The sequence below is a fragment of the Thunnus maccoyii genome, chromosome 7 (genome assembly GCF_910596095.1).
Source record: "Thunnus maccoyii chromosome 7, fThuMac1.1, whole genome shotgun sequence".
Classification (NCBI taxonomy): domain Eukaryota; kingdom Metazoa; phylum Chordata; class Actinopteri; order Scombriformes; family Scombridae; genus Thunnus; species Thunnus maccoyii.
In genome coordinates, this window is record NC_056539.1 from 2,641,776 (window position 1) to 2,713,864 (window position 72,089).

Genomic DNA, 72,089 nt, shown 5'->3' on the forward strand with positions numbered 1-72,089 from the left:
ATTCTTCAACCAGCATTTGTCGCAAGTCAGCCAACATGGTTGTGTTGGTCACTCTGGCATGAACAGCACGCCCAAGCTGATCCCACAAGTGTTCAATGGGGTTGAGGTCAGGACTGCTGGCAGGCCATTCCTTCCTCTCCACTCCCAAATTTTGGAGGTTGTCTCTGATAAACCCCGCTCTGTGGGGGCAAGCGTTGTCATCTTGGAGGATAGAGTTCAGTCCCAGACTGTGGAGATATGGGATTGCCACTGGTTGCAGAATCTCATCTCGATACCACTCTAGATTGAGATTGCCTCCAATGATGACAAGCCTCGTTTTCCCAGTGAGGGAGATACCGCCCCACACCATCACACTGCGTCCACCAAAAGATGTTACTCTATCGGTGCAGCAATCAGCAAAGCGTTCTCCACGTCTTCTCGACACTTTGACTCTATGATCCAAATGCCGTTGGCAGAATCTGCACTCATTGCTGAACATAACGTTCCTCCACATGTTCAGGTTCCAATGCATGTGTTGACTGATAACCTAATAGGTAACACCCGAGATCAATATAGGCTGCTGGCCATTTAACACGTGTTTGCCCAGACATTAGCATCATATGTAAGTAAAGTAAGGGCTTACTTTCTGAACTTTGCCTGTTACATGCACCTGTCTGAAGGTCTTGTACAAGTGAACACAGTGACTGACACTTGGAATGACAGAGCTTTACAAGATTCATACATGACAGTTGCTTCACAATTCAATCAGTAGCACAAGACACCAAGATGACCGGCTTACAACACTAAATAAATGAACGAATTTAATATTACAGTAAGTCATCCTAACTGAGCATGCACGCTAAGAGAGAAGTGGCAACCATGGAGCTGCAGTTTTCGAAAATATTTGGACTGAGATGCAATGAAGCATACATCTGAGCTTCTTGTCTTCATCTTCTTCATCTCAGCTTTCAGCACAGTCATACATATTTTATCATATAAGATTGTCTGTCCTGCCAGGTCACATGACAGCCTCCTATATGTTACTGGATCATCTGCATGTTATTGATTAATACTGATATCTGTTCCACACATACATACATATGTGTGGCTATTATATGTATTGTATTGTATTACATATGAACTTGTAATGTCATGTTGTCATTTGGCTTTTTTTTAGTGTACTGTGTTGTGCATTATATCACATAATTTTGTATACTATTTTTTCATATCATATTGTTTATTATATCTTGTCTTTTTGTTTTTCCCACAGTTCCAAATAATGAGCTGGCAAAGGTCTGCTGATTAGAACACACTAACTGCAGTTAAATTAATCAAATACACTGTGCTTTCTGAAATGCACAGCCTAATAAAATGACAAAATGGCCAGCATGCGGGACATCTTTCTGGTGATGCACTGGGTCAGAATGCGGAGATCCAAACCACCGGTTTAAATTTGTTTTTAGGACTTTTAAGCTTTATTGCCCAGTTCAAAATATTTGTTAGAAAAGTAATCAAAAAAATATCAAATGTAATATGTTTCATTTCATTGATGAAGTAATTAAAATAGTAACATTTGTAACTACATTATAGTTCCATTACTTATTACATTTTTAACAGGGTAACTAGCAATCTGTCACCCATTACATTTCAAAAGTAACCTTCCCAACATTGTTTATTCGTTTGGTCTGCCAGAGGTCCCTTTACTGCAACTCCACCTAATTACTCTGTGCCCTACACTTTGCCTCCAGCACACTTAACAGTAGCAGCACAGACAGTAGTGTGCTTGTCACAGCAGCAAATAATGTTAGAGGTTTGACACATGTTGACAAATGATCTGACAGTGCATGCTGAGAATATGGGAGGTTATGGTGAACTATAATGAATCACTCCACTCTGTTTCATCTTCTCTCTCAGGTGTGACAGTATTTTTTGGTTAAAAATGTTGATGGTGGAGTCCTCTTCCCTCACCTTGGCGGGTACAGTTGCACCACCTCCCCCCTCCTCCTCCTCTGTGCGTTTCCATTCATCTGGTGGTAATAGAGCCCCTGGAGAGCACTGCACTGAGATCAATACAGGCGGGAAGAGAGTGCCTTTCAGCTCCACTGTGCCATCCTGTTTATTTACTTCCCCTATCAAAATGCAGGAACTTACACAGACTTGTTGCATAATAATGACATGTACACAGAAGAATCCACTGTGCACCCCCCCCCCCCCCCCCCCCCCCCCCCCCACACACACACACACACACACACACACACACACACACACACAACATTATATTTTAGCCTCCTCTTCACTTTTTCTTGCTCTCCCCTCTAATGTCAGATGAGATAGACCTCTTGCACATTTATGTAGGGGGATAAAAAAGGTTAATTGATTTCCACTGAACAAACTGTGGATGCATGAACACAAATGAGGATTACACAGATGCCTGTGTATCAATTTAATGATACACTGTAATATTGTCCATTTATTACAAAACAAATCAATCCATCTATTTTCTGCTGCTAAACCAGGTCCAGGACGTGGTGGAAGCTGGCTAAGAATTGTAGTCCAGACAGCTGAGAGATTGTGGCTGTGTCTGTCTCGCTTTTTTTTTGCACTGCAAGAAGCCTATAGGCCAGTATATTATGCATGATCGAAGCCTATTCAAAAGTGGAACTTCGATTAGCCTACTCTGCTCTCACTAGCCAGGTTTTCACTACATTTGTGGGCCTGTGGGCCTAGTCTTTGAACTTGGTTATTTTATTGACGCTCTCTACCAAGCTGCTGCAGGTCCTTTTAATCAACTGGATAGCGTCATAAAACAACAATTACAACAATCATATCATATCAGTAAAATGGCGCAGAACAAGACAACAATGCTGTTTTCAAATGACGCCATGAAACCTCATGTCTCAAGGAGCACCTTATGAAGATCCACCTGGACAAGGCAGACAAGGAGCATCTGCTCTTCCACGCCCTTGAAGAGAAGCATGCTAGGAGCACCATCAGCAATCTCTTCACTAGGAAAACCAACCAGACTGATTGTGGGCTGGTAGCATAGTATAACATCTCCCTGCTGATAGCCAAATGTGGACACTTTTTCACAATTGGAGAGAAGCTGGTGCTCTCTGTCATCAAAGACGTCATCTCTATTGTGATGGAGCGTGATCCCACACAGGTACTGAAATCCATCCCATTCAGCAATGACACCGTGGCATGCAGGATAAATGAAATGGGTGCCAATACAGAGGAGCAGCTGTGTGCCATCCATAGTTAAAACTAATGGATGTAGCCATCATGACGTCACCCATTGGTTTGTGGACTCCTGTTTTGAAGCTGGAGTTTGCATTTTGATCGTTGCCATCTTGGATTTTTGGAGCCAGAAGTGACCATATTTGGACGAGAGGGTACAGCTGACCCTAATGCTAGTTGCTAGCTTGGTTAGCACGGTGCATTTTTTAGTCTATGGTTAGCTATGATAATAATAATGCTAATTTTCGCTGGCGAAAAACAGGCTTAAAACCAATAAAACAAAATGTACTTACTGGAAAAAACTGAACATCTGACTTCTTAAAGGGTATTTTAATTTAAAAAAACGCTGGAATAGACTTTTTTAGCCAACCAAACTGTTACAATTAACTTTCATGAACTGAAAACACACTGAAATAGTGACGGCTACAGCTATGCCTATACTGTGACTCTGGGGTTACGCTATGGTTACGTTACCTAACCAACATTGTCGCTGTGGTAGCAACCTGCCTGTGACGGCACCCACCTGTCACTAAAAGCAGCCACACCCTTACTTATGCATGACTTTAAGGCTTAATAAAATTTAAACAGTGAGTTATATAAAATTCACCCCCTGTACAGTTGTCATGAACAGGGAAATTAGCTATAGAGACCTAAACCATTTTTTGTACCAGGCTGTAAGCATGTTTATTTCTGCTGTAAAGTTGGACATTTTAACTATGGGGGTCTGTGGGGACTGACTCGCTTTTGGAGCCAACCTCAAGTGGCCATTCAAAGAACTGCAGTTTTTGGCACTTCAGCACCGGCTTAATTTTTCAGCCGCAGAGGTTGCCGCTTGGTGCCATCCTGCGAGACTCTCCATTCAGCCTTGAGCTGGATGAGACAACCACCTGTGACAACAATGCTCTGCTGATGGCCAATGTCATCTATAAGGCCTCCAACAGTCAAGAGATGGCTGATATATTTTTGTTTTCCAACTATCTGGAAACAGACACCAAGGTCCAGACCATTTTTAATGCACTGGATGCGTATCTACAGGAGAAGTCAATCCCAATCACCAACATTCTCGCATGCGCCACTGATGGTACCCCCTCCATGGTTGCACTGTGCCTTCACAGCTCTGCTGAAGGAGCAAGTCCCACATATCTTCACAGTCTTGTACTGCCACAACCTTGTGGCCAAATCTTATTTTTTTGGTACAAACCACAAAACTGAACCAGTTGAAGTTGTGATATCAAGACTCCAGCAAAATAATTGTAAAATTCTAATGAATGCCGTGAAAAACTAATTACCTTGCGAGGCAGCTGGATTTGCAAGATCACAAGATCACACGAGAATCCATGTTGTCAGGCTTCAAGTTATGCGCTTGTGTTCGAACCACAGGTGGTTCAGACCAATCAGCGTCCTATGAGGATTCTCGCATGAACTTGTGAATCCAGCTGCCTCGCTGATAGACGGTGATAGACAGATGGTTCATCCAATCACCTGCTCCTCCTATTTTTTTGAAAGTGCCTGCCCTTTTCCAAATTGTTTCCAAGGACGACTTCTTTGATGGTTCTGTGTAACAAATCATCAGGTGTGTCAGGTTAAAGACTTCATATCACGGCAGAAGGAGAAATGAAAAAAAAACTTTCAGTGTACATATGGACACCTAATGACTCTTTTAAGACAGACTTGAAATATTGTGAACCTATCTTTTAACCTCTAACTTAAAATCTGAACTAATATTTATAACATTACATTTTTATAAACTGCTAAATGCATCATTATTGTGAATACTGTCTATTTTTACACTGCAACAAGTTTAAGCATCAGCTGTTTCAGATAAGAAAAGTGACGGTTTATTCTTGACAATGGAAATAGTAATTTGACAGAAAACAAAAACTTAAGATGTACTTACTAGCTTTTTCTGGCACTTTTAACTCTATTCCACGGTTTTAGCTGAAGAAAATGGAGGATTTCTCAGTTTTTGAAGACTCTTGAGCAAACTCAGTCCATCTGATGAAGTCTGTTAGATGATTTTGAAAGTCCCTGAAAAAGCTAGTTCATGGACCTTGAATTAGGATTTTTGTATTTTTGTCAAATCTTGGGAAAAGTTTCAGGAGCCAAAAACATCAGTGTCATTATAGACTCTCTGAAACCATACAAAGCCTCAAGCACACACACCACACATATAATGCATCTGCTATTGTTACAAATGCAAATATGAGCTTTCATCTCAGCAAAATAATTTTGATTTCCCCCATTTGTTATCACCAATTGAATTCCATCACTGAGGTAATGGGTGTTAACAGCTGACAAAAAGTATATGGCTGATATTCTCTTTGCCAGACCCCACTGAGCTGAAACCTAATCATAATGGTGGGAGGAGAAGCAGCCAGCATCTGGCATAATGGAAATACACTAATGAGATAATTATTTCCTCCTTCTCATCCTGCTCCCTCCCTTTCACTGACACTCATCATCACCAGCGCTGACTAATTATCTCCTGTCTCCAAGAGATTACTGATTTATTACTTGTCCCTACTGCACATTTCTATTACCTTCTCTGTCTGACGATGATGTTCTGTTTTCAGAACATGTCGCACTACCCCTCTGTCTCTCTGACCCTGCCACCTTAGGGACTAGATTGGCCTCAGGTCTGATTTTGATCCATTGAGCCATAATTTTATGATGATTTATGAAATCATTTACTTTTTTGTCACAAATTGCATTCTGTCTAGTTATCAGGCTGGTCATGTGACTTAGAATAGGTCAGTACCCCTTTATTGGTTTGGTTTTGTTCATAATCTAACATGGTCACAAATGATAGTGTCAGTGGCTTCCTTTCCCTTTAATACATCTATTGTCAACTGAAAAACTGATTTAATTACTGAATAAACAACATGTAAACACATGCATCTGTAGTGGTTATTGGGATAATCAATAATGAAGTGGTTTTTTTTTAAGAAAGTCCACACAATCTGAAATCTCAGCACATTTCAGACCTCATTTCTTATCAAACTGTGAATACTGTTTTAGAACATGACAGAACGTTATTTCTCACAATTTTGTAGATCTTCTTTATACCCCAAAAAACAAAAAGCCATCTAACTGTGGCCTCCACACTGAGAAAGGATGACTGTCTGGCTGTACTTCAGAATAAAAGACAACTAAATAAGACTTTACAGGAGTCCTATTTTATTTGCTGAAATAAGGTGAATTAGTTTCCAGCAAGTGCCAGCCCATTCTGCTGCAACATAAAAATAGCATGATTAAACTTTAGAAAGATCCATAAAGGTAGCCCCAGTATCTCTCAGCTAGTTTATAACCCGCTATCACTCTCAAACTGATTGACTAGGATGTTAAGTAATAACTCAGTTATGAATATTTTCTGATGCTAGTGAGGTTTTATTTGCATCAGTATTGTTTGTACATGTAATCATACAACTGGCCCTCCACATGTTTGGGCCCTGGTAACTGTGTTCCATTATTCCACTCAGTATGACGCCCCTGCATACTGTGAACACGTTATAAAATCAAACATAATCAGTGCAGTCTGAATTATGTGTCTGAAGTGTGTTACTGCTTTGTCTACTTTTTGTACAGTCTTGGAGGTTACCGCCAATTAAGTTATAAATACAGTCCAGGGAATTAACCCTTTCTTCTCTCCAATTACAGTATGGTGCCCATCGGATCCAGCTGCATTCAGGTGTTGAATTTCAATTTTATTTATTTGATAGGGATGATGCATTTTAACATACTTCCAATACAGGGCATGAAACTGATGTGCTGCACAGTTTATAGTTTATATGGAGTTTATAGCTATTGCTAATTTTCACCACTTATCCCTAGTTGGCTTTACAAGTACAGTGTAAAATATACAGCCTTCATTGTTTATTGTCCACTCAGCTATTTTTATGTACTAGGTGTATTTTTGATCTCTGAAGCATGAAATTCATTCATGATTGTGTGCAAATTTCTGTATTTATTGACAGACTGACTTAAAATAAATATTTAATGATGCATTTCATTTGTTACTGACTTTGTCTCAAAAAGACTAGTTTTTCTTGTAAACTAGTTGTGAGAGAGAGAATCAGAGAGAAAGAAATACCCAGAGAGGGAGGGGGGAGACAGTTTTCCTGCTACTACATCTCTTTTTATTTGTTCTCTTTTGAGCTGGCAAACAACAAAATTACATCACAGCCAACATCTGATGAAAAATAGGACAGGCGGCTTGTTAAACCACTGTTCTGTACCTCCTGCTCTCTGTGATCTGTCTTTAAAAAAATCACAATTCAGTTGTTCTCATTTACATATTTTTCTTTGATTTGATCACAGTTCATAAACACTACCTGTTACATTCATTCCCAAGTTGCTTCACCACAGTGCTGATCACTATTTTATGAACACAAAATTATCTTGAAAAAATCAGAATAAATACAAGTTAATGACAATAAGTGTTGTAGCGGTTTGGACAATTTGAATTACCCTCAACCCCACAAATGATACATGGTTAACTCATGACCCTAAAAAAAGACCTTTTGGTATTGCATAAACAAACACAAAATGAACACTTAAATAAAGTTAATAAGGCCAAACACACCACCATTCCGTTTTCCCGGAATTCCAAACAAAACTCAAAATAAGGAAGTCAGTTCAGCTTTTCACCGTCCTACCAACCCCAAAAGCCCAGTCAAAAAAGAAAAGAAATGATAACGAAAAGAGCACAGTGAAGTCACCCGGCTTTAGCCGACTCACGGTTCAGGGGAAGTGTGGAAACGTGCGTTGTCCGGAGTTGTAAACACGGACGGTTCGGTGTGTTCGTGGAGATAAGAAGAGAGGCTGCAGTATCCACGGCTCGAGGGCAACCAAGGTGGATGTTAACGACGCGGACTGAAACGCGCGCTGATGGCCAAGGATAGGCTTACTACGGACATGGATGACTCACGAGGGTTTCTCTCCTGCTGTTCACCTGCCGGCGACTCCCGCCATACTGAATTAAATCTCCTGGTAGGAAAAACAGAAGAGGCTGGACTCCGAGGGAGTGGCAACGTGGAGCTAACTCACTGGCTGACTGGACTAGTGGGGTGTGGAAGTAAGTAAAAAAAACAACAAAAAACAAAATGGGCAATCGCATACCAAAACATAACATATATTTAAAGCATGAATGTAAGGTATTTGCTTAGTCACGAACATAGCACAGATACCAAACTGATACAAAACTTTCAAATCCTTATTATTATTTTTTTTTTTTTATTCTGTGGGAGTGATCGCCACAGTGTGCTGTGTGATCAGCTACACTGACAATTAACATGAGTGATCACAGGTGGAGAGAAATGGTTGTTCTGCAAAACAGGCTTCGATGCGGATTAAGGCTCCATATACACTATTCAGCACATGCAGATGAAAGATGTTACTCCTGATGTGCAGATGTCCCACAAGTCATGATAGTAAAAATGTGAAATTAGGTAGTAAAACATTATTCATGCCGTTTATGATTCAACTATACAGTGCACTGGCATAAAAGATAGCCTGGGTCAGTGCAGTAATTATACTGAGTAAAGTACGGCCACCGAGCATGTTACCAAATCTAAATTAACTCATGTTCATGCTGTACAACATGAAAAATGTCAGCAAAACAAATCTAGATATTCATCTGATGAAGAACGCTCCTCTTTTAAATCGATTCCACTGGACACTGAAACCATGATGGAGTTGTAGCGCAGCAGGATCCTTTGGAGGTGTTGGGATTTAGACTAACAGCGTGCCGACTTTAATGGGCTCTGCATGCAGTGATTGATAGCTGATGACTGACAAAACCAAGTTCATTACATCTAGACTGAAAATGTTTTTTCTTATTCAAATTATTATTTGAATTATTATTAAATTATTATTACATAATCAATGCTCTGTGATAAAAGCCTTGTAAAAGCAGCCTATATTTACAGTGTGTGTGTGTGTGTGTGTGTGTGTATTTTATGAATGAATACTTTTATTTGGTCATACATAAGGAACAAAACAAAAAATTGTGCGAGTATGCAACTGACAAAAACATCATCATACATGTTTATACTGATTCAATTCACACAATAAAAAAATCACACAATCAATGACCTAAAAAGGAATAGGCTGAAGCCCAAGGCTTATTTTTGTCTATCCTATACAATCCATAAAATAACCCAGAATATCAGCAGTATGAAATAAAGAAAAAAAGAAAATTTACTCTAAATTGTAATCCTAATTATTTCACATCTTTATCATTTTACATCATAATCCTTTATTATTTTACATTTTAAGGCCTTTTTGAAACTCAACAGAGAGTTACACAGTTTTAACTCATCACTAAGACCATTCCATAGTTTGACTCCCAAAACTGAAACACATCTGTATTTTACATTGGTTCTCACTTTATATATGTCAAAGATACACAATCCTCTTAGATTATAATTTCCTTCTCTTAATTTAAAAAAATGTAGAATACAAATAGGAAGGCTTTTATTCCTAACTCGAAAAAGTAATTCCAATGTTTTTAAATACACAATATCTAAAAATTTTAACGCTAAGGACCCTATGAATAATGGATTAGTGGATTCATAGAAGCAAGCTTTATTTATTATTCTAATAGCTCTTTTCTGGAGTTTAATTATATTATTTATATTATTTATTTTAAGAAAATCCCACCCCATCAAAAAAAAAAAAAACCTTCTCCTACGTGCTTAGCTTTTAGTGCAAATTCAAGCAGGAAGACAATTGTCACCCCAATTTGTTATCACATCATCAATTATTAATTATATATATAATTATTACATATCAATTATTTCTGTGCGTGCTGGCTTTTCTATCATCCAATTTTCTTAGCTGACAAACCACCTTACCTGTTTTGTCTCTCTCTGCTGTCACTGCACTCTATGCTGCATCCCAGCTTCACCACCCCACCACCACCAGTGTCAAGGCCCCATCTATGGCTTTCCTGGGGGGGGGGAATCTCAGATTGGGTGCTATTTATAGGGCTCCATCCCTATATATCCATTTAATCGCCAGGGTCAAAGCCAAAGACTATTAAATACATTTTTTCTACTTGGTGTCAGTCAAATTTGGCAACACTGGTCAGAGTTGGCTTCTACTGCATGACATCAACTGACTGCTCTCTTTCTTTTTCATACCTGACTCATTTATCATCATTTCACTAATATCAGGTCTGAGAACAAGGACAAAAATGTGATTAATTAGAATGATCTGGCATTAGTGAAATGGAACCTGATTCTAATTCTAATAGTAATTATATTTTTGAATATGTGTGGGAGCTACCAGTATGCTCTTTTCATTAAGTTGAGTGTAGTATTTATGACAAACTATATATGTGCTGGGTTGTGTATGTGATTGTGTGTGCTTAATTTTAGCTCCAAATTTAAAGGAAGGGAAAACAAGATAGATAGATACACTTGGAATGTGTATTTAAGTCACCATCTTAATTTCAACTAAGTTGCCAAGAAAAGGGTTAAAATGGCTCATATAAATATCTGCATTAGCATATGTATATAGCAGAAATATTATCATGTGATATTCAGTTCTTAGCAATATCTGAAACTCACTTGGATCATCACCACTAGACAATGTCATACATGCTACAATGACCTCTGTCACCAGCAGCTCAGCTTTATGTTTTGTTTTGTTGGGTTTTTTTTTTAAACACAGATACCGTCATATACCATGTACCCTGGTCAAATGTCAGGAAGGTATGAAAAAATAGATAATGCCCAAGCCTAATTCAGAGTATGTTTGTAAAGTATGTAGTAGTAAACAGTATGCAAAATAACACATTTTTATAGTGTTTCTGTCATGTTACTGTACATGCACCATCACGGATAACCTCTTTTTTTCTTCTTTTTTTCTTACTTGTAGTACAATATATACAGTTGACAAATTCAGTGCCTCATAGTGGTGTATTTGCTTTGTGCTGCAGATAATGTATCTTCGTGTAGCCTCCAACAGCGTGGCATCAGCCACCTTGGCTTTCTTCCAAGAACCTGTTAAGAAGTTTTGTTTTCCTCTCAGGTAAAAGTATATTTTGAAATTTTTACAGTACAACACAGCACCCAACATTGTACCACCCCACAAAACTAAGCTTAAAAGCACATTTTGCAATAATTTTTCTGTTTACATACTTTTACTCTCAGATGTTTCATCCACTGTTGTTGCGCTGTTTTCAACATAAACAAACATTACATATGGTCTTTGAAAGTGTTGTGTGTCTATTTTAAGGTACGTGGTGATCAATTCAATTCAATTCAATTTTATTTATATGGCGCCAAATCCCAACAAAAGTCATCTCAGGGCACTTTTCACATAGAGCAGGTCTAGACCATACTCTTTAATTTACAGAGACCCAACAATTCTCCCATGAGCAAGCACTTGGCGACAGTGGTAAGAAAAAACTCCATTTTAATGGGAAGAAACCTCAAGCTGAACCCAACTCTAGGTGGGCGACCATCTGCTTTGACTGGTTGGGTTGAGAAAGAAAGAGGTGGGGGGACACAGAGAAGCAGAACAACAACAACAATAACAATAACAATAAATACAAGACTAGCAACAACAAACAGCAGCAGCAGCAGGAGAAGGACACCCCCCACGTCAGCGTGGTCCATGGGGTTTCCTGCAGATGAGAAAGCACAAGGAACTGTGGGGAAGAAGTCAAGTTAATAACATGCATTAATGGTAAATTAATACATACAGATGGAGAAAAGGAGAGAGGATCAGGGGTTGGAAAACGTGAATGTTGGATGCTTCATGTTTACAGTCAATGGCACTGGAAGGAGCCGGGAAGTGTTCACAACCAACGGCTTGAACGGACAGAATAGATACTGCTAGTTGAAAGCTGCCACCTCTCTAATGCCATGTTGTGGTAGTATGTTAGCATACAACTGTTGTTGAGCAGGAATACTATTATTTGCAGTATTTATGGTAGTCACATTTTCATATGGTGTAATAACATACAGAATGTATGCAACAAAATGTAATTTTAAAGACAGTGAGTTATGCATAAACACACAATAAAGAGGAAATTCAAAGGCCATTTTAACCATTAGGTCAGTTGGACTATGTTTGAAAAATAAATCTGTTTTTGTGCACTTGTTGTGGATAAAACCTTTTCTTAAAAGAAACATTAATGATGGTACCCATTAATTGTTTATTTGGGAGATGTGAGAAGTTGAGTGGAAGTTCATTTTTATATTAATTTTTTATATCAAGTTAAAATGGTTTTCAGGGTGTTTGTTCCAGATATATGGAGCATAAAAACAGCACTGCTTCTCCATGTTTATTTTTTGACTCTGGGAAGAGAAAGCAGACCTGTCCCAGATGACCTGAGAGGTCTGGATGGTTCATAAGGTAACAGCAGATCAGAAACCCTAAACCATTTAGTGCTTTACTGAAATGCATGGACTGAAATCCATTTTTTCCGTATCTTGCTGAGACATAAGTCCTTTAATCCTTGATATATTCTTCAGGTGATAGTAGACTGACTTTGTAATTGTCTTAATGTGGCTGTTGAAATTCAGGTCTGAGTCCATGACCGAGATTTCTGGTTGGTGTGTGATTTTTAACATTATTGATTGAAACTGAGCACTGACTTTTAATAGTTCTGCCTTGGCTCCAAATTAAATTACTTCAGTTTTGTCTTTGTTTAATTGAAGAAAATTCTGGCACATCCAATCATTGATTTGCTCAGTGCACTTACTCAGTGCTTCTATTGGACCATAGTCCCCTGGTGATATGGTTATGTAAATTTGTGTCATCTGCATGATTAAGGTAACATATTTTGTTGTTTTTTTTTGTTGTGGCTTGATGATGGCAGTTTTCAGGGCCTGTGGGAGAAAACCTGAAAGAAGAGATATGTTGACAATTTGTATAAGATCTGAGGCCATGCAATTAAAAACATAAAAAGGATATTACAAATCAATAGCACAAAGATGAAGTTTTAAATGGCTAAACGTTACTAAACTTTAGTAAGCATAATATGAAGAGTTTGGCTACAGTTACATTATTGGGTATCCATTTGTACTTTTTTTGTTGTTTGTTTTGGGCAAAGTGAAACAGCTAGATACTTAACTATCCAGCAGTTGAACGTACTGTCAGTCAGATCTTTTTTTGCTGCTTTATTTTTTGTCAGTCAGGTCATAATCACTGCCTAAGAACTGCAAGCAATGTTAGCAACAATAAACCATGCTTGCATAACATTAGCTATGCTAACAAAATTTTAAGAAATGCCATATCATTAAAGGTTCTGTGTAGATACTGTCCAATAAATTCTGTTAATGTGTAACGTGTCTGGTATTAACTGTTACTGAATCACAAAAACAAATAACACCAAAGGCAAATAAGAGTTAATACATTTTAATGCAAATAGTTAATGCAGTCACCAAAGTGACATTGTTTGGGTTTGTTGCCATAACTGACCACCTTCCTGCAATTTCAAGCATTGGTGTCACATGACCAATGGAGCATAATTTGATTGGCTGGATGTTTGTTTGATTTGAGACAGAATCGATTGCTTGTCCTTGGTATCCTGGATGTTTAATCTTAATTTTTTAACTCAGAATTTGAGATCTGAATTTTGCCTGTCGAATTTCAGCAACTTGAATATTTGAATATTTAAAAACTTGAATTTTTGATTCTGAATTTGTGAACATTGAAAAATGAAAGTGAAAATGAATTATTGAAAATTTGAAGAGTTGAATTCAGAGGCAAAAAAATAGATACATAATTTTAATGCAAAAAAGTCAGTGCTAGAAATTCAGTGGCTTTTAAATTTCAAAATCTGGTGAGACATATTTGTTTCCATGTGGTGCGTGTTTCCAGAGCGTGAAAGGCAACACCCTGACTCCTTATTTGAAAGGTCCTGGCTCCAAACAGAAAACATGGCGCCGACCATAAGCTTCAACTCTGGGCTTTAAACCGGCGCCAATGCAAACCAACAGGTGACATTACACCTTGTCTATCTTTATATATAGTCTCAGAGTGTGCATAAAGAAAGATGGGTAAAATGCATTGTATTGATCCTGTATTTACAAATTATGGTCATTTAGGTTCAAAAGCAATACCATTCCCAGTGGGGTGTAGTGATCATAATTTAGTGGCACTTGTAAGGAAGACAAAAGTTCCAAAAGCCAGACCTAGAGCAGTATTTAGGTGATCAGTGAAAACAATCTGTGAAGAGTCATTTATAGATGAAGTTAAAAATACATGGTGGGAGTATGTACTAGAAAGGGATAATCCAGATGATGCCCTTGAAGCTTTTAATGTGTTATTTATGCAAGTGATTGAGAAACACACGCCAATTAGAAAGCACACAGTCAGGAATTTGAGATCACCCTGGATAGATGAGGAATTGAGGAGACTGATGAAACAAAGAGATGATGCAAAAAATTTAGCTATATGATCAAGAGTCTGATTGGCAAATTTATAGGAGGTTATGGAATTATGTAACAGGATTAAACCAAAAGAAACAGCAATTGTTTTATAAAAATAAAATCAGTGATGAAACGGAGGTTAGTAAATAGCATGATTGGCCACAGGACCAAATCATGCCCAGCATATCTTGAATAAGAAGGGACATTCTTGACTAATACATTACAAATTGCTAATTATTTTAATGATTATTTTCATGATAAGATAAACAATTTAAGGGGCAATATGCACCAACCAAGCAATAGTACCTCCACAATAGTGATTAAAAATTTGATAATGTGGAATAATAAGTGTCAATTTAAAATTGCAAAATTTACAACTACGGATGTTACTGTTGCTTAAAGGGGACCTATTATGCTTTTCCTTGTTTTCAGTCATATATATAATATTACAGTGTCAGATGTTGATGTTAAAAGTGGCCAACATGTCAAATAATGAGGTAAACGTATGTAGCAGTAATCCCTGTGAGCAAAAAGCACCAGCTTCAGACTGCGCTTGGTTTCAAATGTTTTTTTCAACTTTCAGCCCAACCCAACGTCAGCTTGCTCCACACACAGCATGCAAGTTCACTGCTCTGCTCCACTAACATTATGGCATTTTTCCATTGTTTTGGGGGTATCACGCCGAGCCATGATTCAAATCGAACTGGTACACTGAGTGTTTTTCCATTACACAGGAGGGCAAAGTAAAATAAGTAGTTTACCTGTTGGAGGTGTGCTGGTCATCTGCAGCTCTTCATCAAACATCATCATCACTGTGGCTGTTTCTGTTTATACTTTTCCTCCCTGCGTCATTTCTAACTGATCCGCTGAAGAAGTAGCTCCAAATATCTCCATATGTTGTTTTGACCGTTTTTTAGTGCTGCCAATGAAGCCTTGCTAATTTGGTGAGGAACACATTTCACCTCCCGTAAATACTTCACAATAAAAGTCTCCCATTATTAGGTCATTTAAAAGCTTTCAACTGGAAGTAGATTCTGATACATGCTGCCTGTGCCTGCTGCTTGGCAGCTTCCAGAAAGCTGTCTTGTCAGAACAGAGTGGGCTCATCAGGAGGGGGGCCTTATAGAGACAGGAGCTCAAGTGGACTGTCAAGAGACAGAAACTGTACTGAAGGGCTACATGAAAGGCCAATATAACATAAATAAGGACTTTTGGCTGAACTGGCCACAGACCAGCCCTTTAACCATGACTGTCCACGAGTGAATGAATGAGTGAGTGCCTGAGTGAACGATAAAGTTACACCATTGGTTGGCTGGCCGAGTGTTGGAGTTTCCCCTTTGGCTGTTGCTCTTTCAAAATGAATCAGTGCAAGATGATGGAAGTGGAAGACAGCAGTGTGACACAGACTCAGTTCCAGTGTTGAATGCAGTGAAGTCGGCTAAACCGGTTTAAACAGATGCATACCAGTTTCTCTACCGTCTCCTCCTCTATTGTCCAGTGTGATCAACTCTCCGGCTGACAGCGCTGTCAGCAGCCGGCAGGATGCTCTGTGGTGCATCTCGATTTTATAACTGAACTAATACCAGGACACAAGCTTTTTATTTCTCTGATGTTATCACATGTGACGTCATGATTGACTGTAACAAATTGGCCACAATTTCACACATTGACCATACACGATCCAGCCATATACTAGGTTTTGACCTGAGGTCTCATTTATAACCGTTGCGTATGCGTGTGCACATTTTCCTTGGCTGGAGAATATGTATGTATACATACGCGTATGTAAACTCTGACCCATGCGTACGAACATTTTGGAGACGGGTGCAATCGACGACGCAGATGGTGAGGTGGTGAATTGAAGCCAGATTGTATAATAATCCTCTCACACATTTAATTTCACTTAATATCAAACATTATAGATCCACGTTATCATAAACATTCAAAGCAGCAGTGTTATCTGTACTTAGGCTTGTTGTGAGCTATAATTATTCCGTAAGTATCTTTATCAAGATATAACCCAACTCAGATCTTAAAGTCCACTCAACATTTAATCAGCGTTGTCTCACCCGGAGCGCAAAGGAGAAAGTCAGTTGTGGAGCAGCGCAGCAACTGCTCAAATGAATGATGTCAGGATGTGGCAACTGGCTTTCCTTTCTCTGATATTAGCTAAGTGTGAATATAGCCAACTGATTCATTTTCACCTCAGCAACGTTAACTAACTGATGAAATTATCATCACCGATTGTAGAAATCCAAGATGACATCAAATAACTTAAACAAACGTAACTAAAAAAAATATTTGCAGGACAGAGCATTAATAGATTTCTAATATTTTGTTATACTGTGCATATATCACCGTATATATCACTGTGTTGTCAAGCGCAGAGACACTGGAGACACTGCGGTGGCTGCCACACACACACTCTGCCTTCTCCAGTCACCTCACTGCCACATCTTCACCACCTGCACTCACTGTGTAAATTAGAGAAACACCTGTTTGCTGGATTTTGGAGTAAATATAAATGAATACAGTGTTTATTGTATTGTAGATATTGAGTGTGTGGTGTAAAAACTACTTATAGCCTACTGGTTTACTGGGAGCTGGCCCTCTGCAGGTTGTGGTAAACATTTAACCAGAGATGTCTGATTTTACGATCCTCTGGAATGTTTACTGAAGTTGTATATGGTTGTTTTGGGTTACACACATAATTTCAAGACGTCCGAAATTGGGGAAATAAAACTGTAAAATTCTGTTCATGTCTGTTGTGGTCCTTCCTCTGCTGCTGCTGAGCGCAAGTGACGAGAGGGTCCAATACACTGACTCTCGACACTGATCGGCTAGGCGTCTAAAGACAGAGTGAGTGACTGGTGCGGCGAAAGAAAACTATGTACATCAATATTCATGAATGCTTTTGCATCGACCATTTATAGTTTAATGTAACCGTGTAGAGGGCGGGATATGAGACTGATCAATGTGCGCACATTTTCAGGTGGACTATGATTTATAGAGGGAAATATACATGCATTCATGCGTACCCACAATTTATAAATCAGATTATTTTTTGGCGCACGCCATTCTCAGCTTTCTTTCATATAGACTTTTAGTTTGGATCCTACGCACTGTTTTATAAATGAGACCCCTGGTCTTGCTTTAACTGTGAATCATGCAAAGCAGTGGAGTCCAAAAATAAAACAATGAGAGCTGGAAATGAGCATAGTGGGTCCTCTTTAATAAATGCAAGGACAGACGATGGTGTACATGATTTAGATGTAAAATTTCTTAGAATTGTTGTCAATTTAATTGCTGTTCCTGTCTGTCATGTTACTAATTTGAGTATAGAAAAATTAATCTGTCCAGAGGCATGGAATATAGCAGTGCTGACTGCACACAGTCTGTCTACACTTTCTTCTTGTGTCTATCCTCCTCAGGGATGTCACTGGCTGTTCCCAATTGGGAGACAAAGAAAAAATGTAATTTTTCTTAGTATTACCCAATGAATAAAGTGTTTTGAAGGTGCAAATGGTACAGTAGGGGTACAAAACTGACTTGTAGGAAAGGGTACGTTAATGTACTTTCGAGGCACTGTCCAAATGACAAGCTCTATGTTGTGTGAATCCTGGATTTTTTTCTCTCTGCGTGGCTTACCCTACTAATGTCATCAGGCTGTGGAAACTGGTGGGATGACAGTAGCAAGAATTTAATATGGTTCGATCAAAGGGTAAATTGTAAATGTTAAAATTACCTTGCCTGATATGTGTTAATATAAAAGTTTACCAATTTAAAATGTTCAATTAAATGAACCACTGCAGCCTATTCTTACCTCTTTCAATGTACCATGGTAGTGGAAAAACAATCTATGTCAGTGATGGTCGTGTGTGTGTGTGCTCGCCTGTGTTTTTGTGCCTAGCAGGGGATACAGGTGCAGGAACACGTAGAAATAAATAGTCACCCTTTTGACAGTTTAATTCTGTATCCTTGGTCAACAAATGACTGATCCTAGTTATTAAAGGTCCAATGAATAAATGTTTTACTGCCCCAAACCACAAAGTGACCATAAAATCTGTGGGTGTTGATAGGATTGCTGATCAATACCAATTTAATTTCATTTTCAGGATCCTCAGTAAATCCAACTGGAACAGCAGCTATTCTTGCTGGCTTCCAGAAAACAAATAAGTTAAAAAGATAGGCCATAATGTAAATAAATAGCAGTGGTTTGATCATTCAACCAGTCAACAGATTTAAATGAGATTTCTAGTTTTTAAACCTCCACGCTCTCCTTTGTTGATTAAGTGTAAAGTCTTAAAGCAGGTATCTTTACCTCATGTTCCTCCTTGTGTCCTCTGATTGATTTTGGGGAGAGATTTAAGAAAAGAAAGAGTTACATTTACCCAAAAGGATATCCTCACTTAGTCCACTGTCACTTGAAGATGTCAGATACTAACGACATGCAGCTTTCCCAGAAGTCATTATATTGAAAATTTAAAAATAAACAGTAAAATATGATTCATACCATCCTTTAAAACTGCAGGGTTCCACATGAGCTGCAGTGACCACACAATAAACAGATTTCCAGTGAAGAGGTGTTGTCATCTGATAAAAGACTTCAATATGTACATGCATGTTAGTTCGCTCCTCTGGAGGCCTCCTCTGTCCTCGTCTCCTCTGAGGTGCATTTAGAAGAATGGAACATCTTCATTCATGGTGGTCCTTGATCAGTTTCTAAGTCACAGGCTGGAGGACAGAGGAGCTAGGAGTCTGGGAAGCATAATTAGCAAAATGAAAGACCAGAATTGAAAACAGTGAGTGTCAGCAAAATCAATTTATTTCAATGGAATCGCTTTTGGGGGCAAAATAAATTAGTGCAAATTTTAGCAAGTTCATTTTCAACTTTAGTGAACTTTGGCATGTAAATTTGTGCAATTGACCTTCAGGAACAAAGGGAACAAAGAGCTGAAGAGGCCAAAATGGAGTAAACTATCTCAGCCAATTAGCTTTCTTGCACCATTCACTTTTATTGAACTTCCTCTATCGGAGTATAAACTCTTCCACAAAAGAGGAATGGTTTGCAGAGTCGATGGGCTGATAGAGATTTTGAGTGGACTGAACTTATTGTCCCCTTGGGGGCTGAGCTAACAAGCTTGCAAACTGACAGTTAGCAAGCTCTCTAGCGCAGAAGGCTTTTGTCCCCCTTCAATTACTCTTTGTTGACTGAGATGGTGTAGAATCCTGACAACAAAATGCCAGGGGGGAGTAAACGGCCCAGTACAGAGAAGACATCAACCCAATGATGGGAAAGCTCAGACACTTCAAGACATTGCTAAACCACTGGGGACCATCACGAGACCATCTCTGAAGAGGGATATGAATAACCAGGTTTCTCATGTTCCATGTAAATGCCATAAATAACAGTGGTTACCACCTCATATACAACCACATGACTGAAGTTCCATGATGACCACTGAGCAAATTCCATATGTTGATGAAGACTGTGAGATGTGGTTGAAAGTTGTAAGCATGTGAGTCTACCTAGAATTAAAATTATTTTGTCAAACTATTTATACCTATACTATTTAACATAAGGACTGTATATAAATATGGACGTTATGACAGCTCCCCAGAAGTGAAGCCAGAACATCTCGATCACTCCCCAGTGGCTGGCTGCAGTATAGGTTATATGTCCCCCCCCCTCCTTGTTAGTGGATGGGACATGAGCCAAACTAAAAAATCAAGTACACATCAAATAAATTTTTCCCAAAGATGGTTTCTGTCATTTCAGGTAGTTCTTATCATGCTGATGTTTGTCCAAGTGCTCATTTTTCTTATAAACTTGTTTTTAATTAGACGATATAGAAAGGGAGCCTGACGTCATGATTGACAGCTGTGACAACCGCTCTCAAACCTCCATCAGGCTGCGGAACGGCTGCGGGGGCGTGTTCCGTGGGCCGTCATCCCGCCGCCCAACTCTACTGCGCAGACTCTGGCTCCAAATGACGTCACACAAGAAAGACGGCAGCTCCCAGAAAGGAGACATTTTGGCTTCACTTTTCCATAGCGGTAGGAAGTTGAGAGATGTTGTCCATATTTATATACAGTCTATGTTTAACATCAGTAAAAGTTACTTTATCCCAGTCTGATAGTCTGATCTAGCAATCCTCGGACATAATAAATCACATTTACGCGATTCACCCAATCCAAGAGTCCAATATCATTAAAAATAATAAAAAAAAGCTTCTCTCCTACACCTTCATTAACTCCTTTACAAGCATCCCATTTATAAAGATGCCTATTTAATGAATTCAATTTCCCCTTGGGTTAGAAATAATAATTATGTGTGAAATTCATTAAAGATATATTTCCATCCCATGACAGCAGCACAAGATGTGTCTTGTAACACAGCAGGACTGCATGAAAAAAGAGTAATTTTACTCATCATTAGTCTTAATAGCCAACACTGTTATTGTGGTTTCTTTATTCATCCAGGATGTAAACAGGAGGGTTTATTAGAAACAAACTAGAGTCTACACTTGATGAGTACATTTTTATCACTGGCTGGTTGTGTTTGTGTGTTGAATTCAAGCTTTGCACTGGAAACATTACTACATAAGTAGTACTGTATGTGTAAAATTTGTATGTAGTATGTACTATGTGCAGTATTGGGAATAACGCGTTACAAAGTAAGGCATTACTGTAATTCCACTACTTTTGGTGGTAACTAGTGATGTAACTAATAACTCTTTCAAATCAAATAATGCAGTTACAATTACTAAAATTTAAATGGACTCGTTAATCATAACTTTTGTCTTACGTGAAAATAGTGGACATCTGCAGAGGATAGCAGACAAACACAAACAACATCATCTAACTTTACCATGTCTCAGAGCCGCCTTATAAAGTCCACATCATTGTAACCAACTCGTGGTAAAACATAAGCCTTCTCTCTGATGTTATATATATATATATATATATGTTATATATTGTAAATAATACCTGTTACTGAATTGCTGCTGCTAATCCTGGTTTGAGTTATGGATCTGCAGTGAAACCCGGAGCAGACTTTTGAGTTGTATTTCTTTTATGTTTGTGAAACTGGATTGAACTGAACTGATTTGGGGTTGCGGGGAAAACAAAATGGAGCATTTATGGAGTGGATTGAACTCTGAGATTGTGGGACAAGTTACACTTTTGCATTAAAAGTAACATAAAAGTTACTTTCCCTAGTAACTAACTACTTTTTATATGCGGTGATTGGTAAAGGAATTCAATTACTTTTTGAGAGAAGTAACTAGTAACTGTATCTAATTACAAATTTTCAATAACCAACACTGACTATGTGTAAGCTCAAGAGTCTACAGCCACTCAAGAATCTACAGCTATCCTAGTGGCTCTGGCAGGTTATAACTCTCATTGCAAAGAAAACCAAGCTGTAAGATAGATAAAGTTTCTGATGCTTAGCAAATATAAAAGCAAAAAGCAAAAGTTAAAACTGCCCAGAGAGTGGTGTCAGGGTAAAGGTTTGGCAAACTATATCAAAACAGTTCACCATGTTGTGACCATGAAAGGATTAAGAGATCCTGACCTAAAATTTTAGCTCAGTGTGAAATCTCTCTCTCTCCTCAGTTCTGTTTTTTCCAAGGGAAAATTCTTTTTCTTTTAGGGAAAATTCTAACCCTAATAATCAGTCTTTCTTAGGCCCAAGCTTTTGAAAGAAACGTCATCTATGCTCTTATTAGTACAGTACATCAGGTCTTTACTACTGTAACACCTTGTTTACCTGCCTCAGCAAATCTTCTCCATCATGAATTCATTGCTCCAAACTTTGCAGTGAGGCTTTTAATGATACGAAAGGTTTGGTCATATTTCAGTATGGACACAGAAGTGGGACAGCTGTGGGCGTGCACACACTTCTATACATACAGTACTCCAACTGGGTGTCAACTGGGCCATTTGTGTGTCTTTGTACTCCCTTACAGATGAATTTTAAAGATGTAGAAAGCAATGGATCCTCAAGTGTCCATTCTGCTTTTCTAGCACATGCATAGTGCATGTGCATAGCTCAGTTGTATAGTCCATGTGGTGACACATTTTTGACATGGACCGCTGTGAGGTCATCCTTACAAATACATTCAATAGTTGTTGGGATATTTCAGTCTGGACTAAAGTGGTGGACTGACCAACCAAACTGTTGATTGACCAATATTACCAATCTGCACAGCTAGCGTGGTTTAAAATCCAATGTTCTTCCTCAGTAGTACATTTAATTACTTAAAGAGCTGTAAAATATACCTGTACTGTTCTTATTGTGACTTAGAAAGGATCTGCTAGAGCTTAGTCATTCTTCATAGTCTGATTGTACATTATAACAATATGTTAAAATAAGACTATGTAACGTTTGAAAGGAGAAATGACACAAGCTTCTGTGTGTCCCAGGAATAACTTGACTTTTACAGTGTTTAATTATAATCAGATGATAAATTGATATTTTAAAAAGCAATTATAATTACTTTTGCATTTTAATGATGCCATACTGTACATAGTAAAAATCATAAAACATATTTAAATTAGCCAGTTAATAAATTTGGATGATACACTGAGCTACTGTACCTTAATTACCTAAAAATCAAATTAACTTCAATGCGATTCCATTTTAAAATTCAATTATTACTTGTTATCATTACTACTGAATAAGGAAAAAGAGTGGGTGTGTGTGATGTGCTGTTGTGTGTAGCTTTGTATTTTGTACGGTGTGTTCTGTGTGTTTTTTGCTTTGTACTGTTTTTTTGTTGTGCTGTTGTATGTTTTGACTGTGGGGGACTGCACATGTAAATTAACTTTGAGCTAACTCCGGTGCAGTGCATCTTTAATGTTAAAAACTGTACACTGTCCCAATAAATAAATACAATCAAAAATCAGTTGGCTAATTGAATGATACTTTTATTATTTTTAATTTACCTGGAGTTGATTAATGCCTTATGTAAATGCAAATTTGATTAATCAATTTATAATAGCTTTGTAAAATGTTTGTATTTATGAATTGATTATAACTAAACATTGTCTATCATTATTCTTGTGGCACACTCCAGACTCCATAGAAAGCTGAATTCATAACCAAGAAACACACTTGCTTGATTAAGTACTTCTATTATGAATACTAATATTACTACAATATTGCTACACTTGTTACACTACATTTTCAGCATTTTTTAGCATTATCCGGTAAGTGCATCTTGTTGCCACAGTAGCTGCTGTTCAACTAAAGTTATGTAGATTCATAAATATTTATTTGGATACAACCTGAGTGAAAGCATGGCTGCTGCTTATGTGACTGTGTATGTGTGGTGCTAAGTAGATGAAGGTGGAAACAGATGTGAAGGGTGTACAGCAGGTCACTTCTCACAGACACTTACCTCTATCAGGTGTAATTGGCCAAAGAAAGTGAAAGTGAAACAAATCCACTTTGTTCCTCCCTTCTGGATTGCTCTTGAATAACACACAAACCCTGCTGCCGCTGATTTACAGCACATATGAAGCACACACCAGAGAGCCAGTGTGCACATGTACATACGCAAACATGTACACACATTCACACTCAAGTAAGATAGATGTTAGCTGAGACAAACAGGCAGCTGCTTTTAAGTGTACAGCTAATTAAAGCATTAAAAATAGCCCAGGTGATAAATGGAATGTCAGAAGGGCTCTTAAGGGGTGTGTGTGTGTGTGTGTGTTTGTGTATAAGTGTTGACGTAAGGTTTGAGCCACATTGTAGTGAAGGCTAAATAAGAAGAGTCATGTGGGACGTGTGTATGTGTATGTGAGGTGTATTGTATTGAACAATGTAACTGCTGCCATTTCATCTGAGAAATTTAATCAAACTGCATGTTTAATCTGATTAAACTAATCTTTAGTGCATTACCTTAATTAACTGCAGACCGGGCCACTTCTCAGAGCTGTGTAGTGCTGTATGAGGGGTGCAGTGTTGCTATGAAAAACACAAACACATTTAATGTAAGTTGTGTTTTTTCCCCCTGCTAGAATGGAGTCTTAAGTGTGCCAATCAATTATAATAGACATATAATTATTTAATCAATTAATATATGCAACAGCTATTTTAAATTGATTCGTTTTAATGATGCATTGTAAACTTATAGTTTAAATAATTACATTTTTATATACCATGTCTTTTGTAGTGGCTTTGACTTTCTTATGTTGAGGTGATTTATTTTTATATTATTTTTGGGGGGGAAGGGGGTTCTTCTTTGTCTGACTTACTCCGTGTAGTGTATTCTTCTGTGTTCCATATTTAAATCAGTACCTAATAACATAACAAAGTGTTATGTTGCTTTGCATTCTGTTTATTGTGTGCATCTGTGCTGCATGTTTTAATTATCACAAGGTACAGTAGTATAATGATGTCCTGTGACATCTTTACTAGAAGTAATATTTCCCTTTTTATGATTGCCCCTCATTCTTATAAACAATTTAATTAATTGTTTTTATCAATTAAGCCCGTCAGTCCAAACTCAAGTCATTCCCAACTACACAATCAGTGATAAGGCAAGATATTTAACAATCAAAACCCTTATTTTACAGTAGGTATTGGCTAGCCATTGTTTGTTCAATATGTTACTATTTCATTAGTTAATGAAACTGTCTGATGGTTGAATTGGCAGTTTTGGTCAGTGCTGCTACACTCTGTTGTATTATGCATGTCTGTTTTCTGATTTGATACAAAATAACACTTCTGAGCGATTAAAGTGAGATTTTGTGACAATTTTATAATTAGTTGTGTGTGCACTCAATTCAGACTCAGTGTAACTGGTATAAAGCATTTGCATATTTCTAGCTACACTACTAGTGGACATCTGTTGGTGCATGTCAAAATTTACATCATGTGGACCCTCGCAGCTATCATTTTTTGTTGAAAGTATTATTTGTGCTTACCTCTTTTCACTGTATATACCCAGTACAGTTTGATCAAGGGGAAAATTTGGTCCATGACAACGAGAATGTGTCCAAATGATGAAAGCTTTCAGACTTGGTTGATTTTGTGACTTTTGATTTATTTCCTCCACTAAGGACTTTATGGAAAGTCGCATTTGTCAGTCTATTTGTGTGTTTGTTAGTAAGCAGGATATCTCCAAAACATTTTACAGATTTCAGTGAAAATCGTTGGAAAGTTAGGCTATCGGCTAATTTTTGAATCTGAATCTAAATGCATATTTGAATTATTTTAGTTTAAAGAAGCTGAGTTTAGCTAATAAATCTTCTGAAATGAATGCAAACATTAATCTTCTTTGAAATTAGTGGGAGAAATATTTACTAATTAATGCCATCCCTCCCATTGTCCATGAGTGGATCAAGAGTTATTGTTTTTTTGTTTTTTGGGGTTTTTTTAACCTTTATTTATTCAGGGGAATTTCTCTGGATGCCCTGATCACGTTTACATATTTACACATTCACACTTGGAAGCTGCCCAGTACAACCACAGTCTAATCTGCCAGCCACTGAGCAGTTGGGGTTAAGGGCTGTAGGACATCTTGGATGATTCATGGATAATTCATGGATAAAACAGCCTGTCTTTAATTTCAAACTGAGAGACATGGCGAATGCCTCACCCCTGGACCCCGAACTGACCTCTTTGCCAAGCAGGACATTACCCTGAAACTTAAACACTGTGAAAAAATGGAGATTAAACAGTCCTCCTGAGAAACCATTTCTGACCAATAACTGAATTATGGCCTGAACTAAAAGCATAAATGCCATAAAGTCTCACAAAACTCACATTACTGGAGTTTCCCTTAAACCATACCTTAAAAATCCTGGAAATTAAGAAATTGAATATTCATCAGTAATTAGGTGTGAAAACATTTAAAACACATCAGTTTTATCCAAATTTATATAAAAAAAAAACAGCCTCAAAGACATTTCTCTTTGAGCTGGACTCCAGAACTTTCTTAAGACATCTCTTTTCTTTTTTTTTCAACCAAGTATATGCATATTTCAATCTATTACTGGAACAAGTTTAGTTTGTTTTTGTTTCATTTGTAACATAAAGTCTCATGTCCATGTACAGTATTTTATTTTCAAGTAAAAGCTGAAGTGTGTGAGTGTAGTCACATTAAACTTTATTTGGCATTAAACTAAAATTACAAGAAGCCAACCAAAGCTATCTTATGCTTTATCATATATGCTCAATACATTTATCTATTAATAAAGGTCTTCATTTATCCTAAAAGTGGTTGATTTTTTCTTTGAGCACAGAAAACAAAGAGGTCATTGTCAGGACAAAAACTTACAGTTTTGAGACTGATTAATTCACCAAATTGAGAATCACATTCAAACTTTAATGTTCCCTCCAGACATTAAAGGTTACTTCTAGGAGGTGGTACCCAGACGAGGTTAAGTCTTATATTAATTAAGTGTTATGTAACTACATGGCCTTGCTCAAGGCAGGGGAATTAGGGAGGGGCAAGCATTGCTTCTTAACTTTCCTCACCCAGATTTATCCTGCTGGTCCAAGGGATTGAAGACGGCAAATGAAACCAGTGTATCATTTATGACATGAACATTATTAATGAGGTAAATTAGCCATAGCTTGTCCAACTGATATCTTTGTGAATGTCAGTAAAGTACACATTTTGCAGAGAGAGATAGAGCGCACACACACACACACACACACACACATATATATATATTTTGGCCTCCAAACATCCTACCAAAGTTAAAACCAAACCTACATCTTTGGTCTCAGGCCAGGTACAAGGCTCTTCTATTGTCTCATATCCTGAGCATTGCAGTTTCTGGGGGCACTAGCAATGTTTTAGACTTTTGCTACATGGATAAAGTATCCATCCCTGATTGTGCAAATGAAGAAACCCAAATGTGATGTTAGTGCTCATCGTTTATCAAAAGCCATGTTCAAATATGATTTTCTTGGATGAACCATGGGCAGACACTATTTAACTGTGGGTGTTAAATTCCCAAAAAGCATGGCTAGAAATGATTCATTGGTGTCTGTCCTCGCTTTGGGCTATTTGATTCAGGTAATAGCAAGATGGCTAAAAGTAATTTCATGGAATTAATGGCAAATGCCTTAAAGGGGAAACATAAGATAAAACCTGCTCCCCAAATTACCTCTCAAAGCTTGGCATCCCAGGGGGCAAGCACGGCAACCATCTCATTTTAGAATTTTAGATACAGAAAATGACCAAAAAATAAGGGTTACACACCTGCACAGCCCATATAAGAGCATGAATAGAGCTCCCTGCATTGTCATTGTATTATCTGAAGAACTTCCACAGTCCACTGTGAATCACAGTCTTAATTAGAATGGCCAGTGGCCTTCATTATATGGGAAGACTGGAGACGAGTATCAATGCAGCTCAAGTGCTTCCATGTATAATCATCAATTTCCTCTCCAAATGACTGTAACATTAGGCAGGCTGTCTATTAGGCAGAGTGCATTTATTTAACATATGGCTGATGATTGGTCCCTGGGCAAAGCAGTGCTGCTGACGGTGATTAGGAAGAAACTGTTCAGAATACGCCTTTGTCTCTGGATCTGGGTACAGATGATGATTTTGTATGTGTGCATGGGAATGAGAGCTGTGTATGATGGTCTATATGGTAATGACTTATAATTGCACCATGCTTCCTGCTCAACTGCCTTTGTGATTCTGGAGATTTTACATCATTATGCAGCCCTTTCAGATATGCTAATCTACTAGGTCCTCTTTTTTTCTCTCTCCCCTGAGGTATTTTTCATTCTGTTTCATGCCTGAGTCCATTTCTTTGCAAATCTGAGCTCAAATAATTTTGTAAAAACTGAGCTGTTGCTGCTGTGGTGTCAGGAGGCCAGTGTAGTCTAAAGGCAGGCTGTGTGGGCTTTGTATAAAAGGAAAATCCTCCAGTGATATACAGCTGCTCAGTCACAGGTAGTGCTACCCCTTGACCTCACTCTGTTTAAGAGTCACAGACTGCAGATCAAACACGTAGTCACAAGTAATGAGTTTTCTGATTAGCTTTAGGGCTCCTGCTACATAAGAATTAACTCCCTAACACAGTCCTGTTCGTATTCCTTGCTCCACATAGTGTTTTTTTCACATCTAAGGGATGTGAAAGGTTTTGTTCTGACTGATAATGTGTGACCGAGCACAGCTCATGCATTTCTCTGCTTGTGTTTCAGTCTTTTGATCAGTCCGGGCCTTGACTTATCAAAGTCTGACATTGCTCAAAATATGAATGAAGCAGCCAACTGTGATCTCACACTGCAGCAAGGATCTCATTGTGATGCACACACAGAAGGACAACAGCATATCAATTGAATAGAAAAGAAGGGCCTTCAGCTGCAACGTGATGGATTATGTTGTGATGGATCCTGACTGCCTTCGCGCCACAGGCACGGGTTCAAATCATGGCCCTACCTGTTGGAATTGCTCACTGAGTGATGCATGGCAGTTTCAGTGGCTTGTTATATGAAGCGCTTCAAGACTGAAAGCCTAAATAACTGAGCTTTGTCCTGTCTTCTCCTACTAGCCATTTATCCAGCAGATTACACCAAACAAAATCAAATTAGGAACATTCTCACAGGATAAAATGGCAGGTTTGCAACCAGGAGGAGGCACTGCATTTGTCTTCCATGAGAGAGTGTGCAGTGGTCCACCAAGCCTTGTCTGCTGCACTGCAATACACCGTGTTTGCTTTCAGTTAAAGCTCTGGAGGGTGAACATTGGCCTGAAGGTTTGCTCAGAAAGATAAAAATATCAGCAACTCCTGGGTCATTGATCAACAGCATCGGGCAGTAATGCTTTTTAACATGTTACAGTAAGGTAGTGTTTTCAGTAACGAGTAGTGTAAGGGATTACAATTTGAATTTGAACAGTTATTAATCCTAGTAAAGCTCTGTTGCTTTGTCAGTTTGGAGGTTGACTTGTTTGTTGTCCTACCGGTAGTTTGATGGAGGGTTGATATCAGTTTGTTCTCTGTGTTCAGTGGACAGACTGGTCCACTACATGCAAGACCGGTGCGATGGCTGGATGTGTGGGGCTTGCTAACATTAGCCACAGGTTAGGCTACATTCAGGAATCAGCTGATTTAGTTCAGAGTTGGAGGCTCAGAGAACAAAGTAGCTTTATTGAAAGGATGGGACTTCATGCAGTCACTGCAGCTAACGTTAAGCTAGCTGTTGATGGTCAGTAAATAACTCCAAACTGTCAGCTGGCTGCTTGTTAAACCACAAAGTCCCCCTTTTTTTTTCTACATGTGTTAAACACAGAAGATGGAACATGTGGCTGTTGGAGGCTTTCAAGTTGTTTAAAAAGGGGAAATTATGCTTTTTGTTGTTTTCCGTTATTTATATCCTGTAAAGATATGAAATGTTAATATGGTTAAAGCTCCAAAACTTGAGGTGAATGTATGTATAAATTCACAATCACATTCATGCACACACTGATGGTGGCAAGCTACCATGCAAGGTGCTGGCACAACCATCGGGAGAAATTTGGGGCTCAGTATCTTGTCCAAAGACACTGTAATAATGTAATAATGTTTTAAATGAGTAATATGTAAATGAATAATAATGTGATAAGCAGCAGCACAAGCTTTACTTACTGAGTCTCCACCAAGGGTGAATAAAACTAAATATCTCTTTATTGCTAAATCCTACAATTAGAAATTCTGGCAAATAACAATTGTATAACCTAATTTTTTATGTAAATAAATATTGAGTTTATTCTGTAGCCCTGTGAACTTTGCAGTAATGTCTGCATAAGAAAGAAGTGAAAGGAGACGCACAGAAAAACAGGATTTCTATCAGAATAATGAAGCCGTCCATACAGGCATCGATAGAGTAGAAAAGCCAAATATGCTTTTTTGGAGAGACACACATGTAGAACACTGCTGTTGTACGTATGCTTCTCTTTTGCCATAAATTGTTACAGAGGGAGGAGAGAAAGCATATCTGCTGGAGATTTATTGTCTTCAAAAGTGAGAAAAAGACCATCTCTGACAAAATAAACCATTGTTCCTGTCTCTTTAAAATAGATCACTATTGTTCTGCCTGACTGAATACGACCAACTGTATGAGCACACAGGCTATAACACATTGAGCAGCAACAGAAATCTTGGCTTCTTGAGGTCATGTTAAGTTTCTACTGAACATGAGGAGAACAAAAAAAATTACAGGGAAAAGATGACCATTAATCATTCATATTCAATATACTATTAGGTTGAGTGGAGCAGGTTGACTCAAATGCAGAAGACAGCAGGCAGAACAAGGCTGAAAATAACTTATTTTATTCTAGGCTTGTGTAGGCAGAACAATACAGAACAAAGGATCCAACAAAACTGAGCTGAAAACCAGGACTTCAATACAAACTGAACTAATGAAACAACAAGAAACAGGTGGCAAGACACAAGGGCAGGCTGGGAGCTGATTGGCTGGGGAGGACACAGGGAGCAGGGTAGGGCTAATGAGACTGAATATAGGGCAGGTGTGGAAGGAAGAGCAGGCTGGGAAAAACAAGAAAAAACACAAAAGGCAATAGCTGCTCAGGCTGAGGACAAATAAAAAAAAAAAAAAAAGGAACTTCATCCATAAGTCAAATAAAAGTCCACAGTATAGCCATGCACAATCCTCTTCATATATAATTCACCAAACTGTCCTGGAATTACACAAATCAGTAAACGTATCACACAGCAAATACGCTTCAGCAATACATTGCCAACCCAGGAACCTCTACCAAAAATACTAGAAATATAAACTACTGTTGATAAACAACAACCAATAAATCTGTCAAGCATAGCGGTCTGCATATTAAGGCTGCATGTAACATAAATTGGACTGAAAGACAACTGTTGCTCTGAGTTTCAGTTCATTTTTGCACTCAGTTCCAATTAGAGTCAATGTACCAAGCAACAGTATCACAAGTGGTCCATATAACTTGCAACCTCTTGTCTCTCCTTCTCCTCCTCAGTCCAGTCTTAACAAACAGGGAAAAAGTCTGGGTGCATCTGGTGGACTAGTGGAGGGACACAGATGCATATATATCCATATACAGATGCTCTTCGTGTTACTAAATATATTTCTACATTTGACTTCAGTTTACTATATCCTTGAGACAGTTTGTAATATCACATATTTAGAGCAATTATCTCTAAAGATGTGGTTTTTGATGAGCAAGACTTGACCTCTATAAGTGTCGACCTTGTACTGTATGTGTATGTGATAGCGACTAGCACATACAGTATGTCATGAGCGCCCCAGATAAGTAGACAAATTGGTTAATAGTTTTTTTTACTTTGGTTTTGGCCAGTGTGTACATAAATAATGAGTAACTCCACCCAGGCAAATAATCTTGGTTGCACTGCCCACTAGTGGTGACTGCATGCTGATCTAAGCACACGGTCTGAAGCGCATGGCGGAAGTGTATTTAGGGTGGGTCCAAATCATAAAAAATAGGTAAAAGGGTTGTACTTAGTCTCTTAATTAATCATGGGTGTGTTGTGGGCGTGACATGCAATAACTGTAGGAATGACAGAGTTGGCCAGTATAAAGGAGTCATGGCTTGATACAGGATAATTTGCGAATACACGTTCAGTTTTACACATTGCATCGCAAATCACCTGGATGTTGATGGAATGGGTTCCCATACAGTTCACATATATTAGAGCATTCTCTGATGGGGCATGTAATCACACGTGTGTATGCAATCAATCGCCCCCAGGACCCCAGAGAACCTAAATTTCATCCAGAACTCCTGTTTAACTCGTTCTTGGCTGGCGGGTGTCAAAGTGAATTTAATAAATTCACTGGCAATTCGGACTAAGGCTGATATAACTGTGTGTATGGCTGAAGTTACGGCAGATTGGGATATGCCTCCAATTGAACTCAGGGGATGCTGGAATGACCCACTGGCAAAGAAATGTAGCGCAGCAGTGAGTTTCACAGCCACAGGGAGTGCATAGGGACAGCAGGCATTAGTCTCCAGCTCATCTGCCAGGAGATTGCAGATGTCTGTTTCAGCCTGGCAGGATAGGCACAGTTTATGGTGGCATTCCTCTTCGCTGAGGGACAAATATGTGGTCCTTGGCCAGTGAACCCTCTGTCTCCACCGTCTCCCAATCTTCTATCCCATCAGGTACTCCATTTGGCTGTGCAAATCGAGAATATATGAGCAAATGGGCACTGGACGGGAAAATGACAACTGTGTTGGTCTTAAATTAGCAAAGACACTTGCATTGCGCTCATAAGTGGTGTTGATTTGTATTGATACTATGTATTTTTTTTTTATGTGGGCACCAGAGGCCTGTACCACGAAGCCATTTCAACTTAGTCTTGCTCTCCTGAGGTTAGCTGGCTGCACCAAGCCTAACTTTGGTGATCCCAGGTGACCAATATCATGAAGCTGGTTAAATTCAGTTCAATTTTGTGTCATTAGACGTAGCCAGGGCACATACACAAACCTCACCAAAAACAGTGCAAAAATGTGTGTGTGGGGAGGGGACACACACACACACTGGAATGTAGCAATAAAAAAAAAAAGATTGCATAAAATAAGAATAAGACATAATAAGAATAAGCTTAAGTTAGTAACAATATACAATATATCAATTTAACACAAGAAATAAACATGATTTTACAAATTAAAATGAACTAGTGTTGTATATATTTAAGATGGGAGGATGTGCATTGTCCTGCTGAGAGGAGCACATACAGATGTATGTATCTTTATTGTCCAGGTGGGTCAGTGGAGATGGCATCCTCTCTAGTCATTCTGGGTCTATAGGCGAACTGTTGGTTATCAACTAGCTCAGTAAACTCTGGGTGTTCCAGCTACAAGCATGTTTACGTGAAAGAGGTAGGGTTGTTAATTACGAGCAACATCATCACAACCATTAAATGATGAGATTTGTAGATGTAGAAGATGTAGAAACACTATTCAAATTATATATTCACTTATATTCAAGTAAGGTTAAGTCTTAAAATTTGTGTGGAAATTATTAAACATGTCTTTAGTATAGGGTGAGTGTTTTTATGCTTTTTTTCTCAGATGATGAACTATTCTGAATATGTGATGCACATAAAATGAGTTATCAATAATTTCAGACTGTTTTTTCTGCCAAATCAAAGAGGAGAGGAAAAGTAGTTAATGCCTGATGGAGTTTATCCTACTGAAATGTTGCATTTATAATGACAGGAGCTAAATGAGAGTGTGTGGATTATTTTTCTAATAAGACAACAGACGGTTTAAATTTTATTTCCAATTATTAGCACACAGGTGTCTCATGTTATTCTGAGCTGCAGAGATGAAATAAAAGTGTTAATTATCCTCACTGTCAGCTATCAATCCGGCAATGAAAAAAAAATTGCACAATTTCACTAACCAAGACCACTCCTTCTAGAATATGGATTTAATGGTTTATTGGGAGTGTGATGGAAGGCAGGGTGAAAAGGAGGAAGGATAGTTAGAGGGATGGTTGGAGAGGGAAGGATGGATGGGGGAAGGGAGAGGGTCGGGGGTGTGAGGATGCGGGGGTGAGGGTCGAGGTCGTGGGATGCGGGATGAGGGGGTAGGGGTCGAATGGGATGAGGGTCGAGGGATGGGGAGAAAGAAGAGCAGGCGGGAAAGAGGGGAAGGAGGGAGTGGATAGGAGAGTGATAGATGAAAGGAGGAGAGGCGTCGACGTCGGGGAGGTAAGTGGGAACAGGGGGTTGAGACTCAGGGTGGGGGTGCTGTCTCGATGATCCGGCATCTGTACGAGGCCCCCAAAGAGACTTCAACCGGAGAGGCGAGAATGGGATTGCTTAATGTTGTCCAGGTCGTGATGGATGTAGGTATGATAGGCGGGGGATGACCAACGGCCGAGGATTTTGATGATATTGTCGGGAATGCCTTGTCTAGAGGCGGTGGAAGCGGCTCCGATGCGGAATGAGTGTCCTGAGAACTGGTCTGGGGGTATTCCGGATCTGGCGAGTACTGAGCGCATGTGGTGATGGAACCAGAAACGTGTTGCTACCCTTCCCGTTTCCGTGATGAACAGAGGGTCTTGAGAGGAAGCTCGGTTGGCTAGTCTTGTGTTGATGTACTCGTGGATGGGTTCGTAAGGACTTATGTACGAATCTAGGCGGAAAAGGTAGATGGGTTGAGGTTGGCCCGACTGGTTGGTCTTGCTGCGTTTGAGGTAGTAGATGAGTGTATCTGAAGAGTGGAAAGAGATGTCGGACAATGTGGCGTGTAGTGCTGGATCAAAGGAGTAGGAAGGAGCTGTGATTTCTGAGCAGCGTAGGAAGCCAAAAAAGGATAGTAAAAACATGGACTCTAGGGTTTTGTCTATGTGAGGAGACAAGTAGCCTGTGCGGAGTGTGTGAATGCATCGGACCAGAAGGTCCGACGTGAGGGGTGAACGTTTTGGTGCGGGGTGCGGTTCCGCCTTGCGGAGACCTTTGATCAGCATGTTAATATGAGAGTGGGACAAGGCTGGGCATGGTGCTCCGGAAATCAATTTGACAAAGAAATTGATTCCGCTGAGGTAGGTCTGTATGGTGGAAGACTTGATCTTGAGTTGAGTGTGGGAGAATGTTATGAAGCAGGAGAGGTTAAGAATGTCCAGTGAAGGGAACGGGAGTCCGTGGGAGACGTGAAAGGCTTTAAAGGAATTCCAGCCGGTGAGGTACGAAGATAGTGTTCGAGGGGCGACGCTGTTGATGATGTTGTCCCGTGAAACGGTGACCAGTTGTTCCAGTTGCGGGTTCAGTTGTAGATTGTGGCTGAAAACGGTGGGACTGGAGTTGGAAAAGGGTTGGAGGCTGGAGCTAGTTGTCTGAATTTCTGAAAAAGGAAACGAGAGAGTGAATCAGCGATTGCGTTTTTGTGGCCTGGAATGTGGAGTGCTCGGATAATGAACTGGTGCTGGGCTGAAACCAATGTGAGCTTGCGCACGAACTGCATGATGTCCAGATTGTGTGACCGGCCTTTGTTGAGGATGTCGACGACGGCACTGTTGTCAGAGTGGATGGCGATGGTCTTTTTGGACCACTCATGCCCCCAAAGGATGGCAGCAATGATAATCGGGTACATTTCCGAAATGGTGGGGGAAGGGGCCAGGGAAGAGAAGTCGGGTGGCCATTCGGCAGAGAACCATCTGCCGCCGTAGTAACCGCCAAAGCCGACTGAAGGGGCGGCGTTGGTGTATAGCTGGATGTCATTGGCGTCTGTGACGTGGTCGTCGTAAAAGAAGGAGATGCCGTTCCAGGAAGAGAGGAACTGGTGCCACGTTTTTTTTTTGTTTGTTTTTTTTTGTTTTTTTTTTAATTCCATCTTGCACGCGCTGTCTAGCGTGACGTGGTCGTGGATGGATGGGACGGCGGTGGCTATGGAGAGAGGGTGTGACAAGAAGGATCGGCCCTGAGGGATGATGCAGGTGGCGTAGTTGAAAAGGCCCAGCAGAGAGTAATTGACGTTTGGTGCATGTGTTGGCTATGAGAAAGTTTTGAATGAGTAGAGAAATGCAGTGGAGTTTCTCAGTAGGCAGAGATGCTTGGAGTGTAATGGAGTTGAGGGTGATGCCGAGGAATTCCGAGGATGTGCTTGGGCCTTCTGTTTTCTCTGGAGATAGGGGGACGCCAAGATCAGTGAATGCGGAAATCATTGTGGCGAGACCGTATGACGGGGGCGAAGACGGTGGCGTGACCGTGAGGAAGTCATCAAGTAGGTGGATGATGTACAGGAGTTTATAATTAATTTTTTTTTTTTTTTTTTTTTTTTGGGCTGCTCTTAGACGCATGGCAAAATAGTGTGCGCCCTTCCAGGAGACCCTGAAGAGGTGCCAGTAGTCGGGGTGGATGGGGAGGACTTTGGAGGCACTTGTGATGTCCGCCCTGACTACAGCTGTTGCTTTGTCGGGTTGTGTGGGCATGTGGCTCTGGCGTGGGCTCCCCCGCAGAATGAACAAGTGTGGAGGAATTTGCAGCTGGAGGAGCTGCAGCCGAGGTCATTGAAGTTATTGCAGATCATCCGTCCTCCCTGGTAGAGGACAGGTCTCCCTCTCCTGTCCGTGCCTTTGGGGAGGGGGCCGAGGATGGACGGGTGATCTAAGGCGGGTTTGGGGGTGATGGATGGTGGGGGAGCTGCCGATGGCAAGTGGTATGGCATGGCTGGACTTCGTTTGTCTGTTACGGAGGCGTGGGGCAGGGGGGCGGAGAGGGTGCATGCTGCGGCGGGATGGGAAGGGGCGCCACACATTTCGCAGTGCAGAGAAGCGCGGGCTGCGAAAACTCGGCAGTATAGCTCGTGGTCCAGTGTTCCCCAGTACGTGCCCTGGTTGAACTGTTGGAGGCGACCAGCGGCTTGGGAGGCGAAGAGGATATGATAAGTATAGAAACCGTTGCCGCCGAAACGCAAGGCCAGGTCGAGAATTAATGACAAGTAATCATCGAGCTCGGACCTGCGGTCGGGGAAGGCTGAACAAATTATGTCCCTATACAGAGAGAAAGCAAAAGCGAACTCGGCGACTGTGAGGTCCTTGGAGCGGGCAGGAAGTGGCTGTTTAAGTTCCAAGGGGCCGAATGAGGTGAGCAGTTCCCTAGGGATGTAAGGATTGATTGATGTAGGGTGAATGAGTTGAGCGAGGTCAATGTAATTACCGGTTAGAATCTGCTGCCTGAGGGTGGGAGACACAGGGGAGGGCCGGGCGGATGCTGGGGGGCGCACTGGTGGCTGGGCGGTGGCCAGGGTGTAGCTGCTGGAAGGAGGTGCGAGAGCCGGGAAAAGGCCGAGGCTGGCCGTGTGTGAGGCGGTTGGATAAGGAGGTGCAGGTGCTGTAGTACAGGTAATGCTAGAGTGCGGGTGGTGGGGAGGAGGGGGGTAGGGGAGGAGGCAGGGAGGATGGAAAGAAGAAAGGGGGGGGAAAGGTTGGGTATAACTCGTGGAGCTGTTGGGGCCCGCTGTTGTTTGTGCTGTCTGACCGGCTGCCGAGGTTGGTGCGGGTGGAGGAGCGGCTGAGATGGCCGGGAGGGAAGGGGCAGCAGAGATAGGTGCCAGAGAGTAGGAAGGGATGCTGGGGTGGTGGGATGTATATGCGTGGGATGGAAGTGCGGCTGAAGAGAAAGTAGGAGGAGGAAATGGCTGTGGAGCAGAGAGGGCCTGCATAGGGTTAGAGACGGACTGTACTGGAGAGGCTGAGGTTGCTGAGGAGTAGGGTGTGCGTCTGGCGGAGCGACGAGCCGTGACGTCACGGACGTCGTCGCGCGCGCGACGCCGGGAACCCGGAAGACCGTGGGAAGATGGACGGGAGAGAGTGGTGTCCTGCAGGGAATTCGTGTATAATTGAAACAGTCTTGCCTTATTGTCGGTGCGGTGGAAGGGAATGTTATTTTGGCTGAGGAAATGCTTTAAGCGAGCGACGGTCCACTCGGACATGTTTGGGGCCGAGGAGCGGTCGGTACGCTGGTGGCGAGGAGAGCGCTGTGCGCGGTGGCTGCTCCTCTTGGGCGGGCTCCGGGATCTCGAGCGAGGCTGGAGTGAGCGTCGGGAATGAGTAGCTTCCTTCGGACGCCGAGTACGGGACCTTCCCCTGGAGCCGCTGGGGATCAAGGGCTCGACGATACCGTCGTCGACGGATGATGAGGGCCGAGAGGCCGGGATGAGGGAAACCGAGGAGCGCAGGCGAGGCTGCCGGAAAGATCGGACGCCGGGGGACTCCGGGACTTCGAACAAGTCCTCGTCCGAGGCGTTGAGGAGCAGTTCGAGGTCCATGATGTGAGTAGGAAGTTTTTAAGTTTATGCTGGTGTGTCACAGGGTACTTGCAAGCTGAGACGAAGGGAAGAGGAGCGGATATGGTGTGTTTAAATACCCTGTGGTGCGGAAATGAGTTGCGTACAAGGCGTGGTCTTTGGTTCCCGAACTTTGTTTATAAGTCTATAAACTTCATTAAAGTGAAGACACAAGTATTATGTGTTCAGTGCTGTAAACTATCCCTCTTTGTTAGAAGCTCTGTTTTCAAATCAGAGTGGAAATAGAAAGCCTGGAACAATAAAATAGTAAATGATGACTGTTTTTCCAAAGATCTGATTGTTCAGTGGTCCTAGAAGTTAACCTGCTCCAGAGCAAGTAAACTGTCCAGCACAGGTTACCATGGTGATTTATCTGGGTTAAAAGTGAAACATACAAAACATACAAACACTGTGTAGGGCCTCAACAGAGGTTTAGTACTTAGTACTTTAGTAAAATGGTTAATATGTTTTTCCTTAACTCATTTAAGATTTTTATGTATAATATCACAAATAGCATATCTGATATTGTATATGAAATATCTCAAAGATTCCCTCCAGACATGTTTTAAGATGTATATAAAATACTCTACTTTGAAAAATAATTTGTGTCTGATATGGTTTTTCCACAAAAAAAAACTTAAAATTACATCTACTCATTCTCCCTCATGAAAAAAAAAAATCCAGAATCTATAAATATGCCAATATATTTAATTTCAGAAGTTTTACTGCTGAACATACATGATGTCTCCTACTTCACTGTAAAGTCCATTCTCAGTGTATGTGCACTGGAGGCTTCAAGTTTCACTCCTGCCCTTCCTACCAATAAAACTTGAGTGCTCAGTCTTTGACCAAGTCTCTGAATTCCTTTCTGAGAACAACTTGTATGACCCGAATCAGTCTGGCTTTAAGCAGGGGCACTCTACTGAGACTGTACTCCTGTCAGTTATGGAATCACTACCTTCAGCTGGAGCTACTGGTCAGTCCTCAGCTCTATTACTGCTAGATCTGTCAGCTCACTGTGACACAGTTAACCACCAAATCCTCCTCTCCACACTCACTGACTTGGGTATCTCAGGATCTGCCCTATGCCGGTTCATGTCCTACCTCTCAGGGAGATATTTTTGAGTATCTTCGAGAGGAGAAGTGTCCAAACTGTACAGTTTTTCCACAGGGGTTTCTCAATGTGGCAAGAGGAAAAGGAATTGAAGGGCACTAACCAGTGTTATCAAAAGAATCCAACCACGCCACCCTGGGGGTTTTACCCAGGGACAAATGTTACCTCAGACCAGTACCATTAACTCAAAAGGCAATCAGGTTCGTTACACCAAGAAGCAAGAGACGTGGTTGCAACCATCAATTCTTTATTTTTAACAATAGCAAAATTTAGTAAAAAAAACAATTATTAAACATACCGATCACACAGGTATTAAAAAGAGGGGCAGAGGAATTATTCAGGGCCGAGGCTTACCAGTGGAGGGGAGGTAGGAGAGGTGTCCAGAAGAGAGTCACCCCAAATCGCACATGTACACATATTCATTCACACACACACACACACACACACACTCTTGAAGGGTCAGACCCAGGGATGCTCAGTTAAACACAGCACACAGGAAAAAGGAGGAACCATCACCTACAGTCACCAACCCCACCACCGTGGGCGCTCAGCTCCTGAAAAATAAAAAGGGATACAAAATCAATAAAGTCTTCAACCAACAAACAAAACCAGAAAAAAAGAAAAAAATAAACTAACAAAACTAAACTAAATAAACAATACCAAACAATATTCATTACAGGGCATAAAAATAAAATCCCTGTACTTGTACCACTAACTAGAAAAAGATAAACAAATAAAAAAAATAAACTAGAAAAACAAGATTAATAATATGAAACCATTACATAAACCATAAAGTTGGGACAAATGATGACAACAAAAAAGAAAACCCCTCGCTCACTACGCACACTCACACCCACACCATTAAAACGACTCAGCTAAAAAGAGTACCAGTCGCGGTACTGCCCGCCCTCAATGCAGCAGCAGCAGACCCGACCAAACGAATCGAAACAAAGACAATGATTGTTAACGCTAATTATAGGCAAAGCAGCAGCGTTCTTGCAGTGGGCAACAATGGCCGCAGCAGCTCCCGGGTGAGCTGCTATACGGCTGGCCAGAGCCCACAGTCCTGTAATATACAATGAAAAATCAAATTAAAACGAGAATGACAGCTGCCAAAAAGAAGATGAACCTGACACCATAATAGGCTACATACCAATCAGGCAGTGTCTGTAAGTTCAGGAAGAGAGAGAGAGAGAGAGAGAGAGAGAGAGCGTCTATGGAGCTTATGCTGCTACTACATACGGGGACCTAGAAGCAAAACACCCGTTCACTACACGCAACATAATAAAATTTGCGGTGCGAGAGAGAAGTGAACCTACCGATAGCAGTCCAATGAAGGGATCACTTCTGAGGGAGGTGAGTCACCACGGCGGGATCTACAAAACCATAAACTAACATAAGCAACAGCATGGGAGCAAGCTTTGAGGACCAGCATGGAAACTACTCTCATACCTGCAGCAGTTGCGGAAGTCCGGTGAACGGAGGCAGGGCGTGCGTTCAGCGTCAGGGGAGCACCCCGAAAACAACTATCTGCCTTTATAGGATGACCACAGACAATGATTGGCTCGAGATCGACGACTGGAATACATTTCCATTCTGCTACATTAAGGGTCAGTGCTCAGTCCCCTTCTCTTCTTAATGTACACCACCGCACTTGTGCAATAATCCGTTCCCATAGTTCCCTTAGTTTCCTTGACGTTACCCGTCAGTTCCATTGTCAGGTCCATTGTGGCCTCCCAGACTATTACACGCCTGCTCTTGGTGTGATTTTTGTTGTTCAACCAATCCTGCAGAGGGTAACAATGGTGTTGGATGTCTTCAATTTGTACATGATCTGCCTGACAGTCGACTGGTGGAGTCCAAACTCTTTAGAAATGGTTTTGTAATCCTTTCCAGCCTGGTGAGCATCAACAACTCTTCTTCTAAGATCCTCAGAAATCTCCTTTGTTTGAGCCATGACACACTTCCACAAACCTGTGTTGTGAAGCTCAGACTTTGATAGTGAAGACTCAGATTTCTCTTCTTTAAATAAGGCAGAGCCTCCCAGACTCACACTTGACTGTCATCCCATTGATTGAAATACCTGACTCTAGTTTCTCCTTCAACTAAACTGATAATCCTAGAGGTTCACATACTTTTGACACACACAAATATGTAACATTGGATCATTTTTCTAAATAAATAAATGAACAAATGTAAGGTTTTTGTCTCATTTGTTTATCTGATGTCTCTTTATCTAGTTTTAGGACGTAAATGGAAATCTGATTGCATTTTAGGTCATATTTATGCAGAAATAGAACAAATTCTAAAGGGTTCACAAACTTTCAAGCAGCACTGTAAATCCTCTGGAGGCCTGCCATTGGCTGATTCAGTACTTGAGGTAGGGTATTTTGGATATTTTATAACAGACTGAGTTTATTTGCACAGGTTAAAAATCAAATAAATACACACATTTAGAAACAAATCAGTGTGCAGGGAGAGGAAAAAAGCTAATATGTGCTTATCGATTACCTCAACCTAAATAATATACAAACATAAATATCAAAGAAAAACAAAGGCATACTGTTAAGAAATGTGATTATAAAACTCAAATTAGAGCCCTTTTTAAAATATGCTCTGAAGGACTTTATGGGAGAAGAAATTTAAACCCAGACTATGCAAGTATTTTTATATTCAAAGGTTGTTCTGCTGGGCACAAGATATCTCCTACTTCACTGAAAAGTCCATTCTAAGAGTTTGTGCACTGGAGGCTTCAAGTTTCCACATCACACTTGTGTAAGTTGCATACTGGACCATGATTGCTTTCAAAGTAGTTGTGATGTCACAAATCATACTCATAGGTACACACCTTAGGTGAGCACAGAGAAACTTACTTAATTCAGTAGATGAATGTGAAAACAAACTCTGCACATACATCATTCTGCACAGAGAAGAGAACAACATCAGATTGAGTGGAGGGGGACTTTAATGTAGATATTACAGAAAAACACAAAGTGCACACACAATAAACAGGAGGAGAGAACAGCAGGCTACCTCAGCTGACAGACAGGAAGTTTAATCAGGCTCATCAGACAGACTCAATTAGTAAGCTGGAGAAACAGTGGGAATCACAACTGGCCCTGTTTATCGTTACACAGGACCAGCTTTGCATAATAGCTTATCTAATTGGGCTGATGATAAAGACTGGGCCATCATTGTGGAGATACAGCTTGTCAAGCTCTTTTTATGACAATTCTTACAAATACTCAAGGTCATTAAAAGATGCTGTTAACAAAAAAGATTAGAATTTTGATGTTACCTGTGATACATCTTTTTATTGTAATAAGCAGTTATTGCACTGATGCTGAAATGGTCATTGTTTATCATGTTTTAATAAGGCAGGCTTTATGACCTGCACTGACAGTAAATAGTATTAGTCTCTGGTACATCGGTAACATATATTTTCAGTATTTGTTCCAGTCTTGTTAGGCATCTAAAACACAATGTGTCTCTTCCTATGGCTGCTTCCTACTGTCAAGGTTCTAAATCATGCAGGCCAAAAGTTTGTTCTCTTTTACGGCATTAATTTTTCAAAATGTCCAAAATACAGAGTACCATTTTCACTACCGTCCTGCCCGCCTCTTCTATAATCAATAACATCCAAACTGAGGTGAGTTTAGTTTTCCAAAAGTACATATCAGCCAGGAATTGATCTTAAAACTTCTTGTGGAAAGTTTCTCCAAAACTGGGGGTTTTTATTGAAATCTGGAGGCAGGTTGTACATTTAGTCCTGCTGCAACTATCGGGATGTCAGTGAGGTAAACTCCACTTATTTCATCTGATTTTAAACATAATTAAACATAAACATAAAGCTGCTGTTGTCTGCCATCATCATTGAACTGAACTCCAGTGGAGCAGCTGCTGCTTGCTTCTCTTCAGCACATGCAGGGTTTGTACATAAATTTGCATGTTTTAGCAGTGCATGGGTTGCAAGAAATTCTAAAATTCTCACTGGAAAGAATTTTGAAATAATTACAGCAGCTACAAGGAGTCTTTAACTGGTTATGAAATATGCAGTAGTTATTCTAAATGCCTGTCCCCAGTCCAATTCCCTGCAAAATCAGCCGAAACGATTTACAGCACGCAGACTGGAAGATTGTCTGTGAAATAATGGCAGATAATTGTTAACTAATTTAGTTTGAGTTTGTAAGGTTTAAATGAATCAATGAAAAATAAAGAGGAACCCCTGTGCCTACGGCTGTTATTTTACATCTTAGTTCATAATGCAATGGCTGTGTACACTCCATGGAAGTGGTCACGGTGGACGTTACTGTAATACAACTGGCTTATGATGTAACATTTTATGTTGGCCTTGCTACCAAGCTATATCTTACTGTTGGCCTATTATTATGAAGACATAACATAACTAGAGAATGTTGATATCTTTAGCTTTCTTCACATAATGACTATTACCGAGCAACTAATTCTGTTAGTTATAGGTTTACATGTACCCTAGGTGTATGAACGTTACTAAAACACAGTTGCCTTTGTTTCACCATCATCATACTACAGATAAATCTTACATAGCCACAAATAGATTCAATATCTCATTGCTATGCATCCTGCAAACAGCTGTGTTTGTTGTCTTTCACTCTCTTCTCATGGGAAATGCAATCTTCATTCATTCAAACACTGCCGCTTTTGTCCACAGGGGGAGCCAAAATCAACACGAAATGAAGTTCCTAGTAGTTATTTTAAGGTACAACAATGTTTAATACTTACAATCTCACCAGTCATTGCAGTGTCACTGCTCTCATGTCTCTGCAGCTATTGTGTTCACCATTCACTAACATGAAGCATGGTTAGTTGCCTGGTCAATTACAAATATTGGGGGGGGCGGGGGGGATTACATTGAAATCAAGGCCTTGAACTTTTATGTGCTAAATGTGAAATCAAACCAATTTTCATGCAAGGGAAACACTTCACAAGGCAATGTGGGATTCCAGGTAACGCAGGACTGACCAGCGGTGTGAAAATATTCTCAACTTAATGCTAATGAGTGCAAAACTCTCCCAGAAGTGATGCAGTGAAACTGACAAAGTGGCTTGGTGATGGACCAGGAAGCTATGGGAAGATGCCCAAACAGATAACAAGGTCATGGACAAAAGAAATATGGCTTGGCACACAAACACAAAGTAGCGCAAATTGTCAGACAAAGCAGTGAGATGTCTACACAATCAGCGTCCTTTTTAGCCAGTGTCAACAAGCCCACAATGACGAGCGAGAAGTGGCAGAGTTAATGATGTAGAATTTGTTTGGTTCCAGTGGGACTTGACCGTAAATTAGAGGCCACTACCACAGAGCTGCACCAGCTTGTTGCGTATCACCACTCCACTTTGTACTACATTGTGCATTGTAAATTTAGCAAGGTATAGTGATTATGCATTATGAATCCCCAATAAGTAACAGTGCCAGTGCTCACTTATTATTGTTGTTCAATTAAACATTTCAAGGCAAACTATGTCTTGTGTGCAAGGCTGGGCATTGAAAGAAGCCTGTGTTCTCCCTACCATCCACAATCAAATGGTCTTGTGGGCAAATTCAATGGCACAAGACAAAGATATATTTTGTTTTCATTATTGAAGTATTTCCTAGCACTCAGAATAACTGGAAAGCAGTAATGATATTCTGAAAATAGGTTACATTGTCATACATTAGAAATCAAATTTTATCCTGTCAAGTGAGCAATACAGAGCATATTCAGTTATTTTTTGATGATTACTGTAACTAGGTCAACATTTACTTGTCCTTGTGAAGTCCCTGATGATTTGAAAAGGCTCTTACATGAATAAAGTTTACAAATAGTAAAGTAAATAAAGTAAAGTTAAGTTAAATAACGTTGGCAAACTGCGGTCAATATGTGTTTCTATCCTTATCACAAACTTGTTAGCTTGCAGAACAAATCTTGCTGGGGAAAAATGCCCAGTTCCCAGTGCACCAGGAGGAGGTAGCCACTTTGAGGCTGGACATTGCAATGTTCGTGCTGAACAACTCAGGTATACTCTATGAGGTAAATGAAATACGCAGTGTCTGTAGTGGCATTACACTACATGCCTGTATTATTTTTGCAGATGACCTATCCCAGCTGTGTCAGGCTTGTAGGGAGGACAGCTCAGGGACTGACATTGATGAGGAAGTATGACGAATCAATTCAACTTCAGACCAATGTTAGTCCGTAAGACTGGGAAACACCTGAAGGAAACTCACTGAATATAAAGGACAGCATACTGACTCCACTTTGGACACACAAAACCACACATTTTAAACTACTTCATTGGACATCCTGAGTGTAAATTAGTGACCTTTTTTTCTCCTTATTCCCTTTTAGATTGAGTGCACCACCATAAAACATACTTTACTTACTGACTTTCTTTATGACATGTCACAGGATTGGGTAAGTCTAGCTTGGATTGCAGATTTTAATTTGGTCACTGTGTAAATTTGGAAAATTGGCGTCCTTTAAACTTCTATTTTTCTTTAAAACAGAGCTGGCGTTTTGCCTATTCTGTTATGTTAAACTATTTGGTTTTGTTGAGTTTGAATGATGGAAGTATAGTCATCGAGCATAGCTACAATATGCTCTACAGCTATATGTTGCATTGTATACTATTATATTGTATGTCAAAATACTGTATAATACCACAATTCGCTCTAGCTTGCCAATACCTTGAAGAAGAGGTATAATGACCATAGTTATAACCCAGCTAATATTTTCATGTATATTCATGTATGTACAAAATGAATGTTCAGAGACACATCAAGGAATGACCATTTACAGCAAATGGTTATACAGTTAGATTTGGTGGAAAAGGCTCTGCTGTTTGAGGGAGCTCTCAAAGAATCCAAGCAGCAACAAGGATTCTGCTTAGAGAGCTAATCCCCTTAATAAACACCTGTACATCAAATCTTAGTTACAATATGAAATACCACATAAGGAGGAGGTTGGGCCAGCAGAAAACTGTTAGCAAGAGATTGGCTGAGTGAAGTGTGACAGTGTCAGGTTAAAATGTCTTGATATACACTTTTCATAAATGTGATTGTATGTTCTATTTCATTCTTTCTGACCGCCAGAGGCAGTGCTTAACACTGGATGTTATCTGTTTCAGGTCGCACAGGTCGAGTATCAATAAAGTCACATGTGACCTGGGATGACATAGCGTATATAAGCCCATGTCATCATGAAAGATGTCCCTTGTATTTTCTTGCAGCAGGTAATCCAGGAATGCAGGTTGAATCAAAGAAAGACAACAGCTAGTGACTTTTTGCTAGAAGCCCTGTAACCACATGGTTGGAGCTACGGTTTCATCCTCCAAGGGCTGCAATTAGACAATCATGGCTAATCTGTAACTCTTGAGTTGTTAGACCAGTGTTTTTACCCATTACATTATGGATAGGCTAATGACAGGCGTCTTTTCCAACTCTGAAGCTAGGATAACAAGGTAAGTGTGGCCTCCCTTTGCTAGCTTGAAGTAAATTACTTTTTTAAGAGGAGCCTATTGTCGGATCTCCTTTATAGCTTATTGTCGCTGGGCTAAATGTTTGCGCTTGCAGTATTTTTCTGTTATTGGTAGGGACAACTTTTCAATTACAGTTATTTTATTCCCTCCTGATGAGTGGTTTTGCTCGTTAAAGTGTGTTCCTCCTTAGCTTTGATGGAAAGAGCGACTGTTTGCAGGTAATCTTCTTTTGTTGTGATTGCTGTAGAGGTGCTTTGGTGTGATACATTACAGAAACAGGTGATTTGCTCCCTGTTTTTTGGCCGCTCATTTTGTAAATCTAGCAGTACTAACACACTCTAGTGTCTTGTTACTGAGGGAGTTGTTTTGATTTGAGTGTCAGAAACTCACCCTCTTTAGCAAAGTGATTGTTTTTCCCATTATTAGAGAGCGAGTTTGTTCCTGAGTAAAAAGTTCTCTTTGAACTACATGAATATAGTTAAAAACATAAAATTAAGAATACAAATTGCTCATATCACAGCTCACCATGGCTACCAGAGGACCTGCCAATCCTTTGAATGGATCGATCACTGCCTCCAGGCTCCTGCACGGCCGGCACCTCAGATGCAGAGGGGTTGGAGGTCTGGGTATCATCTGTAGAACTGTAGTTACATGCGTAGCAGCCACACAGCTGTGGATGAGTCAGTGATTGTGAGGCATACTGAGAACAGCTGAAATAAGTGTGACTTCAGTGCTCTGCCTGAACCAACGCTATGCTCCATTTTCAGCAAACTATTGTATTACGTTTAAGAAGATACAGAGAAAGTAATGTCATATAGAGACGAAGTAATCAGAATGTTTATTTTCTGGTAAGTCAACAGTGGATCCTCAAAAGCTGCACCTACTTTGTATTTGAAGCTGATTTGAATCAGGGCCTTTGTATTTGGATCAAGGAGCTCATGAAAACTAAAGGAACGCTCTCTGTTATTTTAATACACCACATATTTAATCGACATTTCATATCTTCCGCTGCTATGTATATAATATAATTATTTTTACTTTGTATACTGAGCATTTTGGGCACAAAAGTCTTTCAGAATGAATTAAGTTTTATATTTTCACATTTTCAGGTTGTAGTTTGAGTAGGCGCTGAGCAGCTGTGTCTTTTAGATAAATATAAGTATCAGATCAGACTCAGTATCAGCAGATACTTGTCATTAAAGGACTTGGATCAGAATCAGGGTAGAAAAAACTTGATGGGGACATCCCTATCTTGCACTGCACTGTAATTTTTTTTATTATTCTTTTCAGCTTTTGTTCCATTTGAGCTTATTTTTATCTTATAAAGTCATTGTAAAAAGATATATAAAGAGAATTATCAGAAATTAAATGTTTTATATAACACACTTGAACTGCTTTGTTGTTCAGTGTTGCTATACAAATGCTTCGTCTTGCCTATTAAACACACACACACATACACACACACACACACACACTCAACATAAGAACACACGTACAAGCATGTACATGTAAGTGATACAGCCACTATAGCACAGTCCTGACTCGAACAACTTCACAAAGACGCCATGAAATTGTTGGTGGTGATAAACAACTCTTAACTTTCTTAAAAGGCAGAATGTGTTTGAAGACACAGAATGCTGTAGGGCATTTCAAGGTCTGGTCTATTCAAGGTGAAAACTGCTTATGTGAGTTAAAAGCCTGAAAGAAAAGGGAAAAAAAAAAAATCATAAAAATAGGAGTATGAATCTCAGCAGACAATGACACTACAAACACCAACTCATCCAATAGCCCCAATTTTCATACATAATAAGAAAGTCAGAACTTCTTCTTAGATACTTTAGGGCCATGCTGTTGAGCAAAGCATAAAACATGAACCTCCTGACTAGACCTCATTTATATTGCTACTTCAAAATGCATAAAGAATGAAGAGAGGAGTGCGTTCCTTTGTTTTACCTTGTTCAGGCGTGGTTTTGTCATGTTCCTGATGGGATCAAACATGCTCTCCACTTGAAAGAGTGTTGCTTCTAATTTATTCAGTGTTTTTGACAAAGGGGGCACATGGGAAGAAAATGAAGTCTAATTAGACCGAAACCCACTAGCATCATGTGTTTCATCTGCGCAAATAAAACACCATTTGTATATGGTGAATACATCAAATTCAATGCAGCAAGTTAAAAATGTTATTAAGTTTCTGACTATAGCTCATCTATTCCTCGTCACGACCTCATCTCACTTTTTTAGATATCAGCACCTCTTGTGGTGATAGTGGCAAGTACACCCAGAGAAGTAGAAAACTATGTAATATGAAGGAACTTTTGTGTCTTTATTATGCAATCAAGCAGAGGAGGTTTGCAACTAAAAAATATGTTTGCAGTGTCGACAGTTTTGCTTTCAATCAAAAAAATGTTTTATTGCAAGTAAAATACATTTGTGATTAAAATGTGAATCAGAACTTCAAATCCAAAAGTTTTGTTTTCAAATCCGAAAGTTTTGCTTGCTGTTGAGCTGAATCTCATGGGCAGGACCTACGCTGAAAGATGTAAGACATGTTGGTAACACTTTATAAAACAGCCTGCGTTTCACGGCGTAACTTCCTGTCACTTACCATGTAATTTTCCAGAACTTACAGTGTAACTTCCTTGTATGAATCCATACATATAAAATACTTACCGGTTCTTACTGGTAATTAAATGTAGGTACAGCAGAAGAAAACAAGACGAGGAACAAGGGAGTAACAATTGGGGATTCAGAGCGTAACTTCCCAGCATTTACCGCATAATGTCACGGAACTTATGGTGTAACTTCCTCGTGTGAATCAATACATATGTATATGTGCAATAAAATCAAATGTTTTTGCCCTTTGCTTATGGCAATTTTGACAATTTGGTGCATGTGTGTTTGGCAGGCAGGCAAGCTTTATCCATCCTCCAGGAACTTATTATGTTTATGTCTTCTGCTTCATTGTATGAACTTGAATAAGAACAAGCTGAGAAATGGGTCTATACCTTTGTAAATTAGCTCCTAACAGCCATATTGGTCCAGCACTGCAGCAGCTCATAACGGGCAAACTTACTTCTCTCAAGTGCACAGCTATGGAAGGCTTGTATTGTCATCCAAGGATGAAAAAAATATACTAATGTAATAATATACATAGTATATCCTTAATTACACAGTAATGAGGTATGCATATATATATATATATATATTTGTATAACAATATCCGGTTCAGTGTGGTATTTACAAAATATAACAATAGTAATAATAATGTGTAAACTATGAGTATATAACAATATCCGGTTCAGTGTGGTATTTAGAAAATACAATAATAACAGCCAATGTATTTAACTATACAGTATTGAACCTATGAACAACATTCAAACAAATTTAAAATATCTGACATCTTCTATCTTCTACGGTTGCATTGCTGTATCTTTAACCTATGAGTCCGTGGTGCACAGGGTCGTACTGCCATGGTAGTTGGCCAGCAGGTGAGACAAAATACAGTTTAAATGTGTCTCGAATGCGCAGAGCCTCTGCAGATGCCCGGTTGCCCCTTGGCGTCTGGATCTCCTGTAGACACGCCCTGGCGTTGACAACATCAAAGCTGTCATCCTGGCTGGCTGATCCCTCCACTTCATTGCACAGGTAGTTGCATAATAGGCAGGTTGCTTTGACGATGCTGTCTGCCAGGTCAGGGTTCACCCCCATCGGTCTTTTATAGACCCTGAATTGCTGGGTCAGAATGCCGAATGCATTTTCTGATATGCAACGCGCTCTTGACAGGCGGAGGTTGAAGATGCGCTTGTCCTCTTCAAGATGCTTTCCAGGGTAGGGTCGGAGGAGGTATGGCTTCATGGGAAAAGCAAAAGCACAATTACATGATTGACCTTCCCCAATTCAGGTGCAGATGGGAGCTCCAATGGGGGTGGAACATTCAGTGTTCCACACTGGAGGGCCCGTCCCAGCGCAGAATCTGCAAATATACCTCTGTTGCTATTCCCACCATAGCTCCCCACATCTATGGCAAGGAAGTGGTTACCCGCATCCCCTAAGGCGAGGAGGACAGTGGAAAAGGTGCCTTTATAATTTATAAAAAGGGAACCTGTGTTTGCAGGGGCCTCTATTCTGACATGCTTCCCATCCAGAGCTCCAAGGCAATTAGGGAAGTTCCATCTCTCATTGAACCTCCTTGCCGTGTTCTTCCAGATCTCCTCTGTTGGAGCTGGCATGTGTTTGTCCTTGAGTTGCAGCCAGATTTGGTCACAGGTCTCCCCCACAATCTTCCCCACGGTGCTGATGCCCAACCTGAAACTGCTGGCGATGGTGGTAAATGAGTCCCCAGTGCTGAGATATCTACAATCATACAAATAGCAAATGAATTGATGAACGAACAGACGTGTGTGTTTGCAACTCGGTTAATAAATTGATGGAACAATTTAAAGCAAGGGTGCAATCAGCTCTAGCAGAAAAGTTACACAGATTGATCACAGTTTATTGACTCATCTTGTCTGTATGTTGCAGAGTTTTGAGGCTGTGCCCTGAATATCTGCAGATCTAGTCAAAAGGCTGATCATCTGTGATCAGGTGTGTGTCCCTACATTAGATATACTGCCAGCCGCTGTTCGGGATCAATTGGATCGCGGAAATTGGTGGTCTTCTTTTTAATGTGTGGTTCCAGTATTGCTAGAAGTGTATCAAACTGGACCACTGACATCCTGAAATAGACCTGGAAACGATCGGGAGAATTCCGCAGCTCCTTTATCAACAGGTGAAACTCTCCCTGCTCTTGACATCTTCTCAGGATTGGATGGACCCAATATTTCCTTTTTCTTTTTCTTTCTCTTTCAAGAAGTGAGAGGACCACAAAATCATCCTCACTGCTTGACAACTCCATTTTGCCTTGTATTGCAAATTTTCGCAACGAATAGAATAATAAAACGCATCGGACTCAGTGTGCAAGGTTTCTGTGTGTAACGATATTTGTCGGATGACGGATTAAAAAAACGCATACGAAAAAAACGGACTTGGTGTGGAAAGTCCTTTACTCAGTAAGGACAGACTACTTACTCTATAAGTACATGGTAACAACAGGGGATGAGTTGAATTAGGACATTTCCACTGTTCCCCTATTCTTTATCGCTTACTGTATAATTGCCCAGTAAAAACAAGTGATCACAGTAAACACTGTCAAACATTACAGGGCCTATGCCCATCTGATGTTACAATAAGAGACCAAAGACTAGTTGTTTGGTTTGGTTACCTTTCAAAAACCATGCAACATATCATTAACAACAGGCAGGAACTACATTTTGAACAGACAATTAGAAAACAATATTGAACATGATTAAATTATTACACAATATAAATATGCTATTTAAATTGAACTATATAAAAATTACACAAGAAAATATCTTAAGTCTTAACTAAGGAAACAAAGGTGGCAATCAAAATCAAAATGCAGTTATAAAATTATTAATTATGGTAAAAAATAACGACAACAACAAATTTTCATGAACCATTTTCTTCTAAATCGCAACTTCAGAAGGAGAAGTTTATTGCCTCTTTTGAGTCTGTTCATTTTTTCCTTGAGCTCAGGGCAGGAGTCCACAAGTCTTTTTAGCTCCAAGGCAAAATCTTTCAGGGTTGTCCATTCCGTGTAAGGGGGGGCATCAAAGTTTTCCCCTTCAGAAGCTACCTGTAATCACAGTTACTAAATTGTATTACATTATAGTGAAGTCTAAAACACACATGCACACAATTGTTACATAACAGCATTCATTCCATGTCCTTCATCCCCCAAAATTAAAAACTAGAGTTATAAGATATTCTGATATGACGCAGTAGTGAATAACACTTTAAAAGCAGGCATGGTGTCATCACAAATACACCTATAACATTTTCACATGCAGTGCACATACTGTACCTCAGCAATTATGCTTGTTAATAGCCATTGTAGTCTTGTCCATTTTGTGGCATTTCAAGGCCTGAGACTGACTGGGAGAGACTACTTTTGTATGTCTTCAGGACATACTTGTATCTATGCATCACCTGTGCAGGTGTAGTCACTGCACAACAAACACAAAATGATAAGTATTATACTTCTTTCCCATATTTGTTAGGTGGCTTCAGCATTGTACATAATATTTGGTACAACAGTGCCTCATATTGATTTGTAACAAAGCTTACATCGACACAATATTAAACACCTTGCTACAAGCAACTATACTGTAACTAATGAAATACTAAATTATGAACACTGGATTCTGGAAGACATGTCAAATCAGAATATTTGTGTAGTGAATTTAGTGTTTTCTATTGTATAAGACATAGAAAACCTGACTAAACACAAAATATTTTTTAAATAGTGATTTAATTTCTTAAAGTACCCAAAACCAATAGACCCCTATGTGAAAAAGTAACTGCCCCCTTAGTTGGGTTAAATTTGATTAGATACACCCTGGCCCGATTACTGCCAGCCCTGCTGGATCTAAACATCACTTAAACACAACCTTTCCAGCAATGTCAAGTAGACTCAAATGTCTCAGCAAACAGCACACTATGGCGTGGGACGGCAGGAAAACCGTGTTCAGTATCTCCGTGAACCCTGGTGAAGGGATCATAGCGAGCCACTGGTGCCCTCAGCTTTCCGGGATCCGAAAAAGCAGCATTGACGAACGACCGGAGCTCCGTAACACGAGGCCACACCGGGGAGTGCTTGGAGGCAGGCTATGGACCATAAACATCTCCTCCCAAGACGCTGCGAACAGGTGCAGGTGGATCAGCCAGCACAGGAATATCTTTCAGGTCGGTCACCATCTTGATAACTCTCGGAAGGTCCTGGAGGAGAGCTTTGGTGGGAAGGTGGCCGGCTTGGCGTGATGAGGTGGGAGATAGCCACATGAGTGGTGCTCCCTTCTCGTCGTCGAGCTCCAGGTCTCCCAATGGGGAGAGGGGAGAGCTGGGGGGGGGTGCCAACGATGGAGAGAGCTGAGTCATGGGACTCGCCCAACTGTCACCTGCGTTGGGACCTCCCTCTGGCTGCATCGCTGTGAAGGCTTCCGCTCAGCGTCGTAGCTCGTCGTGCAGTGGGGGTGGAGGCATTATGTAGCCGATATGGCAGTTGGGGCACAGATGAATCGCTCCGGCGGGGCGCTGAGTGTTGATTGAAGACATTATTTCTTCTGACTGCATCAGACGCTGAAGAAAAAATGGGAGCAGTTCTCTGGTCACACAGGTATTATATACCTTGGATGCGGACCTGAGAGGGGCAACTGTACGGGGCACAGTGGCACAAAAGAAAATCTTCACGACTGCGCATGCGCGCGGGGATAAACCCAATAGCGACAGCCCTTAGAGGGCGAAGCCTATACGGAATAGAACGTACTCTGCTTCTCTTTTCATTAGCTCACGCTTAGCAGGGTTTATGCGATAAGGATGTTGTTTAATAGGTTTGGCACCTTTAACATCAATGTCATGCTGGAGGGCTGTGGTGCGAGTCGGGACATCATTGAAAAGACATGGGAAACAACCTGTTAACTCTATGTTGCATCTTGTTGACAGGTGACTTAACTGAACTGGCAGCTTTTTTAACATCTCAGAATATGGTAACAGGATACTTTGATTTCTAGGGTGATGTGTCATCAAATCATCATCGGGCAGGTCGGTGGCCTCTGTCACAATTAAAGTGCAGCTGCGGGGGACCACAGACGCTTTAACTGGGTCAGCCTTTTCTGGACAACTAATTCCAGCTTCCTCTTTGGAATAGTAATGTTTTAACATATTGACATGGCATACACAAATTTTTCGTTTTCTCTTGGGCGTGCCAATGACGTAGTCAGTGTCACCGAGTTGCTCACGAACATCATATTGACTGGAGAATTTGGCTGAGAGCGCAGAGCCAGGGACAGGCAGCAACACCAAAACTTTGTCACCAACCTGAAAGTGTCAAGGGACAGCAGAGCGGTCATAGCGACGTTTCATCACTGTCTGTGAGGCAGAGAGAAACTTTTGTGCAAAGGAGTTGGCATAATGCAAACGCTCTCGAAACTGACTTGCATATTTTAGCATGTTGCATTCAGGAGACGAGTTGGATGACAGAAATTGATCCCGTAGCAATTTAAGTGGGCCATGGGGAGTGTGGGAAAAAACGAGCTTGGCGGGGTTGAATCCTAAGGATTCCTGAACAGCTTCACGGGCTGCAAACAACACAAACGGAATTCCCTCATCCCAGCTCTTCCCCGTGTCCAGACAATATTTGCGCAGCATTGCTTTTAACATTTGATGCCATCTCTCTAACGTGCCTTGAGTTTCAGGATGATACGCGCTGGAAACAGGATGATGTTGAATATTTAGAGTTTGGAAGACTTGATCGAAGAGTTTTGACTGGAAATTTGTAACCTGGTCAGTTTGGATAATACGGGGGAGACTGAATGTGGAAAAAAACTTTGTTAAAGCCGTCACTACTGAGCTGGAGGTTACTTTACGCAGCAAGACAGCTTCGGGAAAGTGGGTAGCGGTGCACATAATGGTAAGTAAATACTGATTCCCATTTTTGGTTCTAGGCAGGGGGCCAACACAGTCAATTATCACCCTTTCGAACGGCTCCCCTATTGCAGGTATAAGATGCAGTGGGGCTGGAGGGATAGTTTGATTTGGTTTGCCTGTGATCTCACAAACATGGCAGCAGCGACAATACTTGGCTACATCAGCTTTTAATCCTGGCCAAAAGAAGTGCTTAAGGATGAACTGATAGGTTTTTGTTACACCCAAATGTCCTGACCACTGGCTTTCATGTACTACAGATAAAACATGCTGGCGATTATCAGTAGGTACAACTATCTGATAGACAGCACTCCAATCAGAATTAGCAGCTAGAGACGGAGACCATTTACGCACCATGTCTTTTTCTGGCTAACTTTTCACCCTCTGCTTTGTTGGCACTCACCACATTTGAGAAGCATCTTTTTAGTGTCAGGTCAGCCCCTTGAGCAGCACACAAGCGTTCACGAGTCACCGGGAGAGACAGACTAGCAGGAGTTGGCACGGCTGGGCTGGCGGGGCACACAAGTTCGGTTGCACTGCCATTAGGAACCGCGACAGCGACCTCCACTTCAATTTCTTCAGAAAAGGCTGGCATAAGCACACTGTTAGACAGAGAAAACTCCTCACTTTTACGCGATTGGGCACAAGTGACTGCACATGAGGGAAACAAATTAGAGTGAGGCTGTGTTACCTCGCCAGACTCCATGCGCTGAGGGGAATCCAACACTTTGTAACAGTTTGGGTCCGTGTTTCTTGGTTGAAGTAGAAGAAAACGAGTCAAAAAACTTACAGTCACGCTGATACTGGGGTTTCCACAATGCTCGTCGTTTATTACTAACATCCACATCAACCTTATTAAGCTCGGTTGTACGGCTACTACTACTACCAACACTATTTCAATCTTTTTCCAAGTAAACATAACATTTAACATACTCACAAGGTCTACCGACTATATCATTGCAAAAATTTGGAGCATTACTAACCATCTGCATCACTCCCACCACGGCTTCCACTCTCAGTTTCACTATTCTCCATGGCAGAACTGCAAAAGAAAAAGCAATGAAAACAAACAAATTGTGTTGGGTAACGTGCTGGCAGCTGTTACTAGCTAATTAGTAGAGAAAAAATATATTCAATGTTAGTACCAGTGTGACAGCCGAGAAAAAAACAGGCTAGTCAACATATATACTCATACATATATCATATATTTTCTATATATTCAATCTCTGCCAAGAACTTACAAAAATAGTAATTGACTACATTAAGGAAGGCAAATGCAAACCATTCCTGGAGTGACGTCTCTGACTGTTCTTAACGCAGCTGATGATCTGGCTCTGCTGTAAAGACACAACATTAACTTTAATGGCGCCGAAGTTGGCTTCTGTTTGGGGAATTAATGTGAAAGTTGAGGGATATCTCAGCTCTCTCTCTATTATTACAGCACATACAAGTTGTGAAGGGTACTAGACATCTTGATGAATGCCTTAATGCTGTTTGAAACCCAATTTCAAATCTTACATGGTTTCAGCTTTCTGTCTGAATCACATAAGACCATGTCTTATAAATATACTTTAACTTTAAGTGTCATGGTTTTTAATCTTGACCATGTTTGGTGACTGCCATTTAATGTTGTTATTTATTTAAAAAGGTAAAACCAATGTTCATCAAATTTGAAATGGGGTTTACCTATTGTTAAGAGTGCTGTTACAACTACTATCAGTTTCAACTGCAAGTGGTACAACAACAATCAATTACTAGAGTTAATTCTGAACTTTTAATAACTCCCGCATCTGTTGTGAACTTCTGCATAACTTACATCTTCTACCTAATTAGCTAGGTTATTTTACTGCTTCAAGTTACCTGTTTTTAGCATCTGTATTCCCGCCTGTCTTCACCAGGACCACCACCTCTTCTTTGTGGTCTGGCAGTTGAACACATAAACAATGCTAACTTCTTTGCTCAGGTCCTCATTAATGTTATCCCACATGCTTTCTCAAACAATGCAGAGCCTGAGTTGCTGAATTTTACATCGTATCAGCAAGCTTATTATGTTCCTGTTGTACTTAGTCACTGTAACGTCACCAAGGCCTTGAGTTTAGCAATTTGACCATCGCCATGTTTGATTTTTGGATGAGAGGGTAAAGCTGCCCATAGCACAGTGCATTTACAACCTATGGTTAACAGTGATAATGGTAATGCTAATTTCTGCTAGCAAAAAACAGGCATAAAATCATTGAAACAAAACTGAACATCTGATTTCTTGGAAGGTCTTTTATCTCAACCAAACGCTGAACAAGAGAAGACTTTTTTAGGCAACCAGAACAGTGTCATTTCTCATTTCCCTTGTGTGTTCCTCCTGTGTTTATGTGCACTTCCTCTCACCTGCCCTGCATCACCCTGGTTAGCCCAGTCCTGCTCCTAGTGTCTTCCCCAGTTTATCTGCTCCCAGCCTGCCCGTGTGTTGTGTCACCTGTTGTCTGTTTACTTTAGTTCTTGTTTTATTTTGAAATATTTTCTCCTTGTGCCTTGTCACCTTTACTTCCTGTGTTTGATCACCTCATGTGTTTCACCTGTGTCTCGTTTCCCTCACCTGTGTCTAGTTTGCAATCACACTCTGTGTATTTATAGTCCAGTTTTCAGTTTGGTCTTTGTCAAGTCGTCTGCTTTCGTATTGTGTTTGTACTGTGTCGTTCTGTGTTTGTTCCTGTGGTCATGGTCAGTGTTCCTGGTTCTTGTGTCTCAGAGTGTTTTGTGACTTTTGAAGTATTTCATTAAAAATTTCTACATCTGAGCCTGCCTGCTTGCCGTCATCTGCATTTGGGTCCACCTGCTCCACTCACCTTTATGACAATGATCTTCAGTTTTACTTAGACGAGGTTCAAATCTTTCATGTGGTCATGTGCGATTTGTCGCTTTCTAGCAACCCATATATGTATTCGTAATGTATTATTTTTAATAAGCATACGTTTTCTTCCTGGAACGAATATGTTCACACAGTACTTTGTTGATTATTCATAGAGTAATAATTAAATGTATTACATTGCAAGTGTTAAGAAAAGGTAAAGAAATTGCTTCTTATTTTTGACACATTTTAATACAAAAGCCAGTCACGGTACAAAGATTATACATAGACAACAGCACATACATTGTTTAAGCTATAAAACATGTCACAGTCAACATTAACAGCAAGATATATACAAACACATAAATACATGTTTAACAAATACTCAATATTGTGTTTCCATTACACCTTGTACATCTGTCTAAAGTCACGGAGCAAGTGGCCAATCGTGTTGTTTTCCAAGCCAGTACTTCCATTCAATGAAATGGAAGTACTGTGAACCCTCAAAAATCAAACCACTCCTGAAGGACCTGCTGATATCACCATGGCATCACCATCTACATCTCCTGTGGAGAAAATTATAACTAATGTCACTGTATTGCCAATTATGCAATTTTAATAAAAAGTACAATAATAAAGATAAAAATTGAATAATAAAAGATTAACACAAATGCGGAGGAGAAGAAGAAACACATCTTCCTCAGACAATAGGGGAAGCAATAGGAGCCATGGCTAGAAAATGTCTAATAAAATCTGATTTGATATGTGAGAATGTATAACATTAAGTATAAGATGAAATCAGTGGTTCAGGGGAAGGGATTACAATTTGTCTGGTAAAAATGTACTAAACGCAGTGTAAAGGCCACTTTAAAAAGAGCATGTCGTGAATAAACGGCACATAATAAGAAAAACTTCGCTGGCAAAAATGTTGCATCCAAATAACAAGTGTCTTCAATATCAAAAGAAAAATATGTCCAAGACTGGTATCCAAACTTACCACATTTATCCATCCCTTGTAGAGTTGGACTTTATCATTGTCATGTGGTGTCTACACACAGGGCACTTCTTTTTGATGCAAGAAGTTTGGGGGTTTTTTGCAACCACTTCATCAATGATCTTCCCCCTTTTTCTGCTTTGCAAAACAATTCTCTCATCAACCTTGCCATGTCTGTGGGAGATACAAAGTGTACTCATGAACATTCATAAACAGGTCCCAATCCCTAAAAGGCTTTCAGTTCTTCTCCAGCCCACTGTAACCATAGACTGTATAAAAATAACGGACATATCTGTCAAGACATCACCCATTGGTTTGTGGACTCGGCGTTTTGAGGCCTCTAGTTTGTTATTCTGACTGTCACCTTATTGGATTTTTGGAGCCAGAAGTGGTGATAAGTGGACAAGATGGTGCAGCTGACCATAACACTAGTTGCTAGCTTGGTTAGAGCAGTGCATTTACAGTCTATGGTCAGCTGTGATAATATTAATGCTAATTTTTGCTAGTGAAAAACAGGCTTAAAACCATTAAAACAAAATGTACTCACTGAAAAAACTGAACACCCAGCTCCTGAAAACACTGAAATAGCGACGCCATGGACAGCTACAGCTACAGCTATAGTCTGAATTTGGGGTTACGCCATGTTTACGTTACGTAACCAACGTTGCCACCATGGTAGCGACTTGTCAGTCAATCACAACGTGGCCATGCCCTAGAGCATACCCTACTTTATTGTCAAATTTAAATAACATGGGACTGTAACTTACAAAATGGTCATGATGTATTGAAAAAGACTTGAAACTAGCGATCAAAACCATAAACTCATTAGAAAACCGTTAACAGATGTAATAAATCAAGTGAGAAGTAGGGTCATTTTCTCATAGACTTCCATACAAATGGTTTTCTTTTTGGAGACAGTGGAGTCTCCTCCTGCTGGCGATTAGAGAGAATGCAGGTTTAAGTCACTTCTGCATTGGCTTCCCTTTTCAGTCCCAGAGCTACCCAATTGATTATAGCATTGTGTTTGATACTAATGTCACGTGGTTGTCATAAAATGCACCCACTACTATTTTTCAATGAAGTGACTTGTAAACTTCTAACCCGTATGAACAAAAGAATTACAGATTTAATAAATAACACGCAGGCTTCTTGGAATTTTATTGCTCACATATAATACAAAAACTATTACAATCAGAAACGTGTTGTAGTGCATCGGCCCAAGTCTGTGTTTCCGTTTGTGTTGTGAAAGCCCCAAATCTTCATAAAGCTTCATCCACCCATCACAAGTAATGAAAGTTAAATTTGCAAGCATTAGCAGAATAACTACAGCTAACTGTTGCCACATTACAAGCTTACATTAGTGGTTGTTGGCTGACAACGTTGTAAAACATTAACACTAATTTAGCGTTAGCTATGTTCAATCGCAAAACAAACTTACCTGAGATTTTGTCCAATTGCTGCCACTCGTCACTCTCACTGTGGGTTGTATGAATAAAACATTCATTCACAACACAAAGAAAACACTTTTTCTGAACACGGGAAGTTGTTTGAATTCACTCAGACTTGAGGATCGCCCGGACCAAAACTTGAGCATGAATGTGCTCTATCGTGGTGAGTGGGATGGTCTCTCCTTAATCTGATTGGTTATTGTGTATCTTTAAATGTAGCTGTATCTAGACTTAAAAGTCTCCTTGTGTGGCCGTCTTGTAAAATGGATGGTACTTTAACTACTTTAAATAAAAAGCTTTAGCTGAGAGAATTGTTGTTTAAAAAGACAATGTAACGTTAATGCTACACTCTCCAGTCCAGTAGGTGGCGTATTGGCAAATGCCATTAAATGTTAAGATGACATCGGCCTGTACTTTGGTGGTCATTTCACTCTGTGTAATTTAAGTTAACTGTTAGCATGTCTGGTAGTTAAGCAAGGCTGGAAATTGCACACACATTAGAGGTGACCTGAAAAGTGATGTAAAACATTGATGTACATAACGTTGTAGCAACGTTATTGTAGGCTTTTTTGCATGTTTTGAAATAATATTTTCAGAAGATCACTGATATCACGTTCCTGTAGGTAACTAACAAAGCCCACATCCACTGTGTACCAGAGACATCAGTAACGTTATGTATGTGTAATGTTAGCATGTGTTACGTGATGTGACTTAATGTGTATAAAATGGTCGATTTTTATGTTTGTCATTTAAACAATAACCAAAAAATAAATAAATAAATAAAATATTTTTTTCCCACTGTTATCCAGCAGTTGATTGTATCTTCAGAGAAATATTTGTGATCTCGCAGATATTTTTACCTCCCCGGAGTGATAAACCCAATATTTCCAGAGACTGTGCTGCTGTGATCTGCTCTTCTGATATAAAGACCGGGGGCATCAAGCTGCACTGTTGGTGGAATTATTATTATTATTTGAACATTGATATCGTATTATTGTAGGCAGGTAGAAAACATCAGTGACATCACAAAAATACCTTCTTAGGATGCAATCTGCTGCTGGATAACAGGTGAATAAATGACGTTAACATTTCACCCCCTAGTGTCTGCATAGGGAGCTCAATGTGACAGAGTAACGTAGGTAACTTAGTGCCAAGGTCACAAATGGGGAGCATTTATTTTGTCTGTGACAGCAAAATGTGTTACACAGGCAATCATAAACTCCTGTCAGTTAAACTGGCCTTTCTAAAAATTTTTAGGTTTGGTTAATTTAAAAATTGCACTATAAATGGACTTGAAGAAACTTGCTAAAGGCTAAAAACAACCTATAATGTAACACTCTTTCAAGTGACAGGCTAACTGTTCAAAAAGAACTGTTAGAAAAAAAGAAGGAAAAAAAGAACAAGAGCAACAAAAAAAAACCCCTAAAAAGAAATCAAAGAAATATTAGTAAATAACAGAAAGAAGTGCACAATATAAATAAGTAATATTTAATAAGAAAAAAAACTTTTTTTAATTTTGAAGGGGAAAACTTTCATTGTGAACTACATAATCCAGCCCGCCCCCTGTTATTACCATGTAGAGAAAGTAGTCTGTCCTTACTGAGTAAGACTTGGAGAACAGCACATACCTTATGGTTTCTGTGTAATTAAAGAATAAAATCATTTTTCATAACTTCCTGCATACCTCATTATTGTGTAATTAAAGATATACTATGTTTATTATTACATTAGTGCATTTTTTTCATCCTTGGATGACAATACAAGCCTTCCATAGGAAGAGAGAAGTAAGTTTGCCCGTTATGAGCTGCAGTGCTGGACCAACATGGCTGCTAGGAGCTAATTTTCAAAAGTATAGACCCATTTCTCAGCTTGTTCTTACTCAAATTCATACAATGAAGCAATAGACATAAACATAATAAATGTAAATTCAAGTATGGATGAAGCTTGCCTGCCTGCCTGCCAAACACATGCACAAAAAATGATTGTCACAACTGCCATGAGCAAAGTGTAAAAACATTTGATTTTATCGCACATATACATATGTATTGATTCACATGAGGAAGTTACACCATAAGTTCCGGGAAGTTACGCGGTAAATTTTGGGAAGTTACACTTTAAAACCCCGATTGTTACTCCCTTGTTCCTCATTGTCTTGTTTTCTTCTGCTGTACCGTAAAACACGGGCTGTATTATAAAGCGTTACCAACACGTCTCTATTGACCAGTCTCGGTTGGAGTGACAGCTTGACAATATTCATAGTTGGTAAACAAGGGAGGGAGTTTTGAAGTCAGAGAAGACAGAAAATCAATGTGCAGGTATGTTTACACATAACTTCCATTTTAGTAATAGCAAGAATGTTGCTTTGAACTGGTGCATGTAGATTGCTTTTGTTTAATGATCTGTGAGGGTGTAATGGGTCAAAAAATACATAATTTTATGTCATCAACCCATCAGATTCTGTGACCTGCAGTGTTGGGAGAAGTACTCACGTCTTATGAATAAGTATCAATACCACAATGTAAAAATACTCCATTACAAGTAAAAACCCTGCATTTAAAACCCTACTTAGAGTAAGTAAATTTAGCTGGTAATACTTTTATACTTTTACTTAAGTAGGATTTTAAATGCAGGATTGTTTGATGATATAATTGGCCACCCTGCATCCAACACATGCAATGACTGTCTGAGGCAGCTTGCTTAATATCTTATTCTGTCAGCATATGTCCTGCTAAGGACCTAAACACCAAGGCAGAGTGACGGGCACCTAGGCCATTCGAGATCAATATCAAGTCCAGTGGCACAGCTGCTTTGTTGGATTGGTGTCTTTATTTGACATCAATCTTCATTACATGTTTTGGACTGATTTTTGTATATGTGTCATACATGAAGTAGTAATTGTTTCTGTACTGTGCTGTCTTTCTTCACCTGTCTTTTTCAGATGTGTCCTCATGGTCACACTGTGTGGAATTGGACTTCCTAGCCCATTTTAAAGTATGGGATGCTGGTGGGGGACTTCTTGTTGGCCAGTAACATACTGCTCTCTGGCAATAACTGTGCAAAGATATCACTCCTATTCAAATTTATGAAAATGGGGAAGGTGGGGAGGTCCTCGTTCTTCAGGATCCAGGACTCCTACTGTGTGGACACTATAAAGGACCTCTGGAATGAGAAGAAAGCCAAAATCATCACCCAGCTTCAGTCTAAAGGGCCTGTTGTGGCCCTGGATTAGTTTCACACACACACACACACACACACACACACACACGCAAACTATACACCATATAAGAGAACTGTATTTGTTCCCAAGAGACAGTATTAGCAAGGCAGATTCAAGGTGATACGAAGACCTAACACAAATTTTTTTTTACAAAAACTACTTTGGCTTTTGTGGATGATTTTTGAATAGATGCTGACAATATTTTCAATTAAGTTTTTATTTGTGACATAAGAAGCGCTAGCCTGACCTATGGCTGCTCAGTGTTGTTTCATGCAGTTGGAGCAGCTTAAAATGACAGGTTTTGCTCATTATTGAACAGTGTAGTTACCATTTTTGCTCTCTTTTTGTTCTCATTTTTATTCAAAGGATTGAATGGATGGACAGATGGATGGATGGACAGTCCTGGATACTGTGCACAATAGTGCACATACGCTGCCATGGACAATGAATCCAAACAGATCATCTGCATGGTCAACATTGACAAGCGGGAGACACTGAGGATCTCCATTGTCATGGAGAAGGAGTGCTTCATGGATACCTTTGAGACACTCTGTCAAGAGCTGAATGTAACAGAAATTTGCACAGATGCTCATACCCAAATATCAGCCCTGCTCAGTTAGAGTAGTTATTGTAGTTTTCTTTAAGGGTTGGTGCAGCAATGTAACCTTCTACATAAAGTCCCAGACCACATTCATCACTTACATCATTATGACTAGACACTGTTTTGGATTATTACATAGCATACATAAGTGTTCCATGACTTGTTTTTGTCCTCCCGACAAAGGGACATACAAAGACTGTTGAGTCCCCCACATCCTGGACATCTGGCATGGGTCCAAAGGCTTGGGCAGAAAAAAATCATGCAGTAAGTTCATCATCTCTTGATGGAGAGAGGGATGGAGCTGGATTTTTTAAAATCATCTACATCAGTGTACATACACAGTTACATTTCTAACTTTTTCCTCAGGACATGTGGCTTGGATTCATATCCCGTATCACAGGAGAACATGTGAACATGTGAACTTGTTGACTGTCACCATGGCCCCTTGGTGGAGAGCAGAGAGAAGGAGTGGATCCACAAGGGTTCCAGGGCACAGCAGAGACTGACAACTTATTCTTGACGCACGCTGGCTAAAGACCATGCACAAGTATCTATGTTTCAAGTATATCAGCATAGGTTGCTATATTCAACTAACTGTTTTCTCCTATACAAATATTATACTGTAATTCAGAATTGATGCTGCTATGTCTTGAATTGTATTACCAGAACATAAAGCAATTGTATATTATTTTCACTGTGGATCTGTAGTTGTTGCACAATCACATAAGTTCCACAATCACATACTCAGCAAGCAAACGCTGGCTGGCCTGGACTACAATGATCACATCCACAGACCAGCCAAGAGAAAAGCTATGGATGGATGAACTTATAGGTGCTGAGTCAAGACAGAGCCACTAATATGCCAAATATAGGTACAATGTTTTGTTTTTGTAACAAGTACAAAATGCATGGTGCTGATTTAGTGTGATGATGGCATTTTATGTGGAAATGCAAACTACTGTGCAATGTAAGGTAATATGAATGTTTCACTAAGCTTAAACTCCTTTCTCTTATGACAGGTAAGGCAAAGTGTACAATAAGAAGTCCAGGAAGTGGAACTTGTACACACTGAAGGTGGAGAAGGACTACAGCTACATTGCAGACATCCAGAGCGCTTCTGTGGTGATGGTTGTTTGCAACTGAGAGAATGCTACGGATCAGAACCAGGAGGCCTGACAATCCCTGTCAACATGGGGTTCTCTCTGGTGTTCCTGCCCCAAATACCCAGGAGCTGTTGCAGATGCAAGTCAGTAGAGGGCTAGGTGAGTTAGCTTACGATATTGTAGCTTGAACATGAAGTGGTAACATATTTATATGCAAAAGCAACTTTAAAATCCATATGGCTCCATTATAAGTAATTCCAATGTAGATTGTAGATATTAATGCCAGGTTCCACATACCATCATCAGGTCTGTTTTGAAAGATTCTGAACCTCAACACTACTTATGATGATCTACAATAGTTATCTAAACAAAGCCATGGCACAACAAAATTAAACATGTGGCTTTTATCGCCAAACACAGACATTGTAACAAATCACTGATACAATTGTGAAACTATGCAAATGACTCTGAAAGTGAAATTTCGCTAACTCTAAAATAACTAGAATTGCTAACCATCAAATGAAAGTAAATGGAAAAATTAATGTCCAAGTTTGATATAACAGAGGCCTATGTCTATTTCTGGCCAATCTAAAATATAGTCAAATAATACTCACTTCCGACAGTAGGTTGAAAACTGTTATGACGGTGCATAAAATGCAGCCAAAGTTGTAGTGTTATCATTCTTTGACAGTAACGTGGTGGCCTTTGAAATGCAATAATTACTGTCAGATATGTAATTGTGATATTCTGTCTAAAGGATAATCACTGCCAAAACAGTAGAAGATTACCACAGCGCCCATATGATGCCACATGCACAGGCTGACCTGTCAGCCAACACTGACTTGTGTTTATAATGTAGGACACATTGGGATCTTGTCTTTAATTTCAAATTGAGGAGGTGAGTGAATTCCAAAGAGACATGGAGAGTTGCCTCACCTCTGGACCCCCAAACTGACCTCTTTGCCGAGTGGGGATCTGACAACATGATACTGACCAAAGTTAAACACTGTGACAAAATGAAGATTGAACAGACCATTTCTGACCAATAACTAAATTATGTCCTAAACTAAAAGCATAAATGACCTTTGGGGTCATTTGAACCAGGAGAAAGGACTGATAACTCAACACACATGCACAGAAAACTCTTTTTGGCCTCCTTGCCCACACATACTAGAGTCATCAACTCTAACTCACATTCTTGAAGGACATTCATTGAGCTTCTCTGCAAATCTGAGCTAAAGCTGAATTTCATGTGAATTAAATGTCTAATCATTATGTAAATTGTGTAATCTTGTCATGGAAATACATAAAGAATGGTATAATTTTGATAGTTGTGTGTTTACCTATTGAGGAGATATTAATATTCGATTTTATTCCATTTTTACTACATGTGACAACACTGGCCTATAGTAATAAGATTAGAATTTCAAATTGAATTTTCTTATGTTAAGAGTTAATGAATGTTTATATGGTAAATATGCAATGGTATTTTTAAAAACACCCAAGTATTTAACTTTTGATCTATTAACCTTTATAGACAATCATATTTTAATAGTTAAATTAGATAGGTACTTGTATTACAAGAATGAAGTTACTGAAGTTATAGGAATGTAAAATGTGTGTGTGTGTGTGAAGAATTGAGGTTGAATATTTTCTTTTATTAGGTAATAATAGTCATATTGAATGTTTTATATTATGAGTTATGTTGAATTTATATTTGAAATTATGTTTCTGAAAGTTTAGTCACATAATTGTTGCTTTAACTTTATTTCATTAACTATAGTGTTAACTTTTATTTCAGTGTAGATGGTTTGAGAAGCTTGAATCAGTGAAGGCTGAATGTCTAAACATCACAAGAAGTGTTAATATGCATGTTAATGTTTGGTATGTTGGTAGGAAGGATTGAATTATTGTCAAATGAATGTATGATGTTGAAAAGTTTTCCTGAACTGGTTTTACAATAGACGATTTACAATGTGACATTAAGTATCCGGACAATAGTGACTCTGAAGTGTGAATTTGCATTTAAAACTCAAAACTTAATTCCCTGGTGTGAGAAAAATAATTCTCCTCAAGTGTATGTGTATTTCAATATTTTATTGAAGTTGAGTTTCTTTTTATTTTATTTGTAACATTAAATCTCGTGTTCCCACGTATAGTATCTCATTTCTGAAGTTTACGCTGCTACTGAATAAAGAGTTGAGTGTACTCAGATTAAACTTTATTCGCTATTAAACTAAGATTACAAGAAGCGAAAGCCTGAATCCTCAACTCAACTGAAACATTACTTTGAAGAAGATAGCAGCGCTTAAACTGTATCTTGGCCTGCTTGATGAGAGCAGCACAGCCCACTGTGAGTTAAGCTGACAGAGAGTCTTTCACAGCAGCCTGAAACACAGTTTGACTCCTCTTCACCGGTGGTTCAACACCGCTGACTGCATACAGACTTGCTCACAGCCCATGGCTCGATCTGGGTTTTGCAACTACTAAGTATGACTAGTTCACTACAGCTCAAAACAATGCCGGACCTACCGAGACAAAATCTCTGCAGCAACGTCAACAGTAAGGCATAACATGGCTCTATGATCTGCAGCTTCAGTAACGCTAGCGGACATTTGCTGACAGAAAGCTACATTACTGTTCTATTTTGGGTACATACAACAGCCCATTTGGAAAACTGTGTTGCCTTACAAAAACAGTAAACTAACTGCAAGCTAAATACCCAACACATTAAATGTTTACCATTAATATCTACAGCATCCTCATCCTCATCCTCATCCTTTTATAGGTGCAAAATATAGGGAAGAACGGGGTAAATAGAGCCAGTGGGTAAAATGAGCCACCCCCTTTATCTGTGTAACCATAAGCAAAAGTAATTATGTGATCACAAATTAAGAAAGTATAGTTCACATTACTCAATCCATCTTGGACTCAAGCACATGGAGAGAGTGGTCAGCAAAACAGAACAAAAAAAAAGATTTTTGTCATGCCAAGTGAATTCATCATGTTACTAAAGTTATCAGTCTTGTATCTTAATTAAAAAATATACATTTTGGACATTATTACATGTTAATTTAAGTCAGTGTAAGCTACAAAACAATGTCATAAACTTAGCATAACTGTGGATCTGAACCACTGTATGAAACAGTTTTGTCAAAATGGAGGTTGTGGGGTAAAACGTGCCAGTGATGTGGGGGCAAGTTGAGTCAATGGCTCAATTTACCCCCAAAAATTATTTTCTGATATTCTAGAGACTAGAGTTTATGTTAATGTTTGATCACTGTTACAAGTGTTACAATGTTGATGAATAAATACCTAATTGTTGACTAATGTTAAATTTAAGCCACACACAAACATGCTGTACATACAGACGGGTGACAAATTAAAGGAAAAGCCGACATAAAGTGTCGTAGCAAGGTGTTGGACCACCAGAACAGCATCAATACACCTTGGCATTACAAGTCTCTGAACTCTTCTAGAGGGATGAACACCATTCATCCAGAAGATATTCCCTCATTTGGTGTTTTGATGATGGTGGTGGAGAGCGCTGTCTAACATATAGATTCAAAATCTCCCATAGGTGTTCAAATAGGTTGAGATATGGTGACTGTGAAGGCCATAGAATATGATTCACATCATTTTCATACTCATCAAACCATTCAGTGACCCCTCTCTGCTTCCTGTGTGAAAATGTTCCTAACAAGTACTATCAAAGCTGAGGTGTGGGACTCAGTCACTGTAACTTTAGAGGGAATTTCCAGGGAGGAAAGGCAGATAAGGATTTGGCCTTCAACTCTTCATTGTCAGCAGAGACAGAAAGAAACTCCCTACAGATACGGTGAATTAATTAAAAATAGCTGTTAGGGTGATGAATATGGGATGATTGTGATGCATGTGGCTGTACATGCAAGTACCAACACTGAACTTCATTCAATATCTCTTCAGCCTAGCAAACTGGGAGATTTGGACTTGCAAATATGTATTCTGGATATTGCAATAAAACTCTGAAAGACAACTTGCTCTCTGTGAATACATCTTAAATTTCCACTACAGTCATCCTGGAAGAAACAACTCCCATTGAGGTAGAAATGTTTGATCATAGGATAAAGGTGATGACTCACAACGACTCTGTATTGATTAGCAGTGATCCTTCCCTCTAAGGGGACAAGTGGACCCAAACAATGCCAGCAAAATGCCCCCCACAGCATAAGAGAGCCCCCAGATCCCCTCACTGTAGGGGTCAAGCATTCAGACCTGGATCAGTTTTTCCTTTAATTTGTCTGTATACACAAAAGCACATTTACACACATATTCTTTCTGTGGCTAACACACAAAGATCACAGTTTAATCTTTACTGAAAGTGTTTAGGTAACATGTTGAACAACAGGACACAGACATATAATTTTACTGACAAGTAGTTTTTGCCTTTGTTAAATTGATGGCATTAATAAAGTTCAAAATTATCTCAAATTTGTTTGATTTTGTGTAATTTTTATATCAGTATTTAATGGTAACACTATTCACACATAGAGCGCTCAATTTACCCCATCCCCATGCTCATTTTACCCCTACCTTGGGGTAAGTTGTTCCATAGGACAAACTTTTTTTGATGGGTCATTGTTCTAAAACCATAATAATTAGATAACTTGTTTTAATTTCCATGGGTACACAACAACCTGAGGTATATATATTAACTATTATTTGAAACAAACACACTTTCATTTTGCAGTAAAAAGTGGCTCATTTTACCCCGTTCTCCCCTATGTGTGCACAAAACTTTTTCACACATGCATGAAATATTTCTACAGCTGCAAAACTTTTTAACTATTACACATTCACAAACCATTTCACAAGCTCAGTATATTTATGACCATTATTTGATTCCATACACCATCAGCACTTCCTTCACTAGGAAGACCAGCTAGACTGATAGTGGACTAGTAGCGTGTTATATCTCCCTGCTGATAGCCAAATTTGGACAGCCATTCACAATCGCAGAGAAGTTGGTGCTCTCTGCCATCTGTGTCATCTCTACCATGATGGAGCACAATCCCACACAGGTGCTGAAATCCATCCCACTCAGCAATGACACCGTGGCACACAGGATAAATGAAATGGGCACTGATACAGATGAGCAGCTGTGTGCCATCCTCTCCACTCAGCCATCAGCTGGATGAGAAAACCATCTCTGACAACAATCCTCTGCTGATGGCCTATGTCCGCTATAAGGCCTCCAACAGTCAGGAGATGGCTGATTAATTTTTGTTTTCCAATTTTGTTTTGTTTTTGTTTGGCAGCATCATGGAGGTCCTGGAGGAGGTTGATACAGCTCTCAGGGAAAAGGTGTCATCCAGCTGCTGCGACATCATGTGCCTCGCAGACTTTTTGAAAAGATGAACAAAGACACACTGAAGCTTCAAGGAAATGGATTCACTCTGGTCCAGTGCGAGGCAGTCATCCACAGCCTCACCTCCAGAAGCAGGAGGCAGTTTGCTCATTTCCCTCAGACCAAGGCGATCTACTGTTTTTCAGAAACAACTTTAAATAAATATATCATAATAGGCCTGCTATTATTATAACTGATATATTTTAGTTCTATGAATACATTGTGATGTAATGATTATTATATTGACTTGTCTCAAAATATAGGCCCAGATATGCATTATAAATATAAACAAACATTTATTAGTTGACTAATTTGCAATAAAATAACCACTTCAAAATCAAATAGTCTATAAGTCTGCACCAAGAACACTTTGCTGGTTATATTCATTGCAGGTGTCTGAGGCTCTTAACGATGACCACCTCCTCATTTACACCGACCACCTGAGGATGGTCAAGGCTGACATGGAGATCTGCTTCAGGGAACTCCTGAACCTTGATGTTCCTGTCTGGTGGTGTAGCCCTTTCAGGTGAACGTGACCGAATGCAAGCCTGCTATCCAGGAGCATCTTGTCGACATCCAGAGCGACAACAAGGCCCAGGCTACTTTCCGCAACTCTGGCTGGGGAAGTACATGGGTCAAATATGCCCAGCATTACCTGCCTCTCTGGGAGAAGACCACGCTGCTTCTTTTTGCTTTACCAACAACGTATCTCATTGAGCAGGGATTCAGCCAGGTCCTCCACATGCAGTTCAAGTACCGCAATCACTTGGAGTTCATGTCCTTAGGCACACTATGGCTGAAACTAACTTCTCTGCAACCTGCAGTCAAGAAACATTATATAGATATTCCAACTGTCCAGTTAAATCAAATCTGTTATCTGGCATTCAATGACGTGCTTTTTTACACAGAAAAATCATCAACATTAATATTCAGGGTAGACAATTAGCCTACATTTTAATTGATTAAGGGACAT

General features: G+C 39.8%; 1 protein-coding gene and 4 long non-coding RNA genes across 15 annotated transcripts; 3 read left to right on the forward strand and 2 right to left on the reverse strand.

The window, feature by feature from the left end:
* The first annotated feature begins 7,819 nt into the window (after window positions 1-7,819).
* LOC121900852 lies at window positions 7,820-12,880 on the forward strand. The gene is made up of 3 exons (XR_006097110.1): window positions 7,820-8,290; window positions 11,159-11,250; window positions 11,929-12,880. It is a non-coding gene; the product is annotated as an uncharacterized LOC121900852 (long non-coding RNA).
* A 26,356-nt stretch (window positions 12,881-39,236) lies between these two features.
* LOC121900851 lies at window positions 39,237-41,278 on the reverse strand. The gene is made up of 3 exons (XR_006097109.1): window positions 40,941-41,278; window positions 40,808-40,864; window positions 39,237-40,042 (listed from the first exon to the last, which is right to left on the reverse strand). It is a non-coding gene; the product is annotated as an uncharacterized LOC121900851 (long non-coding RNA).
* A 3,167-nt stretch (window positions 41,279-44,445) lies between these two features.
* Window positions 44,446-47,571, forward strand: LOC121900850. Its single transcript, XR_006097108.1, has 3 exons — window positions 44,446-45,523; window positions 45,599-46,966; window positions 47,505-47,571. It is a non-coding gene; the product is annotated as an uncharacterized LOC121900850 (long non-coding RNA).
* A 2,623-nt stretch (window positions 47,572-50,194) lies between these two features.
* On the reverse strand, window positions 50,195-51,878 carry LOC121900727. Its single transcript, XM_042417248.1, has 2 exons — window positions 51,583-51,878; window positions 50,195-51,337 (listed from the first exon to the last, which is right to left on the reverse strand). The coding sequence occupies exons 1-2, from the start codon at window positions 51,876-51,878 to the stop codon at window positions 50,836-50,838; spliced, it is 798 nt and encodes a 265-aa protein (XP_042273182.1). The 3' UTR covers window positions 50,195-50,835.
* Window positions 51,879-59,909: 8,031 nt separating this feature from the next.
* LOC121900728 lies at window positions 59,910-71,291 on the forward strand. 11 transcript variants are annotated; one of them, XR_006097035.1, is made up of 5 exons: window positions 59,910-60,972; window positions 63,748-64,891; window positions 64,994-65,499; window positions 65,647-65,889; window positions 71,028-71,291. It is a non-coding gene; the product is annotated as an uncharacterized LOC121900728 (long non-coding RNA). The 11 variants fall into 11 exon arrangements; XR_006097033.1 differs by lacking the exon at window positions 59,910-60,972 and adding an exon at window positions 62,262-63,124 and having other exon boundaries at window positions 63,264-64,891; XR_006097034.1 differs by lacking the exon at window positions 59,910-60,972 and adding an exon at window positions 62,274-63,124.
* The last annotated feature ends 798 nt before the right edge of the window (window positions 71,292-72,089 follow it).

What these genes read in the sequence shown, in the direction of transcription:
- LOC121900727 (XM_042417248.1), bottom strand. Translation starts at nt 51,878, where the DNA reads ATGGAGTTGTCAAGCAGTGAGGATGATTTTGTGGTCCTCTCACTTCTT. An exon ending in CGGCTGGCAGTATATCTAAT is followed by an intron (nt 51,338 to 51,582) that starts GTAGGGACACAC and finishes GTATGATTGTAG; the next exon opens with ATATCTCAGCACTGGGGACT.